Source organism: Zea mays, chromosome 1, assembly GCF_902167145.1.
Source record: "Zea mays cultivar B73 chromosome 1, Zm-B73-REFERENCE-NAM-5.0, whole genome shotgun sequence".
Lineage (NCBI taxonomy): Eukaryota > Viridiplantae > Streptophyta > Magnoliopsida > Poales > Poaceae > Zea > Zea mays.
In genome coordinates, this window is record NC_050096.1 from 242,532,214 (window position 1) to 242,600,651 (window position 68,438).

General features: G+C 42.7%; 1 protein-coding gene and 1 long non-coding RNA gene across 2 annotated transcripts; both read right to left on the minus strand.

Moving 5' to 3' along the window:
- Window positions 1-30,600: 30,600 nt before the first annotated feature.
- pco097024a (Cell division control protein 48 homolog D) lies at window positions 30,601-35,763 on the minus strand. The gene is made up of 9 exons (NM_001360562.1): window positions 35,626-35,763; window positions 35,308-35,470; window positions 34,296-34,524; window positions 33,265-34,031; window positions 32,936-33,157; window positions 32,791-32,862; window positions 32,419-32,700; window positions 31,978-32,337; window positions 30,601-31,044 (listed from the first exon to the last, which is right to left on the minus strand). Exons 1-9 carry the CDS (start codon window positions 35,664-35,666, stop codon window positions 30,748-30,750), a joined length of 2,433 nt encoding a protein of 810 aa, NP_001347491.1. The 5' UTR covers window positions 35,667-35,763; the 3' UTR covers window positions 30,601-30,747.
- Window positions 35,764-51,474: 15,711 nt separating this feature from the next.
- On the minus strand, window positions 51,475-52,069 carry LOC109943759 (uncharacterized). The gene is made up of 3 exons (XR_002266840.1): window positions 51,983-52,069; window positions 51,621-51,897; window positions 51,475-51,532 (listed from the first exon to the last, which is right to left on the minus strand). It is a non-coding gene; the product is annotated as an uncharacterized lncRNA (long non-coding RNA).
- Window positions 52,070-68,438: the final 16,369 nt, after the last annotated feature.

Below are 68,438 nucleotides of genomic sequence, written 5' to 3' on the forward strand. Positions count from 1 at the left end.
AGGAGCCAGATGACAAAAATGCAGCCGAGCGTATCGCCAGACAGTCGGCTCATTACACACTCATTGGGAAGACATTATACAGAAGGGGTGCATCAGGCGTCCTCATGAAGTGCATTCTCTCATCTACTGGGAAGCGACTTCTGGATGAGGTCCATGCCGGGCAATGTGGAATACACGCAGCATCCAATACACTAGTCGGGAAGGTCTTCAGGTCAGGATTCTATTGACCAACAGCGAAGAATGACGCAGCCGAGTTAGTTCAGAGGTGCGAAGCTTGCCAGTACTTGTCGAAGCAACAACATCTACCGGCACAGCAACTGCAGACCATACCAGTGACTTGGCCCTTCGCATGCTGGGGACTCGATATGATTGGACCTTTCAAGAAGGCTCAAGGAGGATACACTCATGTACTGGTAGCAATCGACAAATTCACCAAATGGATAGAATTCAAACCCATTGCTTCCTTAACCTCAGCTAAAGCCGTGGAATTCATACAAGACATAATATTCAGATTCGGGATACCAAACAGCATCATAACTGACCTAGGATCCAACTTCACCAGTTTAGAATTCTTCGATTTCTGCGAGCAAAAAAGCATTCAGATCAAGTATGCTTCTGTAGCACACCCAAGAGCCAACGGGCAGGTTGAGCGAGCCAACGGGATGATACTGGAGGCACTCAGGAAAAAGGTCTTCGATAAGAATGAAAAGTTCGCAGGAAAGTAGATAAGGGAATTGCCCTACGTCGTTTGGAGCCTAAGAACCCAACCTAGCCGAGCTCTGCATGAAAACACTCCTTTCTTCATGGTCTATGGGTCGGAAGCAGTGTTACCCGCTGATCTCAAGTTCGGGGCGCCAAGGCTGATCTTTGAAAGCATAGCAGAAGCCGAAGCCACTAGGATGGAGGACATTGATGTACTCGAGGAAGAACGGCTGAATGCAGTAATCCAATCAGCTCGGTACCAGCAGACTCTAAGGCGCTATCACGACAAGGCAGTGCGACAGCGATCCTTCTCTGTAGGAGATCTCGTCCTCCACCGAATTCTAACGGGGGAGGGACGGCACAAGTTATCGCCCTTATGGGAAGGACCCTTCATAGTAGCAGAAGTCACTCGGCCAGGATCATATCGTCTCACTCAGATGGACGGCACAGAAATTGGGAACTCCTGGAATATAGAACACCTCAGGAAGTTTTATCCCTAGCTGTATTTCAAAAGCTATCGGGACGACGATGTACTCTGTAAAATGGGAAATATGTCATCAATAAAAAAAGGCTTCGAAGATACTCGGGGTGTTCATGATTGACTCGCATTCTTACTTAACTCGGGGTGACCACTATGCCCTGCCAATGGAGCAATCGGCTTAAGTCGGCAACGACTCAAGCCGGTGCAACATGCTCGCGCTTACTTAACTCGGGGTGACCACTATGCCCTGCCAACGGAGCAATCGGCTTAAGTCGGCAACGACTCAAGCCGGTGCAACATGCTCGCGCTTACTTAACTCGGGGTGACCACTATGCCCTGCCAACGGAGCAATCGGCTTAAGTCGGCAACGACTCAAGCCGGTGCAACATGCTCACGCTTACTTAACTCGGGGTGACCACTATGCCCTGCCAACGGAGCAATCAGCTTAAGTCGGCAACGACTCAAGCCGGTGCAACATGCTCGTGCTTACTTAACTCGGGGTGACCACTATGCCCTGCCAACGGAGCAATCAGCTTAAGTCGGCAACGACTCAAGTCGGTGCAATATGCTCGCGCTTACTTAACTCGGGGTGACCACTATGCCCTACCAACGGAGCAATCGGCCTAAGTCGGCAACGAATCAAGCCGGTGCAACATGCTCGCGCTTACTTAACTCGGGGTGACCACTATGCCCTGCCAACGGAGCAATCGGCTTAAGTTGGCAACGACTTAAGCCGGTGCAACATGCTCGTGCTTACTTAACTCGGGGTGACCACTATGCCCTGTTAACAGTAGCAACCGACTTAAGTCGGCAGCGACTTAAGGCGATTTGGCGCGCTTACGATTACTCATATAGGGATGACTTCTATATCCCGTAAAAAAGTTTCAAAACCATCACACAACATTTTACTACTGCAAATTTACGTACTGTTGAATTCTGAAACAATAGGAGAATAACAATATCATTCAAGTGCTAAACCGGTGTCCTCTAACAAATGTCCGGCCATGCTAACCGCGCGCCCAAAGCACGCAGAATATGTCTCTATTTTGTGATATCTTTCTCAGGAGCAACCGACGAGGAAGGGCGGCTTGAGGAATCAGGAGCAGCATTCACGTCAGCCCTTATATCTTCAGGAACAACCACGCCAGGTCTCCTCATCAAGATTCGCCCTGCCCGAATGGCCTTATCCATGGCTCTGTCGCGCTGAGCTCTCAGAGTAATGGAAGTTTCTTCAGCAACCTTGGCAGCCAACTGAGCGGTTTCTAGCTCCTGGGCGATGGACTTCTTGGAAGCACGGAGTTCCTTGATAGTAGCATCCTTCGCCGATATCAATTGCTTGAGCCGGGTCACCTCATCCGTAGATTCCTGTAGCTTACATCGATGGTTGTCTAACTCCTCCATGGTGAAGCGATGACTCCTCTCCAAGATGGTCAGCGAGTTGCTAGAGTCGCGATACAGTCTGTCGAGATTGTCGCGGGAAGCAGCAAGGATATGTTTCTCTTCCTGCAAACAAAAATCAATTCCTTCAAACATCAAGCAAGCAATAGGAACACGATAATGCAAAGCACAGTTCCATAGGTCACCTTTTCAGAATCAAGCTGAGTGCGAAGGGAAGAGCTCAGTGCATTGGCGTCATCTAGGGCAGCAGAGACCTGAGCTAGTTCAGTCTGGCTTTGAGAATACTTTTCTTCAAAATCAGAACACCGTTGGACCAGTTCAGCCTGATCTCGAGAATGTTTTTCTTCAAGAGTGGAAATCTGCCGAGTCATATCTAGCAGGAGACAATCAAACAAAAGGGGTCATAATGTAGGGCAGTTCAATAATGAAGACAAAGAGAAGCAAAAAAGCACTAACCAGCATTGGTCGCCTCTAAGTCAGAGACACGATGTTGAAGTAACACTGGATTCCAACGTGCAAGAGACAAAGCTCCTTCTGGAACAGAAGCACCCTACAACCTCAGCTGGCTAGCCATCCCGTCCACCAAAGCCTGATAAGGAGAACAGATGAGTGTAATGATAGCAGTTCATGCGGTGTAAAAATCAAGCTAAAATATATCACAGTACCTGGAGGTTAGAAAAGAACGAAGGGACTCCCAAATCATGAGAGATCAATTGATGATCGGGCGTAAGGTCGCCACCCGAAGCAGCTTGCAACGAACCAGCAGGAACCAACTCAGTGCCATCAACAGAGCCCAAAACTTGGTCAGCGGGGACGCTGCCCTCTAAAGCGACTCACTGGTCCAAAGCTTGGGCTACCACCATGCAGCCGGAGTGCGGAGGCGATCCCGCATGAACGTCCATGGAAGTACAAGAGGGAGACCCCACTTGGACACCCTCGGGGGCTGGGTCACGGTTTGCGCTGCCCACTTGAGCCGGATCATCTCCGGCAGTACCCTCGGGGGCTGGGCAGTGGCTGGCACTTCCCACCCGAGCCGAGTCATCCCCGGCAATATCCTCGGGGGCTGGGCAAGCGTTAACACCGTCCTTGGGGACCAAGTTCTCTGCAGTGGCCGTTTCTAAGGCTGATGGACCCCCAATTACTTCCATGGGACCAAGATGATCCAAGTCAGTCTCCTGACCCTCAAGACCGCGTTCTAAGGTCGATGAGGCACGGGATGACCTCAACCCAGCATCGAGCACATCAGCACAAACCTCCATCACACCATCATCTGCTGGCTCTGATAACAGATCCTCTGGAACCATATCCTCAAGAGTCTGATCAAAATTCGCCAGGGACAATCCTTGCAGACCAACGAGAGCAGACAGAGCAGGAGAAGGAACTCCACTACTTTCACCACTGGCGACATACTACCGACTGTTCTTCCGAGTCAAAGGGACCTCATCTTCTTCCTCACAGTCGTCTTCATCAGCAACACATACAACACACCCATTGGGGTCAGCAGCAGGTGGAGCACCCCCATTGGGGTCAGCAGCAGGTGGAGCACCCCCATTGGGATCAGCAGCAGGTAGAGCACCCCCATCGAGTTCAGCGTCAGTAAATTCAGGAATAGGCACTTCTTCAGCAGCAGGAACCGAAGGACCAACATCCTGATCCAAACTAGATACTCGCCGGAGACGTCTCTTTTTATTTTTCGGCTCGTCGGCAGAAGGATCAAGTTGATTGGCTCGGGAAGGGCGCCTTGGGCGAGTACTGACAGGTTTCTGAATATCCAAGGTTATATCAGTTTCTGGGGGAGGTGCCACCACCAACGTCCCAGCAGGAGCAGCATCAGAAGAGTCCTCAGCCAGCAAATCAAGCATAGCACTTATCTCTGCATCACTAGGATCCAAGGGCACCTCAAAGTGGACCTGCCGTTCACTATCAGGAACTTCCCCGAGTGAGGCAACCAAGGCGCTAACTTCTTGATAGCACCTAGAGGGGGGGGTGAATAGGTGATCCTGTAAAACTTCAAAACTTAAGCCACAAAAACTTGTTAAGTGTTAGCACAATTATGGCCAAGTGGCTAGAGAGGAGTCAAAACACAATAACCACAAGAAATCAATCACAGAGATGACACGGTGGTTATCCCGTGGTTCGGCCAAGTACAAAACTTGCCTACTCCACGTTGTGGCGTCCCAATGGACGAGAGTTGCACTCAACTCCTCTCAAGTGATCCAATGATCAACTTGAATACCACGGTGTTCTTGCTTTTCTTTTCTCAATCCCGTTTGCGAGGAATCTCCACAACTTGGAGCCTCTCGCCCTTACAAAAGATGTTCACAGAGAATCACGGAGCAAGGGAGGGAATGAGCAACGCACACAAGACTTCAAAAGATCAGAGCAACACGCACACAAGCAATAAGAGCTCGCAACACAACTCAAAGAGTACACAACTCCACAAGAGCTCTATATGCTATCACAATGAATCGAATGCGCTAGATCAATGTCTTGGTGCTTAGAAAGGTTGTAGGAATGCTTGGTGTACTCCTCCATGCGCCTAGGGGTCCCTTTTATAGCCCCAAGGCAGCTAGGAGCCGTTGAGAACACAACTGGAAGGCTATCCTTGCCTTCTGTCGTCGGGCGCACCGGACAGTCCGGTGCACACCGGACACTGTCCGGTGCCCGATTTGTTTCCATACAAAGCTCATCAGACCGTTGCTTTCTGATGCAGATCTGCGCACAGTTGGCGCACCGGACATGTCCGGTGCACACCGGACAGTCCGGTGTACCTTTCCGACCGTTGGCTCGGCCACGTGTCGCGCGCCGATCGCGCGGCCGACCGTTGGCCCGGCCGACCGTTGGCTCACCGGACAGTCCGGTGCACACTGGACAGTCCGGTGAATTTTAGCCGAAGTCGCCGGAGAAAAACCCGAGAGCGGCTGGTTTGCTCCACGCTGGTCTGGCGCACCGGACACTGTCCGGTGCACACCGGACAGTCCGGTGCCCCAGCCCGAAACAGCCTTTGGCTGCACACAGCCACTCTCCACTTCCTTTCTTTTCTTCTTCTTTCTGTTTCTTACACTTAGATAAATATATTAGTACACAAAACCAATGTACTAAGACTTAGAAACATACCTTTGTTGAAGATTTGCACTTTGTTCATCCATGGGCATTGATTCACATTTAAGTACTTGTGTTGGCACTTAATCACCAAAATACTTAGAAATGGCCCAAGGGCACATTTCCCTTTCAATCTCCCCCTTTTTGGTGATTTATGCCAACACAACATAAAGCAACTAGAACAAGTGCAAAATCACTTCAAATAAAAACTAACTTTGAGATTTATCCAATTTTGGCATATATGGATCATCTTTTGCCACCACTTGGTTTGTTTTTGCAAATCAAACTCAAATCTCTATCTCTAAGTCAAACACACATGTTGAAGTATAAAGAGAGTCATTCCAAAAGAGATTGATCAAAGATTTCAAAAACTCCCCCTAAATCCCATAATCAATACTTCTCCCCACAAGAAGCCAACTTTTCACAAAAGAGACAATAAGAGAGTTTTGACAAAACAAAAGCTCTACTCCAACTTTTCACAAAAGAGACAATAAGAGAGTTTTGACAAAACAAAAGCTCTACTCTACTATTTTCAAATCTCTCAAGTGGTAGCTGATCCATTTATCGCTTTGGCCTTTATTTTCTCCCCCTTTGGCATCAAGCACCAAAACGGGATCAATCTTGGCCTTGGAACCCCATTGCCTCACCAAAATTTTCAATTAAGAGCAAATGGCAATAAGAGTTCATGAGATGGACTTGGAATGAGTTACCCTCTCATCGGAGTGCAGTGGAAGTCTTGCATGATCCAAGTCCACCTTTTCCCTTTCAATTCTCCTTTGAGACTAAATCACAACAAACTCAAGCATATGGTTAGTCTCAAAGGATCAAGTTGTAACACATCTCCCCCTAAACATGTGCATCACTTTGCAACGGACTTGTGAGGTCCAGGGAGTGTTTGTACAACTTGAGCACCATAATAAGCAACAAAATGCAGAATGAACATGATCAAAGGCATAAGCACATGTATGCTACAATTCAATCCAAGTTCCGCGAATCTAAGACATTTAGCTCACTACGCAGCCTGCAAAAGGTCTTCTCATCTAGAGGCTTGGTAAAGATATCGGCTAGCTGGTTCTCGGTGCTAACATGAAACACTTCGATATCTCCCTTTTGCTGGTGGTCTCTCAAAAAGTGATGCCGGATGTCTATGTGCTTTGTGCGGCTGTGCTCAACAGGATTCTCCGCCATGCGGATCGCACTCTCATTATCACATAGGAGTGGGACTTTGCTCAGATTGTAGCCAAAGTCCCTGAGGGTTTGCCTCATCCAAAGTAGTTGCGCGCAACACTGTCCTGCGGCAACATACTCGGCCTCAGCGGTGGATAGGGCGACGGATGTTTGTTTCTTAGAGTTCCATGACACCAGGGACCTTCCTAAGAATTGGCACGTCCCCGATGTACTCTTCCTATCGACCTTACATCCAGCATAGTCGGAGTCTGAGTATCCAACTAAGTCAAAGGTAGACCCCTTTGGATACCAGAGCCCGAAGCAAGGCGTAGCAACCAAATATCTAAGAATTCGCTTCACTGCCACTAAGTGACACTCCTTAGGATCGGATTGAAATCTAGCACACATGCATACGCTAAGCATAATATCCGGTCTACTAGCACATAAGTAAAGTAATGACCCTATCATTGACCGGTATGCTTTTTGATCTACGGACTTACCTCCTTTGTTGAGGTCGGTGTGTCCGTCGGTTCCCATCGGAGTCTTTGCGGGCTTGGCATCCTTCATCCCAAACCGCTTTAGCAGATCTTGCGTGTACTTCGTTTGGGAGATGAAGGTGTCGTCCTTGAGTTGCTTCACTTGGAACCCAAGGAAGTAGTTCAACTCGCCCATCATCGACATCTCGAATTTCTGCGTCATCACCCTGCTAAACTCTTCACAAGACTTTTGGTTAGTAGAACCAAATATTATGTCATCGACATAAATTTGGCACACAAACAAATCACCATCACATGTCTTTGTAAAAAGAGTTGGATCGGCTTTCCCAACCTTGAAAGCATTAGCTATTAAAAAGTCTCTAAGGCATTCATACCATGCTCTTGGGGCTTGCTTAAGTCCATAGAGCGCCTTAGAGAGCTTACACACATGGTCGGGGTACCGTTCATCCTCGAAGCCAGGGGGTTGCTCTACGTACACCTCCTCCTTGATTGGCCCGTTGAGGAAAGCGCTCTTCACATCCATTTGGTACAACCTGAAAGAATGGTGAGCGGCATATGCTAGCAAGATACGAATGGACTCTAGCCTAGCCACAGGAGCGAAAGTCTCCTCAAAGTCCAAACCTGCGACTTGGGCATAACCTTTTGCCACAAGTCGAGCCTTGTTCCTCGTCACCACCCCGTGCTCGTCCTGTTTGTTGCGGAACACCCACTTGGTTCCCACAACATTTTGCTTCGGACGAGGCACCAGTGTCCAAACTTCATTGCGCTTGAAGTTGTTGAGCTCCTCCTGCATGGCCAATACCCAATCCGGATCTAGCAAGGCCTCCTCTACCCTGAAAGGTTCAATAGAAGAGACAAAAGAGTAATGCTCACAAAAATTAACTAATCTAGATCGAGTAGTTACTCCCTTGCTAATATCACCCAGAATTTGGTCGACGGGATGATCCCTTTGAATCATCGCTCGAACTTGGGTTGGAGGTGCCGGTTGCGCTTCTTCCTCCATCACTTGATCATCTTGTGCTCCCCCTTGATCAAGCGCCTCCACTTGAGGTACCTGTTCGTCATCTTCGGTTGGGGGATGCACCATAGTTGAGGAAGAAGGTTGATCTCGTTCGTCTTGTTCCTGTGGCCGTACTTCTCCAATCGCCATGGTCCGTATAGCGGCCGTCGGAACGTCTTCTTCATCTACATCATCACAATCAACAACTTGCTCTCTTGGAGAGCCATTAGTCTCATCAAATACAACGTCGCTAGAGACTTCAACCACACCCGATGATTTGTTGAAGACTCTATACGCCTTTGTATTTGAGTCATAACCTAATAAAAACCCTTCTACAGCTTTGGGAGCAAACTTAGAATTTCTACCCTTCTTTACTAGAATGTAGCATTTACTCCCAAATACACGAAAGTACGATACATTGGGTTTGTTACCGGTTAGTAGCTCATACGACGTCTTCTTGAGGAGGCGATGAAGGTAGACCCTGTTGATGGCGTGGCAAGCAGTGTTAACGGCTTCCGTCCAAAAGCACTCGGGGGTCTTGAACTCTCCTAGCATCGTCCTCGCCATATCGATGAGCGTCCTGTTCTTCCTCTCTACCACACCATTTTGCTGTGGTGTGTTGGGAGCGGAGAACTCGTGCTTGATCCCTTCCTCTTCAAGGAACTCCTCCACTTGAAGGTTCTTGAATTCGGATCCGTTGTCGCTCCTTATCTTCTTCACTTTGAGCTCAAACTCATTTTGAGCTCTCCTGAGGAAGCGTTTGAGAGTCCCTTGGGTTTCAGACTTATCCTGCAAAAAGAACACCCAAGTGAAGCGGGAAAAATCATCAACAATAACTAAACCATACTTACTCCCTCCTATGCTCAGATAGGCGACAGGTCCGAAGAGGTCCATGTGCAGCAGCTCCAGGGGTCTTGAAGTGGTCATCACGTTCTTGCCGTGATGCGCTCCTCCCACTTGTTTACCTGCTTGACAAGCTGCACAAGGTCTATCTTTTTCGAAATGCACGTTAGTCAAACCTATCACGTGTTCTCCCTTTAGAAGCTTGTGAAGGTTCTTCATCCCCACATGTGCTAAGCGGCGATGCCACAGCCAGCCCATGCTAGTCTTAGCTATTAAGCATGCATCTAGACCGGCCTCTTCTTTTGCAAAATCAACTAAATAAAGTTTGCCGTCTAATACACCCTTAAAAGCTAGTGAACCATCACTTCTTCTAAAGACAGACACATCTACATTTGTAAATAGACAGTTATATCCCATGTTGCATAATTGACTCACAGATAGCAGATTATATCCAAGAGACTCAACTAAAAACACATTAGATATGGAGTGCTCATTAGAAATTGCAATTTTACCTAAACCTTTTACCTTGCCTTGATTCCCATCACCGAATATAATTGAATCTTGGGAATCTTTATTCTTGACGTAGGAGGTGAACATCTTCTTCTCCCCCGTCATATGGTTTGTGCATCCGCTGTCGATAATCCAGCTTGAACCCCCGGATGCATAAACCTGCAAGGCAAATTTAGGCTTGGGTCTTAGGTACCCAACTCATGTTGGGTCCTACAAGGTTAGCACATATATTCTTAGGGACCCAAATGCAAGTTTTATCTCCCTTGCATCTTGCCCCTAACTTCCTAGCAATTACCTTCTTGCCCTTTCTACAAATAGCAAAGGGAGCATTGCAAGTATAATAAATGGTAGAAGGTTCATTTGCTACTTTCCTAGGAGCATGAATAACATTCTTTTTAGGAACAACATTTTTCCTAGTAACATTTCTATCATATACATAAGAAGAACTAGGAGCAAGCATGGCATGAGAATCATAAACATATGAGTCAAAAGCATCATAACTTCTATTTGCATTTCTAGTATGTCTTCTATCATGATACAAAAAAGCATGGTTCTTTTTAGTGCTACTAGCCATAGGAGCCTTCCCTTTCTCCTTGGCGGAGATAGGAGCCTTATGGCTTGTCAAGTTCTTGACTTCTCTCTTGAAGCCAAGCCCATCCTTAATTGAGGGGTGTCTACCAACCGTGTAGGCATCCCTAGCAAATTTTAGTTTATCAAAATTACTCTTGCTAGTCTTAAGTTGAGCATTAAGACTAGCTAATTCATCATTCAATTTTGAAATAGAAACTAAGTGTTCGCTACAAGCATTAATATCAATATCCTTACACCTAGTGCAAACTTCAACATATTCAACACAAGAGTTGGATTTATTTGCTTCTACTAGTTTAGCATTTAAATCATCGTTTATGCTCTTTAAGTTAGAAATAGAATCATGGCATGATGACACTTCACAAGCAAGCATTTCATTCCTCTTAATTTCTAATGCAAGGGATTTTTGAGCCTCTACAAACTTATCATGTTCTTCATACAACAAATCCTCTTGCTTTTCTAAAAGTATATTCTTTTCATTCAAGGCATCAATTAATTCATTAATTTTGTCTATCTTAGATCTATCTAAGCCCTTGAATAAACATGAATAATCTACTTCATCCTCACTAGATTCATCATCACTAGAAGAATCATAAGTATTAGCATTACGAGTGATTACCTTCTTTTCCCTTGCCATGAGGCAAGTGTGATGCTCGTTGGGGAAGAGAGCCGATTTGTTGAAGGCAGTGGCGGCGAGTCCCTCATTGTCGGAGTCGGAGGAGGAGCAATCCGAATCCCACTCCTTGCCGAGATGCGCCTCGCCCTTGGCCTTCTTGTAATTCTTCTTCTTTTCCCTCTTGTTTCCCTGTTCCTGGTCACTGTCGTTATCGGGGCAGTTAGCGATAAAATGACCAATCTTACCGCACTTGAAGCATGAGCGCTTCCCCTTTGTCTTGTTCTTGCTTGGCTGCCCCTTGTGACCCTTCAGCACCGTCTTGAATCTTTTGATGATAAGAGCCATCTCTTCATCATTGAGCCCGGCCGCCTCAACTTGCGCCACCTTGCTAGGTAGCGACTCCTTGCTCCTTGTTGCCTTTAGAGCAATGGGTTGAGACTCGTGGAGTGGACCGTTCAACGCGTCGTCGACGTATCTTGCCTCCTTGATCATCATCCGCCCGCTCACGAATTTTCCAAGTACTTCTTCGGGCGTCATCATTGTGTACCTGGGATTCTCACGAATATTGTTCACGAGATGAGGATCAAGAACGGTAAATGACCTGAGCATTAGGCGGACGACGTCGTGATCCGTCCAACGCGTGCTTCCGTAGCTCCTTATCTTGTTGATAAGGGTCTTGAGCCGGTTGTAAGTTTGAGTTGGCTCTTCTCCCCTTATCATGGCGAATCGTCCAAGCTCGCCCTCCACCAACTCCATCTTGGTGAGCATGGTGATGTTGTTCCCCTCGTGAGAGATCTTGAGGGTGTCCCATATCTGCTTGGCATTATCCAAGCCGCTCACCTTATTGTACTCTTCCCTGCACAAAGATGCTAAGAGAACAGTAGTAGCTTGTGCATTTTTATGAATTTGTTCATTGATAAACATAGGGCTATCCGAGCTATCAAATTTCATTCCATTCTCTACAATCTCCCATATGCTTGGATGGAGAGAGAATAAATGACTACGCATTTTGTGACTCCAAAATCCGTAGTCCTCCCCATCAAAGTGTGGAGGTTTACCAAGAGGAATGGAAAGCAAATGCGAATTCGAACTATGTGGAATACGAGAATAATCAAATGAAAAGTTCGAATTGACCGTCTTCCTGTAGTGGTCGTCGTCCTTTTGGGAAGAAGAGGATTCGTCGCTGTCGTAGTAGACGATCTCCTTGATGCGCCTTGTCTTCTTCTTCTTCCCATCTTTGCGCCTGTGGCCCGAGCCCGAGTCGTTGGACTTGTCATCCCTTGGCTCGTTGACGAAGGACTCCTTCTCCTTGTCGTTGATCACAATTCCCTTCCCCTTAGGATCCATCTCTTCGGGCGGTTAGTCCCTTTCTTGAAGAGAACGGCTCTGATACCAATTGATAGCACCTAGAGGGGGGGGGGTGAATAGGTGATCCTGTAAAACTTCAAAACTTAAGCCACAAAAACTTGTTAAGTGTTAGCACAATTATGGCCAAGTGGCTAGAGAGGAGTCAAAACACAATAACCACAAGAAATCAATCACAGAGATGACACGGTGGTTATCCCGTGGTTCGGCCAAGTACAAAACTTGCCTACTCCACGTTGTGGCGTCCCAATGGACGAGAGTTGCACTCAACTCCTCTCAAGTGATCCAATGATCAACTTGAATACCACGGTGTTCTTGCTTTTCTTTTCTCAATCCCGTTTGCGAGGAATCTCCACAACTTGGAGCCTCTCGCCCTTACAAAAGATGTTCACAGAGAATCACGGAGCAAGGGAGGGAATGAGCAACGCACACAAGACTTCAAAAGATCAGAGCAACACGCACACAAGCAATAAGAGCTCGCAACACAACTCAAAGAGTACACAACTCCACAAGAGCTCTATATGCTATCACAATGAATCGAATGCGCTAGATCAATGTCTTGGTGCTTAGAAAGGTTGTAGGAATGCTTGGTGTACTCCTCCATGCGCCTAGGGGTCCCTTTTATAGCCCCAAGGCAGCTAGGAGCCGTTGAGAACACAACTGGAAGGCTATCCTTGCCTTCTGTCGTCGGGCGCACCGGACAGTCCGGTGCACACCGGACACTGTCCGGTGCCCGATTTGTTTCCATACAAAGCTCATCAGACCGTTGCTTTCTGATGCAGATCTGCGCACAGTTGGCGCACCGGACATGTCCGGTGCACACCGGACAGTCCGGTGTACCTTTCCGACCGTTGGCTCGGCCACGTGTCGCGCGCCGATCGCGCGGCCGACCGTTGGCTCACCGGACAGTCCGGTGCACACCGGACAGTCCGGTGAATTTTAGCCGAAGTCGCCGGAGAAAAACCCGAGAGCGGCTGGTTTGCTCCACGCTGGTCTGGCGCACCGGACACTGTCCGGTGCACACCGGACAGTCCGGTGCCCCAGCCCGAAACAGCCTTTGGCTGCACACAGCCACTCTCCACTTCCTTTCTTTTCTTCTTCTTTCTGTTTCTTACACTTAGATAAATATATTAGTACACAAAACCAATGTACTAAGACTTAGAAACATACCTTTGTTGAAGATTTGCACTTTGTTCATCCATGGGCATTGATTCACATTTAAGTACTTGTGTTGGCACTTAATCACCAAAATACTTAGAAATGGCCCAAGGGCACATTTCCCTTTCACTTCTTCAGCAGAGGGTCGCACTCTAAGGCCCAAACTGCCATCAGTGACAGGTGGATTCGACACAAAAAGAGTGAAGGCCTTGGGTGGAGGCAAGTTCCAGGCTGAATATGCCACTGGGGCACCAACATTTGATACCTTGCCTCTAAGAATCATCTCAAGTCGGTTCACCAAGTCTACAGAGGGAATTCTTCTGTTGGTAACCCGAGTTGAGTCAGCTAGGCCTCGGTACAGATAAGCCGGGTATGCTCTGTCTTTCAACGGCTGAATATTCTTGAAGACAAAATCAGCAACAACAGCCTCAGCAGTCAGACCCTTCTCCTTCAGCAGTCCAACTTCAGCTAGCAAAGCACCTGCCTCAGCTACCTCCTGATCAGTGGGGATTCGGTCCAACTTGGAGTACGAACATCCGGCTGTCTTCTCGACCTAGGGGGGAGAGAATTTCCATGGTTCTCAACAATAAACCACTCCAAGCGACATCCCTTGATACTGTCTTTGAGAGGGATTTCAAGATATTCAGTCTTCCTCCCGCAACGCATCTCTAAACTAGCACCACCAACCAGCTGATGCTGCCCCCCGGCCATCCCAGGGCGACAGTGATACAAGTACTTCCACAACCCAAAATGTGGCAGCACGCCAAGAAAAGCTTCGCACAAATGAATGTAAATGGAAATTTGCAGAATGGAGTTGGGATTCAGATGGGTCAGGTTAAGGCGATAGAAATCAAGGAGGCCGCGGAAAAAGGGAGAAATGGGAAGACCGAGATCGCGGAGAAGAAAAGGAACGTAAATCCTCTGTCGGGACAGTGACCCCATGACAAATCCGCCAAGAACACAGCTCCCTCGGGGGAAGGACCCCGATGGACACGAGGTGGAGAAGGTCGGGCTCGGAGACAACAGACATGTGGTTACCTGCGAAAGGCAACTAACTGTTGGGGTCGATTGGGGGAATCACCGCGACGGATGAACTCGAGGCTTTCCTTTTGGGCGCCATCTCAATTCTATCGGCGAACAGAGTGGAAGACGAATTGCAGAGAGGATTTGGAGGCATGAAAGCAAGAACTAGGGCACGGAAAGCAGAGGCGGCTAAAAGCGCAGTACTTATGGGATATTCCCGAGTCAGATACCGTTTCTAAAAGCGCCCAGTCAACACCCGACAGTTACTTTCAAAAACACCAGCGCGCCACGTTGTCACCCGGCGGTCATTTCCACATCATCACTCGGCTATTACCCTCAACATGACCTGCGCGGCCCGTTCTAACTCGGTCGTTATCTCTAAAACACCGATGTTACCCTCAGTCGCTCGGCAGTTACCTCTAAAACTCCGACGTCGTCTTCAGTCACTCGGCGGTTACTTCTAAAAAACTCCGACGTCGTCCTCAGTCACTCGGCGTTGCCTCTAAAACTCTGACGTCGTCCTCAGTCACTCGGCGTTACCTCTAAAACTCCGACGTCGTCCTCGGTCGCTTAGTAGTTATCTCTAAAACTCCGACATCGTCTTCAAGTCACTCGGCAGCTACCTCTAAAAGCGTCGATATGATGCCCGAGTTATTTACTTATCATTCCAAGGAAACCAACTTCACAAATAAGGTGGGCGGAGGAATGATTCAAGAACTCTAAGTTATGCTACAACCAGAGAGCATCATGAGCAATGAATATCACGACAGAAATTAACCGATTACGAAGAAAAACAATCAGCACAGAGAAGGCAATGACATTCTTCATTAAAGGGAACTAACAGTACTTACAAATCAACTCATTATGAGTTGATACTTCCCTACTACTACTACTACTACTACACTACACTATACTACTCTACACTACTTAATACTACTATATTATTCTAACTATACTATACTAACATCTAAGGACCAGTGGCATCTAGCCACTGGCCCTGTTGCTGCCCTTGCTGCTGTCGCCGCCGCCGCTGCCGCTGCCGCCGTCGCCATCCTTGCTGCCGCTACTGCCGCCCCTGCCGCCGCCGTCACCGTCACCGCCGCCACCGCCTTCGTCGTCGTCGTCATCCTCGCCATCGCTGCCGCCATCCTCCTCGGACGAGTCCTCCTCATCCGAGGAGTACTCCGACTCATCCGAGCCCTCGAGCCCGGAGCGCTCGACGGCCCGGATGTAAGTCCAGACCTCCGCTGCAAGCCCCTGGGAGTCGTCTGAATCATCAGACGACTCACGCAGAGGAATGGGAGCCGGGGACCCCTCGGACTCAGAGGAGAACTCCTCCTCTGAGTACTCCGAGTCACCGAAGTCCTCGGATGGAGGAGTCGGCTCACGCTTGCGCTTGTTGTTCTTGCCCATGGTGGAAGCGCGAGAAGGAGAAGAAAGCAAGCAGTGGAGAACAGCAAGAGATATGAAAAAAACCGGAGAGGCAAAGGCACTATTTATAGAAGAAGAAGGCAACCGCTCACCTCCAACCACGGTCACTGAACAGTCGTGAGGCATTCAATACACACTTCAACTCGTCTGAAGACACGTCAGGCGGTCGACGCCGTTTCACGCAGCGCAACACCCATTGGGACTCCAGTCAACAGCATGAATGATATGATTACGCTCGTCGTCACATCACATTACTACTCAGAAGCAGCTGGCTAAAACACTCAGCGTACCAAGCCGTTCCTTGCCCACACCCATTGGGGGGGACGCCCAGGAATTATCAATATATTTTTCAAAACTGTCACATCCGCGCAGGGCATGCAATGAATACCTTAAGACAAAAATGAGATACCAGTAAGGATCAGAGGAAAGCCAAATATAGCCGGTGAAGTACAAAATCTGACCGACAGAAGCGACGTGAAGACTAGCCAGGGAACGTCCATCAAATGTCCAATCAGTTGCAGAACAAATAAATTGCACCACCTAGCAAGATATGGGCAGATCACGAACTCGGCTGCAAAAGACAAAATACATGCTGACCTCTGAAGCATAATATTGATGACATAATGCTGACCTCTAAAGCATTCAGAAAAAAGAAAGGATTATTCTCAGCAAAAGGACACGAAATGAAGACCTTCGAGAGGATTATTTTCAAAAATCCACTCAAAGCTCGGGGGCTACACCCATTGGGTGCACCTTCGGTGCACCCCATGAATTACCATTTCAAGCCAAAATAGTGCCGACTTCTAAGGCATGAGACAAGGTTGGCCCTCAACCAAAATACAAGAGTAAATAATTTCTGATGAAGACCTTTGAGTAGATTATTTTCCAAAATCTACTCGAAGCTCGGGGGCTACACCCATTGGGTGCACCTCCGGTGCACCCAACGAAGTCCAGGGTCCCACAAAAAGAAATGCCGACCTCTAAGGCACAAACATGAAGCAAGGCTCCGGTCTACGAGTGATCTAAGCGGAAGGAGACAGTAAAAAATCATTTTTGTTGGACTACTTGGAAAGCATCTCTTATCATAAATAAAGACTGCAAGCTGGACCTGGGATCTTTGGGCTGATTACCTCAAAATCAACCCAAAGATCGGGGGCTTGTGGGGGATAGATATCCTCGGGTCCACTGGAAGGGTAAAAGACCTCACGAGAGGCCCAAGAGCCCAATAAATCGTAAGGTCATTCCTTCATGGGCCTGGAGAGGGACAATCAGTAAAGCAGATTGATGTAAGGCCGGATTGGTGCAAGCCCGGACAGCCCCACAGCATTGAGCAAGCGGTCACAACAGAAGATCCAACTTTCCCGCGCTGGAGCCCCATACAACGGAACCAGGCGAGGATAAGTCGGCAGAATCAGAGGAAGATAGACTCAAACAGTCCACTATCTTTTAGGTGCACATTGTTATCATATCCACGTGTATTGCCCCACGGTCGAATATATAAGGCCTAGGGGGCACCCCTTCAAAAGGATCTGTTGGGACCATGCTTCGTCGCCGAAGGTCCTGCAGGAAGAAACAGCTTCGGCTGAAGCTGTCCGCATGTGATGACCGAAGGTTCCTCTTCATGAAGCTTCGGAATTACAAACCGACTTAAAAGTAGAATGACCTTTTAGTCCATAAATGTTTGAGTCGTTGTTGTAAACTTTTATGAGGGGCATAATTGTAATTCCTCACAGGCTGTGTCCCGTGCCTATAAATAGTGAACAGTATTCCTTTACTGTACAGGCATTCCTGTAATTGCAATTGCATCATTCGAGAATCAATCTTTGCCAAGGCAGAGGTATATATGTATCTAATATTCGAATACATTAAGTTAATATAATATAAGAATGATGTTATTCATTTATAATTTATTTGTCTTTGATGCTTCATATTCCGTATTAATTTTATATAATCCATTGGAATTCAATTACGAAAGTTTAACCTTCGTAATTGTATTATCTCTAACCATCATCCGAAGTTCATTAATCCTTAAAGGAATAATGTTTCATTGGACGAAGGACATTAACACTTAACATTTTATGTTGCCTTGTTCTTAATTCATAGCATTTGAGAACGAGTCCCCAACATTGGCGCCCACCTTCGGTGAACTCACTTCCACTTTTCTGAGCTAATGGCTTCGTTCAATATTCAAACTGGAGTTGCTTCGGTTCCGAAGCTGGTACTCCCGATAACGGGCGGTTCATGTTCAGAACCAGCCAATAAGAAACAGAAGAAGGAAGCACAGAGAAGGGTACAACATGTCGGGGTGCAAGGACCCTTCGTCAAGTCAAGATGGTCTCACATTCCTATCACCTTTTCCCAAGAGGACCTTCAACTCAAGGATTACCCACACAATGATGCTATGGTTATCTCTTGTGTTATCAAAGGATTTCTGGTCCATAATGTTTTGGTTGATACAGGCAGTGCAGCTGATATCATATTTGCTAAGGCCTTCAGACAGATGCAAGAGCCCGAAGATAAAATTCTTGATGCCACACATCCCCTCTGCGGCTTCGGAGGAAAGCAGATTGTAGCACTTGGCAAAATCTCAATGTCAGTGGCCTTCGGATTCATCAACAACACAAGGACTGAGCAAGTTATGTTTGATATTGTTGACATGGAGTACCCTTACAATGCAATCATTGGTCGTGGTACTCTTAATGCCTTCGAAGCAATTCTGCATCCAGCTTATCTTTGCATGAAGATACCTTCGGACCAAGGGCCCATTGCTATTCATGGAAGTCAAGAAGCTGCCAGAAGGGCCGAAGGAAATTGGACAGACTCAAAAGCAATCCATAATATAGATGGAACTGAAGCTTGTGAGCAGTACAAGTTCAGAAGGGAAAAAGCTGCTTCGGCTGATCAGCCGAAACCCGTGGTCTTGTGTGAGGATATAGCAGACCAGAAGGTGCTATTGGGATCTCAATTTTCTGAAGAGCAGGAGAAAACCTTGATAAGGTTTTTGTTCAACAATAAAGATGTTTTTGCTTGGTCAGCTAATGATCTTTGCGGAGTTAACAGGGATGTTATTGAGCACTCGCTCAATGTTGATCCATCCTTCAGACCCAGGAAGCAGAGGCTTCGGAAGATGTCTGATGATAAGGCCGAAGGTGCTCGGAATGAAGTGAAACGACTCCTTAGTGCCGGAGTTATTAGAGAGGTAAAATACCCAGAATGGTTGGCTAACACTGTTATGGTGAAGAAGGCCAATGGTAAATGGAGAATGTGCATCGATTTTACTGATCTCAATAAGGCCTGTCCGAAGGATGAGTTCCCACTGCCAAGGATAGATTCTCTAGTCGATGCAGCAGCTTCATCAGAACTCATGAGTTTGCTGGATTGCTATTCAGGCTATCATCAAATCTGGATGAAGAAGGAGGATGAACCAAAAACCAGCTTCATAACCCCTAGTGGGACATACTGTTACCTTCGGATGCCTAAAGGGCTTAAGAATGCTGGAGGAAGCTTCAGCAGAATGACAGCAAAGGTTCTCCATTCTCAGATAGGCAGGAATGTACTAACTTATGTTGATGATATCATTATAAAGAGCACGAAGCAGGATAACCACATTGCTGATTTACAAGAGACCTTTGCTAATTTTAGACAGGCTGGTCTAAAGCTGAATCCAGAAAAATGTGTCTTCGGAGTAAAGAAGGGGAAATTTCTTGGTTGCTTAGTTTCAACAAAGGGAATTGAGGCCAACCCAAGTAAAATCGAAGCTATACTTCGAATGGAGCCACCAAGTACAAAAAAGGGGGCTCAAAGATTGACAGGAAGGCTGGCATCTCTCAATAGATTCATATCCAGATCAGCAGAAAGAAACTTACCATTCTTCGAAGTGCTGAAGTCAGCCGAAGTCTTTCAATGGGGACCAATCCAGCAGAATGCCTTTGAAGAACTGAAACGGTATTTGATAGATTTGACAACACTAACTCCACCTACGCCAGGGGCTCCTTTGTTATTATATGTGGCAGCTTCGCACTCAGCGGTAAGTGCAGCACTTGTTCAGGAGAAGCTTGAAGGCCAAGTTAAGAGGCAGGCCCCAATATATTTTGTTTCCGAAGTTCTTAGTTTGTCAAAGAAAAATTATACAGAGTTGGAGAAGGTACTGTATGCTGTCTTGATGGCCTCCAGGAAGCTTCGGCACTATTTTCAAGCTTACAACATAATTGTTCCTTCTTCACAACCTCTGAAGGATATCATGAGGAACCGAGAAGCTACTGGAAGGATTGGAAAATGGGCTGCAGAGCTCAATGAATTCTGTATCGAATATGTTCATAGATCTTCGATTCAGTCCCAGGCGTTAGCAGACTTCATTGCTGACTGGACGCCAGGGGCTCAGGAGGAAGAAACAAATAAAGACGCCGAAGCATGGACAGTGTTTTGCGATGGGTCTTGGGGAACCTTCGGAGCGGGAGCGGCTGCTGTGTTGGTTTCACCTTCCAAAGTTAAAACTTGTTATGCGACAAAACTTGATTTTAGTTGCACAAATAACATCGCCGAGTATGAAGCTCTGCTTTTGGGTCTTCGGAAATTAAAGGCAATGGGAATCAGAAGGGCCATCCTTAAAACTGATTCCCAAGTTATTTCTGGTCATATTGACAAAAGTTACAAAGCAAGAGACCCAAAGCTTGAAAAGTATCTAGATACAGTCCGAAGGATTGAGGCTTCCTTCGAAGGTTTCTCTGTCAAAAATATTCCTCGTGGAGAAAATGAATACGCCGATCTATTGGCTAAGTCAGCAGCCCAGGGGCTGCCTGTACCTTCGGAAGTATTTTTTGAAACAATAAAAGCACCTTCGGTCGAGCTTCTTGAAAGAGCAATCCTTAACATATCCCCTGTTTATAGTGAAGATTGGAGAACTGAGATCATCTCTTTCCTTCAGGGTAATTTTCTCTCAGACGACGAAGCTTATAACAGGAGAATAGAAGCAAGAGCTCGACCATATGTTATAATAGAAGGGGAGTTATACAAGCGCGGGGTCTATTCCCCATTACTCAAGTGCTTATCCAGATCCGAAGGTATAGAGTTAATGAAGGACATACATGCAGGTCTGTGTGGATCACACATTGGATCTAGGCCCTTGCTTGGAAAAGTTTTTTGCCAAGGATTTTATTGGCCAAAGGCAGCTTCGGATGCAGCGGATTTAGTTCAAAAGTGCGAAGGTTGTCAGAAATGTGCAAGAGATCAAAAACAATCTTCGTCTTTAACTCAGTTAATACAACCCACTTGGCCGTTGCAAAGGTGGGGTCTGGATTTGCTAGGTCCATTACCACCGACACAGGGGAACTTAAGATACGTGGTGGTGGCAGTGGAATATTTTTCCAAATGGATTGAGGCGAAGCCCTTAGCCACAATAACTTCGTTTACTATTCAAAAGTTTTTCTGGCAGAACATTGTATGTCGCTTCGGAGTACCGAAGGCTATCACTGTGGATAATGGGACACAATTTGATTCTGAAGCCTTCAGAGAATTTTGTAATCAAATCGGCACGAAGATCCATTTTGCATCAGTCCGACACCCAGAATCAAATGGACTTGTTGAAAGAGCCAATGGGATCATAATGACAGGAATAATGAAGTCAATCTTCAATCAGCCGAGGGGAAAGTGGCCAGACGAGTTAATCAAAGTGGTGTGGAGTCATAACACAACCATCTCAAGATCAACAGGCTTTACACCCTTTAAACTATTATTTGGTGACGAAGCAATAACCCCAGAAGAGGCTAAAACAGGATCAATAAGGACAGTAGCTTCGGCAGAGGGCAAAAACGAAGCTGATTGCTCTGTAGAAAAAGATGCTATTGAAGGGATCAGACTCCAAGCTGTGGAAAACATCAATAAATATCAAGCTGAAACAATAAAATGGCGCGATAGAAAGGTCAAGTTGAAGAACATTGAACCAGGACACTTGGTACTTCGAAGAGTAGCTAACCCCGAAACAGTAGGCAAATTACAGCTGAAGTGGGAGGGCCCCTTTTTGGTAGTATCTTCGTCAAGACCTGGTTCCTATAGGTTGAAGGATTTGGACGGCAATGACATTCCTAGATCGTGGAATGCGGATGAGCTTCGGAGATATAATGTTTAGTTTGATGTAATTTTTTATATTCTTTTTTGTGGCACCCTTTTCCTTTCCAAAGGGGGAGAAAGGTTTTTAATGGGGCCACAACATGTAATTTTTCTTTTCCTTATTTCAATTCTATAAGAACGATATCCCCCAAAAATGTAAATGTAAAAGCTGAGAACGCACCCTCGAGTGCAAAGAGAAAGAAAAGAAAACAGGGAGAAGCTCAAAAGTCGTTCCTAAGGGAATGCAGAGCTTACAGCGAAAAATAAACGCTGGTTCCGCCGAAAGTAAAAGGCGAAGAAGCTCCTAAGGGAGGCTTACAGCGAAAAATAAACGCTGATTCCGCCGAAAGTAAAAGGCGAAGAAGCTTCTAAGGGAGGCTTACAGCGAAAAGTCAACGCTGATACACCGAAAAGTAAACGGTGAAGCCGAAAAGTAAACGGCAAAAAGATTTTTATCATTCTTGAGGGGATGAAGGGCCGTGCTTATGGTTTTTTGAGCATGTGTCCTAATATTCATTTGCACATCATCATGCTACACAAAAAAGATAGGTGCTTCAGGAAAAAAAAAGAGAAGCGAAAAAGATTCGAAGGAAAAAATTTTATGCTTCGTTGTGTACGAAAAGAAGGGAAGGTGTTTTTCGCCTTCGGCTCAAAAGAGAAGTTTCGTCCACAGCAAAGCAGACTGGATGCGGTTAAAGGAGACAGAATATATTACAAGGTATGTACAAATTTACATAAGTTACTCCATATCTATATTACAAAAGTTTCTCCAAGAATTTTTGCAGGAAAGCACATTATAAGCAATTTTAGGCTTCAGCTAAGGCTTCGTCTTCAGATTTGTCAAACTTCAGCACTGTCAATCTTCAGCTTCGTCATCCTGTATATATCAAACAGCACAATAAGAAAGGTACAAATTTCAAAGGAGAAGGTAAAAGTAATAAACATAAGTTTTTTACCGGCTTAAGATGGCTTCGAGCTTCGTCGCCTGCCATTTTCCGCCCGCCACTTACCCAGATCTGGGTCATGAATCTATTTCCGATGCTTCTGGCTAAGCTTGGTATATCTAACAAATCTGAAGCTGACAGGCTGAAGTTTGGTCTGTTCACAGTGTTTCCATGTGTGCATCCAGCCTTCAAAAAAGCAGCAGCTGTGCCCCGAGAAGCTACCAGGGCGCAGAAGTCAGCGTGCCCACCAATAACTTCGTCAAGGGCATCAACTTCGCCTTCAATATGTTCTAATGTTCTTGGCAAGTTTTCAGCTGAAGGTGTAAATTTCGAAGAGCTAGCTCCGACAGAGTGAAACACGTCCTTCAGCCGCTGCACACATCGGATGCCGAAGCTTAAGCATTTTTCCTGAAGTTCTGTAAAAGATTTCTGCAGATTTGAGTGTTTATCCACTTCAGTCTTCAGGCTTGCTTCAAAATATTTCTTTTCTTGCTCGAATTTTTCTGATTGACGGAGCAATTCATTCTTTAATTTGTCATTTTCAGTTTGGATTTCAGCCAAAGAGCCCTCCATGGTCTGAATGATAAAATCCTTCTTTTCTAGTGCACCTTCGTGCTCTTTGACCATGATTTCAAGACCTTGAATTGCGACGTTTTTCTTTTTCAGATTGGCTTCATGATTTTCAACTTTTTCAGCCAAATCTTGAATGACGGTTTTGTTTTTCTCTTCCTCCAGATCTTGTTGCATCTTCAGAACCTTGCTTAATAATATGCTCTGTCAAAATGATCTTCGTCAGAACACGACACAAAAGTTAATAATAATAATAATAAAATAACAAAAATATTTGTTACCTTGAAGTTGGCATAAAGCAAGCTTCCGGCGATGTGGTGTCGTTGATAACGACACAAGTCCACTTCCAGCTTCGGCAAGCCAATGCTTTTGGAAACAGTTCTAATAATTTTGGCTTCAGTGCGGTTCCGAAGGCATCTTAATTTCCCTTCGTTGACCCCACCAAAAAGCATAGCCCCTGATTTGTATCCGCAAGATATGACATATTTTCTCAACTCCTCTTTTTCGGCGTCCGTTAATTCTTGTCCGAGCAAATCTTGAAAGTTAAAATCTTCCTCTTCTGAAATTTCATCAATTTGCTCTTTCCCCTTCTCAGTTGCCATATTCACTGTAGCTACGGTAGCTTCCTCTTCAGCCATTTTCAGCAGTATGTTGTCAATAGCCTCAATTGTGGTTTCCAGGTTCAACTCTTCGGTGGCCTCGGCTTCGGCCCCGGTAGCTTCGGCTCCGCTGATTTCAGCTTCAACAGTTTTCATTCCAGAAACTTCGGCTTCGGCAGTTTCAGCAAAAACAATTTTTGGCACCGTTATCGGTGGCGGCGTCTGATGGATCACATCTGTTACTTGAATAATTCTCCGCTTTTTTGGCTTCGCAGGATTTTCTACTGCCGAAGCTGCCTTGTCCTTCTGAAAAAACTTCGTCAGTTCCAGTGCCAGCGGACTTAGCCTGAAAGGCAAAGGTTCAGTCATTACCTTCATAATTTCTTCTACTTCAATAGCAGAAGGAGAAGCAGGAGTGTCTTCTTCTTGGACCGGCGTTTCCGGCTCTGGGGATGCACTTTTTCTCTTTTTTGCTGTAGCCACCTTTGGCTCAGAACTTAACTCTTCAGCGCTAATATTTTCAGAATCTTTCTTTTTCTTTTTTGCTGCCTTGACGGCTTCTTCGTCAGTAGTGCTAGCAATCCTTTTTCGCTTCGGGCCTCCAGCATCTCCGCCCAGTCGGCCATAGTCAGCATATTCAAATCCTATGGCATCAAGCACCCTGTTCAGCCTTCGTTTCGGCCGAGTGCCGAAGGCCGCTGTCATCAGTTGGTCCTCTTTCTTAGAGTAATTCCCAAGAATTTCATTGCTCATTATTTCAATTGTATCAAGCCATTCTTGGCAGGGTACTTTAAAGTATTTCTTGAATTTATAATGGTAGGGCAGTCGGACGAGTTCCCCCTTCTTCTTTTCCCCTTCCAGCTTCGGCATTGTCCACTCTTTCATAGTTGGAAAAACCCTGAAGGCCAGGAATTCCTGCACTAAATCTCTAGTGCCAATATGTTCTGCAATAATTTTGAATTCGCCTAGAGCAGCCCAAGTTGGACCTTCTACTTCCATTCTACATCGGGGTCTTGTTTCTCCGAAGGTTAGTTCAAGAGGACTCTGAACCAGCTTCTCTTTGTCTTCGTCAACTTTGACATAAAACCATTCTGATTTCCATCCTGCCGGCCATTTGCTTCGGTAGCTGATCACGGGAAACTTCGTGGTTTTCCGATAAGCAAAGTTATAGCAACCAAAATTTTCATGCAACCCATCTTTTCTGGCTTTTGTTTGGTAATGCAGCTCATGAACTCGACAGAAGCTGTCGGCAAATGGCTCCACCGGCTGGCTTCGGAGAGCCCAGATATAGACGCTGAGCCTGACAATCGCGTTGGGAGTCAGATGGTGAAAATAGATGCCAAATTTTTGCAGCACGTCAGAGATCATCCTATTCAAGGGAAATCTCAACCCAGCCTTTAGGAAGCTCTTGAAAATGACTATTTCATCCTTTTCTGGCTTCGGGGTAGTTTCTTCCCCCCCGAAGCGAAGTAGCTTCTTCTCATTCTCACTGAAATAACCCGACTTCACCATCTTGGAGAGATCAGCCTTAGAGACAGTCGACTTTCCGAAGTCCAAGTGGCTGGGCTTGCTTGGCACGACAATATGGTAATCATCATCGGGATCAGCTTCCTCAATATTTCCTTCTTCTGCTTCGGCAGCAATTTGTTCTGTCTCGACAACAGTCTGCTCTGTCTCGGCAGCATGGATTCCTTCCGAGGTCACCAGTCCGGATCGTTGCATCAATTCGGAGATGGGAACAGTCTCCGATCCTTCAGCATCGCCTCCCTCACGCTCAACCCTAGCGGTAGAGCACTCTGGCCATTTAATTCTGAATTTTTTGGAACTAAAAACTTTTTCTTCCGAAGTTTTTTTTTCTTTCTAACGAAGTAGGCTTTAAACTGGAGCTTCGTTTGATTGCGAGAGTCAAGCTTTGGCTATGGTTAAAAATTTTGGCAGCAAAACAGTGCAATAGCAATGAATGCTGTGGTAACTTCACACCTACCCGTCTGTTTATATAGTGCTGCAGGTAAGAAGGTGAATCGTCAGGATTTTTATACCAGGCGAACAGCTGCTTGCACCCACTGTACGGTGGACCGCAGAGACCAAATAGTAACTCTGCAGGGTGGGACCGCTACGCGCTCAGAAACTGAATCGTTTCTCGACAACGAGCTCAGGGAAGGTATTTTTCGGACCTTCGGCTTCCCGAAGCCTAAGAGACTTTTTTCACGGATCAAGCTCGTCACGAAAAACGATCTAGCACCGCGAAGGGGCTACTGTTGGGACCATGCTTCGTCGCCGAAGGTCCTGCAGGAAGAAACAGCTTCGGCTGAAGCTGTCCGCATGTGATGACCGAAGGTTCCTCTTCATGAAGCTTCGGAATTACAAACCGACTTAAAAGTAGAATGACCTTTTAGTCCATAAATGTTTGAGTCGTTGTTGTAAACTTTTATGAGGGGCATAATTGTAATTCCTCACAGGCTGTGTCCCGTGCCTATAAATAGTGAACATTATTCCTTTACTGTACATGCATTCCTGTAATTGCAATTGCATCATTCGGGAATCAATCTTTGCCAAGGCAGATGTATATATGTATCTAATATTCGAATACATTAAGTTAATATAATATAAGAATGATGTTATTCATTTATAATTTATTTGTCTTTGATGCTTCATATTCCGTATTAATTTTATATAATCCATTGGAATTCAATTACGAAAGTTTAACCTTCGTAATTGTATTATCTCTAACCTTCGTCCGAAGTTCATTAATCCTTAAAGGAATAATGTTTCATTGGACGAAGGACATTAACACTTAACATTTTATGTTGCCTTGTTCTTAATTCATAGCATTTGAGAACGAGTCCCCAACAGGATCGATCCCATGTTACTCAGCCACCAACCTTAACTCTCCACGAGAGCTACCTTGTAACCCATTACACGAAGCATACTCACCAGGACGTAGTGTGTTACGCATCTCTAAGCGGCCCGAACCTGTAAACACTGTCCATTGTCCCTCGTGCATCTGGCACGAACCATTTTGCTACAGTCGGCGACACCGTCCTGCTCCTAAAAACACCTCGAGGGGCAACCCCGAGTGTGCGGTCGGACCCAAAACACCGACATAGCGCTTGTAGCAAATTACATGTTTTCGTAGTTTTAATTATATAGGTTATAATTGATCTACATATAGTTTTCTAAATAATAATTTTAAAAGAATATAGTCTTTGTGTTCTTGTAGCCAAAAATAAAATATAGATATTTATAATGACATCTATATACAAAATGCAAATTTGCTAGCTACCCCTCCTAGTCTACTTTTATTTATGTGTAGGTCTATGTTACAGTTTTTTTTATAAAATGTATATTAGAAACTCAAATAAAATAGAAACGTTTTGTTAGTTTCACAATTATATGATAAGCATTTTTAATTAGTGTTTCCAACTATTCACATGTTTGCATAATTTAAATCTGATTTGTGATTGTTATAATAAATCTATGCGTAGTTTTTTAATTATAAAGTTAAAAAGAATTGTAGATTACCTTTTCATAATCAAACATTCTAAATAAACAACTATATAATTACCTTTTATGATTTAGATTTATATTCAAGTATTTCATATTTAAATATGTATATGCTAGATATGGATTTCTAATAATATTAATATAGCTTAATTCACCCACATAACTAAAATGATAGATTAAATATTGTTTAACATAGTTTCCTTTTTAATGAATTAGATAATTTGTTCCTAATTTAGGACTGAAAAGAATTAATAGATTAATTATCCTTTCTCATAATTTATTAATCAAACCTATAGTCAATTTGTTCATAACTAGATATAGGACATGATTAATTATTTCATAGAATTTAGTCCACATTATAAATCACTTAGTTTTTCCTAAGGATAAAATAAATAAATTAGTGTTCATGTTCTTTTTATAATTAAAAGGTTAGTTTATATATTGACTTTGAATATAGTTTTCTTAACAAACTTAGACTAAGTGTTTTACTAATAACATGATATTATTTGTTATCCTTTCACATAAAACTTATTTAATCTTATATTTATTATTCATAATTATATGCTTTACAAAAGTAATATGCCATATAGCTAGTCTAAAAATGTTAAAATGCATTAATTAACGTTCATGTTTTTTTTGGAAATTAAAATAGTAGTTTACATATTGTTTTAATATATCTTCCTAGGCCATATGTTTTCTAATAAAACCAAAAGATAATTATTTGTTCAATATCTTTTGCATGAAAATCCACTTAAGAATTATAACTAGCTCTTCATAAATAGGTGTTTAATAATATGATTATGATCTTTTCACATAAAAATTTGTTTAAGCTATTTATTAGCTTTACATAAAATTATTGTTTTATAATGTGTTTCATAACTCATTAACCTTAGGTATATAACATATATCTTTTCTAAAAAGTTTAGTAATGTTATAATATGCTTTATAATCTTATGAATCCTTAATCTTAGACAGATCACATATGAATTTTATATAAAAGATTATCATGGTAAACCTAATATTTCTATATTTATAATTAAGATATTTTTAAGCTTAGGCCTTGTTTTATAAAATAAGAACCAACCCTTTTTTCAAAAGAGCGTCTTCTTGTTATAACCATTGTTTGTGATGTTTTTGAAAATCAAATGCTCTTTTCGTTTTTCTTTCTTTTAGTTTTGTCTATGGTGAATGTTGTATGTTATTGAGTGGTGTTTGTTTCTTCTTGTTTGTTATGTGATGTTTAGAGATTGATCTAGTAGTTGAGAATAAAGATCTATTGTGTGAAAGAATCTCAAGTTTTCTATAAGCAAGGCAAGTGGACTTCTCCCTCTGCATTTTCTGTCTGATCCCATACAATACATTTAATAAAGTTTACTTTTGGATATGTGTATAATTTGATGGGTTTGCCTAAACAGGATTACCTAGAAATACCCATCTTATTCTTTGATTAACCTGGGTTTAATACTATGCTTAGTAATTGTGCTATTGCTCAACTTTATCATTATAATGTCACTCTTTTGAAGATATTATTGTTTCGAAGATGAAATTTATACTATTGTTGTTAATTCGATGATTAAACAAGATCATATTTTATTAAACGGAACATGGAGTGACCACCCAGGAAAACAATGCAACCACGAGTGCTATCATGGCTCTAGCTTTAGTAATTAGCTTAATTTGCTTAGTGCGTAGCAACCTTACCTGAAATATGGGCAAGAGGAGGAGCGGTTGATGGTGGCAGCTCACGTTAACATAAGGACGTAATCTTGGCTAAGTTATTTCGCCCAGAGGGCCTCCACATCGACTTGGAAACCTTAGTGGTTTGTTTCGTACTAAGTGTATTTGTGAAAGCCTCATAGTGGATCCCTGGTCATTCACCTCGGTAATGAGTATGGGTCCGATCAATCCAGGCTAGACGAGATACACGACTTGTTGGTAAAATTGTACCACCTCTACAGAGTGTAAAACTGATATAGCAGTCGTGCTCACGGTTAAGAGCAGCCTGAACCCTCACATGATAATTGAACTTGAAGATGAAAATAAATCGTGTTCTGTTGCGCTCAAGTGATTGGACTTCATGTTGATGATATTTTGGTACAAGTGGTTCTGAGATTTATGTTGATGACATATATATATATATATATGCTGAAGATTATTGCTTATGCTTAAATGAGTTTAATATATACTTATACTTAGTAACTAGGTGTTGATAATAAAATATTGACCAACTAAAATGCTAACGTATTAAAATTTAGCTTTACCTTGTTAACCTTGCATTTTCACCCTACTTGTTGAGCCATCACCATAAGTGAGCTCACACATTGCTTAATTTTGATCAGAAGTCAACATATGAAGATTATGATGGTGATCTCGATGGATGCTAGTCTAGTGAATCTCTCGAGCATTTTCCTGTGGAAGGATGTACATGTTCTGGTGTACTTTTGAATAATAAAGGTTAAGATATTAAGTCTATTTGAAGTGTAAATTGTTATTATAATCTTTATTTACCCTTTTATGTATTGTTTTTTATGTTACACTTGTGATGTGTGAAAATAGATCCTGACACACATATGTTATATATTCGGTTTTGCCCTTAAAACACCCGTGACACAAACGTTGTCAAATTTCCTATAGAATTTACTTTTGTTCGCACTATAATTTTGGTAAGCGTCAATTTCTTAGCTCGATCACATATTTCGTGCAGATAACTATCGTTTTTTAACCATACTTTAGGAGAACCGTAAAAAATGTAGCTAACAAATTGGTAGCCAAACATTGCCGACTTTTTCCAACAAAACGAGCCACAAGAAGACCAGCGCTGCTAACTCATCGCGGATCCAGCAGCTCCTATGCAGTAGCCATTCATCTCATCCAGACCTGCTTCTGCCAACACTAATCTGACACCGGAGATAGATCTCAGTCACGTCACCATATAAAACGTGACTCATATACTCAATGACAAACAATCATTCATAAAATGGCATGGAGAGTATGGCATAAAATAAACAGGCATTATCTCAACGTCCAAATGTACGGAAAACAAATATCATTGCATGACATCCCGTGTCTAAGTATAATCAGAGTTTTAAACAGATGACTGATGAGACTGATATTGCACAACCCAGAACCAACCCAACAGGACACCTAGCTGTATAGATCGTCATCGTCAGCCGCAGCACCAGCCGAAGCAAACGGATCGGCTGCAGCAGCACCAGCTGTCGCCGACTGCTCTGAGAAGCGGAACTCGCTGCCGAACCCACGGGACTGCTGCAACGTCTGGGCGAACGCCTGGTACTTGCGGATATCAGCATCACTGACACTGCGCCGAGCATACTTCATAGACTCCTCGAAGTGAGCTGCTTTGATCTCGGCAATCTCGTCCACTTCATCTTCCTCCATCGCCTCAGGGTTGTCCTTCATCCGCCTTTCCCTCTCAATGTCCTGAAATCGTGTTTGTCGAGATTAGATGTTGCAAGGAGATTTATTCAGATGGAAAACGATAGGGCAACTAAACAGCAGTCAAACCAAGCTTAGCTAGAAAGTTCAATGTATGATAAAAAGTTCATCATACTTCATGACAAGATAAAATAAATTAACAAAAAATCACTCTAATCGTGCAAAAGATTTAAGCTGATTATTAGAGTCTGTTCCAAGTTAATCCCAGGTTAGGGCTTGTTCGGTTTGATGCTAATCCATGTGGATTGGGTGGTACTGAGTTGGTTAAAATCCATAGTAAGTCAAAATCCACCTCAGGGCTTGTTCGGTTAGCTCTCAATCCATGTGGATTGAGTGGGATTGGATGGGTTTGAATCCCAAACAAGTCAAACTTCTTCATTTTTTCCAATCTCATCCAATCCATGTGTATTGGGAATAACCGAACAAGGCCTCAATACATTTCAATCCCCTCCAATCCACATGGAATGGAAATAACCGAACAACGCCTCATGGTAGATAACTTATTTGTGACTGGAAGGAGTACAAGTAGATGTATGATCACTGTTACTTTTACTCCCAATTGAAATATAGAGATCATGAATTGACTGCTACATTTTGTTACATATATTAATTTAGAACATTTGTAAATATAAAAATGTATCTGCCAAGACAAATCTACATGTAATTCCAAACATTTCAAACAGGAAAAAACTATTTTGTGCTAACTTCAGACAACCCCCAAGAGCTTGTTTGGCTGTACTCATATCCCACTTCAATGCACATGCTGGGGTGGACCGTGGTGGAAACTAAACAAACTTATGACACCTTTTTACACAAGCTGTCTCTTTAGTTCATGATTAGGATTGATGATAACTTGGACTTCAGAAGAGTACTAATTTGTCGAGTACGAACTAACGTTTAGACTTTAGAGGAAGTTACCTTCTCAATGTTCTCTCTGATTGCATATTTGCACGCACGCTGGCAAATTTCTGTGATATCTGCTCCACTGAACCCTTGTGTGTACTTAGCAAGAGCATTCAGGTCCACATCCTTTGCCACAGGGGACTTCCTTAGGCAGGCCTTGAAGATCTGGAGCCTAGACTGCTCATCAGGCAGTGGAATGTAGATCAGCTGGTCAAGACGCCCTGGCCTCAGAAGAGCAGGATCAATGATGTCAGGCCTGTTTGTAGCACCAATAATAAACACAGTTTTCTTGGCGTTCATGCCATCCATCTCGGTCAGTAGCTGATTAAGCACTCTATCAGCCGCGCCTCCAGCATCACCCACACTACTTCCTCTCTGCAACATTGCATTAACATCTGTAAGACATAAAACATGACACCAAAAATAATAAAGAGTCAAGGTGAGACGTGTATAGACCTGAGTCGCAATTGAGTCAAGCTCATCAAAGAAGAGGACACAAGGAGCAGATTGGCGAGCCTTATCAAAAATTTCGCGGACGTTGGCTTCACTCTCACCAAACCACATGGTAAGCAATTCAGGACCCTTGACACTGATGAAGTTAGCCTGGCACTCGTTGGCAATTGCCTTCGCCAACAAGGTTTTACCACAACCAGGAGGACCATAAAACAGAACTCCTTTGGATGGAGACATGCCAAACTTCTCGAACTTCTCTGGATGTTCCACAGGATATTGAACAGTCTGCATCAATTTTGAAAGAAATTAGCAAATTGCGGAACATCAACAATAGCAAAAACAGAAGGTCAATTAGGTCAATTAGCATCTAATTACCTCCTGGAGCTCCCTCTTGACATTCTCCAGCCCACCAATATCCTCCCAAGAGACATTTGGGACTTCAACAACCTGGATCCAGAAATCAAACTAAGCAACCCAGAACAAGAGCAGCTAACACAGATAATTATAGGCAGGTACTCACAGTTTCACGGAGAGCAGATGGGTTGCTTGTTCCAAGCGCAGTCTTGAAATGGTCATTTGTAACAGCCATCGAGTTCAATATCTCTGCATCTATTGTCTCATCCTCAAGATCTATGATGTCCATCTTCTCACGAATGCACTGAAGAGCAGCCTCAGTACAAAGAGCAGCAAGATCAGCACCAACGTATCCATGGGTATCCTTTGAAATGAGTTCCAAATTAACCTGGAAATTTCAGAGAATGGACATCACGAGACGCTAGAAGAGAAGACAGAACCATATTCTAATCAGTGTGAAGTGCAATGCATCAAGAATAAATTATAGACACTTACATCTTCAGCTAGCTTCATGTTCTTAGTGTGAATACGGAGAACCTCAAGCCGGCCAACTTCATCAGGAACTCCAATGTCAATTTCCCGGTCAAACCTTCCAAATCTTCTAAGAGCAGGATCGATGCTGTTTGGCCGGTTTGTAGCACCCATAACAATAACATGGGAACGAGATTTGAGTCCATCCATAAGAGTCAGTAGCTGTGAAACAATACGACGTTCTACTTCTCCATTGGTCTTTTCTCTCTTGGGTGCAATGGAATCAATTTCATCAATGAAAATGATAGATGGAGCATTCTTCTCTGCTTCTTCAAATGCCTTTCTGAGATTGCTCTCACTCTCTCCTGCTAACTTCGACATAATCTCTGGGCCATTGATCAGAAAGAAAAAGGCTCCAGTCTCATTAGCAACAGCACGAGCAATAAGAGTCTTTCCAGAACCAGGTGGCCCATACAGCAATATGCCCTTTGGTGGCTTCACACCAATAGATTTGAAAAGCTGAGGATGGCGTAGTGGAAGCTCAACAAGCTCTCTGATTTGGGCCATTTGCTTTCTAACTCCACCAACATCATCATAACCAACTTCATCAAGACGCTCCTCATCCTCTCTCTTAATAGGCTCCCCATCACAAAATATTTCAGTATCTGGGGCAACGATACAATATTCAGAAGGGTCAGTCTCTATCACTTTGAATTCCACGCTTCTCATTCCACCCCTGACAAGGAAAAGGTCTCCTTTCCTCACGGGCCTGTATGCTTCTAGGAAGTATGCTGCACAGTTTCACAAGGGGTGTTATTATAAAATGACAAAACTGCTGCAAGGTCTACATGAAATGGCAGAAACAATATACAAGCATATTAATTAGGTAGTATAAATGCCAGACTCCTCCTTTATCAGAACTCAGTAAACCATTGACAACAGAAGAAAAGAGAGCTACTTCAGTTGAAGTAACATGAGAAATAAGTGCCATGGAGCCATGCTGATGCCCAAAAAAACCTAGATCAACTAAGAAATTCACAAGATCAGGAACTTACGTTTCAAGAAGGCATCAAACAGGTTCCCTGTAATGCCTTCAACTGTATCATCAATTGGAAGAATGTGCACACGCTTCCCATATTTCACATCCTGGCACTGGTGGACAGAAACCACATCACCAAGCCTCACCCTCAGGTTCTGGCGGACAACCTTGTTCATCCGAACCTTTGGCTCCTCACAGGTTTCATCCGCAAGGACAATGCAAACAGTGTCTTTCCTCTTCTTACCCTACAACACAAAGCATAAGGTGAGAAATAGTTCCACGGACAAACAGTAGCCATAAAGAGACTTTAAAAAAGATAGGCCAACACATATCCAATTGCTCAATCCCTTGAACACACTTGAGTCACAAGTGCAGCCATCAAATCCAAATTATCACGATAGGGATCACAATTCACAAAAAAAGAATTTTGTATGCAGCACATCATCTCCATCTAGCAGAACAAGGAAGACAAATTTGAATAATACTAAATAGTGTTGATTCCCTGTTCTAACTATGAACAATGAGTTATTCATGCATTACTAAATAGTGTTGATTCCCTGTTCTAACTATGAACAATGAATAATTCATACAAAAAGAATGGTTGCTTTTAAATCTAGAACAGATGTATCAGGAGATTTGAACATAACAAACCAAGTATATTAAAATATGTTACTGAAGCAAGCAATAAAAGAAATCTAGATTACTATTACATTCAAATGAATCAATGGTGTACGAATGTGAATTGGTAAATTTCTAAAATCTACACACTACAGAAGCAAAGCAGAGGGAGCCCAAATACCCTCACTGCCTCAGCATACTCAAGTTCTCAAACAATACAACAAATTACAACATTAAACACTTCAGCAAGTACTTGTGACAAAAGCTAAGGTTATTTCTAACAGGTCTGCACTCTGAATACACGGAATTCAGGTCGAACACACACAGATCGGTCACGTGATAATACAATCTGCTAGATTAGCTCAACATCCCCAAGCTGCTGCAACAAGCTCAGATTAGCCATATCAGACCTTGAGGAGCACAGTATCGCCGCGGAAGAGCTGCAGCCTCTCCATGGTGTCAGGGTGCAGTGCGACGACGGAGTTATCGTCGTTGGTGGCCTCGTCGACGACAAGGCGGTTCGGTGACTTTTTCCTCTCTAGTATCGCCGTCGAGTAGTCCTTCTTCTCCTTCCTGCACACGCCATCATTGGAAAATCATTACCAAACGAATACACCACCGAAACATTGACACCAAGCAACCCAGATCGGGTCCGGGAACCTCAACCCTAGGGCAGTAGGGCTCCACCAGATCGGATCGGACGGGGAGAAGAGGGAGCGACATCGTACGGATCGGAAGCAGAGGCCGAGGGCTCCCCTTGGCTCGCCATGTTGGGGATGGCGGCGCCGGCGGCAGAGGTAGTTTTCAGGCGGTTGGCCGGGGGTGGCGTTAATTGCAGCAGCACCGGCGAGAATGCGAGATGCGGAGGACTCAAGGAAGGGGGATTAGCTTTCCTTTATAGCTTCTTTCTTGCGGCGAGGGTTTGGAACTCGGAGAGAGCCACGTCACCTGGTACATCACTGACTCGCGGGGCCTGGACCAGTGTACGGCCCACATGGCAGGGAACGTTCTGGAGTCTTCTACGGTATGACTTCGAGCCGGAGTCGTCGTATGTGGGACCGTCCCGGTATATAGGGACCACGTGGAAGTGACGCAGATGGTGCGAGTGGGGACCACGTTTTACCGTTTTTAATGGTGCTCGTCGGATAAGACTATCAACAGGGCTAACAGGAGATGCGGAACTCTGTTTAGGCCTTATTCGTTTGTGCTGAATTAGTGGGTCGAAACAATTCATAACCGGATTGTTTCTCTAATTTATATAAACTTTGATTGGCTGCAACGATTCCGGGTGCAATCCGACACAAACGAACAAAGCCTTAAGGAGTGTTTGAATGTACTAAAACTAATAGTTAGTTGGTTAAAAATTATTAGTAAAATTAGCTATCTAATAAATAGTTATCTAATTATTAATTAATTTACTAAAAATAGCTAATAGCTGAACTATTAGTTAGAGTGTTTAAATGTCTCAACTAATTTTAGTCACTAATTATTAGTTCTAGTGCATTCAAACACCCCCTTAATACTATCTCTGTTCATAAATGTATAATACTATTGAATTTTAAAAAAACTTTGATCAATCGTCTTATTTAAAATATTTATTTAAAAATTAAAATTTTAAGTCAAGTATAAACTATCTTAAGTGATAAAGTAAATCATAAAAAAATAAATGATAATTTATTATTTTCTAAATAAGATGGTGGTCATAATTTTTTTAAAAAAAATCAATGGTGTCTTATATTTATGAACGAAGGGAATACTATTTACAGAACTTACGATCTTAAAATATGAGATATAAACTCATGTTCTTATCTCATATACTAGGTGGATGCCCGTGCGTTGCAACGGGAAGATAAAATATCACGATAACTCATGTACAAATGTGTTATAATATTATAGAAAAAGGTTACAAATGTGTTATAATGTTTAGGAAAGAAAACAAACCCACAACCTGTGCATTCACTGGGACCTGAAAACATTAGGTGGACTAACCTCTCCACAGGACGAAAAGGCAATAGAGTTGCAATTGCAAGCACAAAAAAAAGTGGCATGCACAAGAAAGTGTATATCATGGCAGATGTTCTTCGGACTTGGAAAATAATACACGAGAAAAAGAAGACATGGAAAATATATAGTTCTACACGCCTATTGTTGATGCACCATCGGTATTGCACGAATCAACTTGTCTTACAATTTCTAATAATAGTCAAATATGTCGACAACCGTACATTAATTTAATCTTTTTTAGCGATACTGATAAGTCGTTGTTGTATGTTTGGAGGGATAGCATAGCGGCATGAATTCTCCTCGTAACTTAATAGATCAATTACAAAGTTCCTTCGAAGAATCTTTGCATCCTACACACAAAGACATAAGAGAACAAAACGTCAAATTTATATTATGTAACTGAAATGTATGTTTGAACATGAACCAAACGTACTCCACTCACCCTATTAAATTCCATTCGTCTACCACTCCCCCACATGACCATAGCTTGTAGAACGAAGTAGCTTGTATTAACCCTATAGAATAATGTTTGGCCAACTATATTATATACAATGGTTATCATAGAAAAAAATTAAAATGTTGAGAACATGGTATTGAGAAAGTACTCTTTTAAGTCCAATGGAAGACCAGACCGAATTGTATGTTCCCACTTAAAAATATCATCTGCCCATCCAGAACGTTTCTTATTGTAGGCAATCTTATATTTCTTGGAGGCCATGATAATTGCTTCTGCAAACCTCTTGTATGGCATGTGTTTACACCAATCTTGAGTGGGTGTAAAGTCTATAAAAGTTACGTGCTTTTTACCATGATCGATTATGAAAAGTGCGTAGCATCCGTTGAATTTCCATGGCATAAGAACCTACAAAATACCAGTCATTAGGATTGCAACGAAGTGCCTTTTATAAATACATTCAAAATGAACACATACTTACATATTTACAACCAGTGATATAATAGTTCAATGAAGGCCAACAGTCGAGTGTTTTGGCTAACTCTTCTGCTGTAGGATCCTGATGGTACTTTGGAAGTTTACCAAAACCAACCATTCTCTAGATAGATATATATATACATGTCCACATGAGGATTATATGTATAGATACAATATATTACTACATTATTGATTGGAAACAAACTTACCCAGAAGCGCATGTCCATATAATGTTTTTTATCCTTTATCATTTCATCTTTCGACATATGTGACTCTTTAATGGCCAACAATCGAACAGCCATGTCAAAACATTTTAGAGTCATATCTAGATTTACCCTTAATACGTTTTGCAGGTCTTTGACAGATATTTCTATCTTAAAAGGGTTGAAACTTCGCACCCATGTCATCCTGTAATGCAACATGACAAAAGTATATATCAAAACTTTACGTAGTTGGTACATATAAAATAGATAAAACAATGAGCACTTACTCTAATGTCGTATCATCTTGGATTGTCATGATGTAATCACATAGAACATCTATTAAATCGGCTTTGGTCACTGGCATGTCCTTTGTGGAAAGGCCACTCAGTAAAAATTCATTAGTGCACTCATCGGTCGGGATTTTTATAGGAGTTCTTTTATCCCAATCATGAACAAACCACCTTTCTAAGTCTGCTTGAGTGATGGGGCCATCATCATCTTCCATCAATACTTCGTTTTCTTCAGATACACAAAGTAGTTTCCTCTTCTTAGGATTTGTGGGACTATCTAATATCTGAACATCAGAGGAGCATCCAGCATCGACTTCTTTGTCATACTTGTATAACGAACACCCCTTTCTCTTGTTTATATCTGAAGATAGTAATATAGCAGCCAATTTTTTCCTAAAGTGTGACATGTCGTCCTGCAAATAAGAAACAATTTATTTAGCAATTATATGTATCAATTGGATTGACATAATAATAACAGAAGACAGCAAACAGATATTCATGTTATAGCCACATGTAATTTATTGTTAAAAAAGAGACCCATCAGAAAGTGCAAACTGCCAACAAGAAAATCTGTGCATGTGATAAATACGCAGATTGCAGTTATGTTCACAGTGTATGCAAAGCAAAACGACTGAACCAATCATAAAAAATCGTCGGTCGTACAACAAACAACAAAAGCGAGCACGACTTGGAACAGTAGGGATGCAAACAAGTCTGCAGCCTGAAAGAAAGCTCTACCACAATTCACGGCGTCCATGATGCACGCATAATGTCATAGTAGTAATAATATACCTGGGTAAAATTATCAGATAGTTCATCCCCTGTCCAGTATTCGATATAGTTTAGTAGAAAGAGGCCACACGAGGAGCTACATCAACCAGATGATAAAATGTCAAGATTAACAACAATGAATATTAATAGCAACACATAAGAATATATGGTGTACCTATCCGTTTGCTTTGCATATTCCATTTCTATTTCTCTAAGTGGCCAAGAAGCAACTCGGAGGTCTAGCCACCTGTGATCTTTTAACTCCTTACGCTGAGATACCATATCAATTTGTCTTTGTAGTCCTTTTATCTTTATTATTATTATAAAAACATAGAATTAGAAGTTGAGATTTTAAGTTAATAAGGGATTCGTAATTGTTGAGTTTGTATAAACTCACAGTGTCAATGAGGTCATTGCGACCGGATGATGTACCAAGTGAGTCGAGCACTTGTATCTCCATATTTCTTGCATTGATCACGGCAAGATGCCAGTGCATTTCTCGGATATTTATTGGAATAAACACCTACAAGTCAATTATAAATATTGCATAATAATACATGTAAACACTAACCGTGTAGATTGCAATCTCGTATTTACCATGTCATGGTCTAGATAAAGTAAAACCCTTCTTTCAGCGCTAGATATTTGTGCCATGTCTTTACTTGGATATAACTCATCTGTTTTAGTTTCAACATCACCGTCTCGCTTTAGAAAGTTGAACTGAAAAGCATTTTCTATGTGTACACGACCTCCAGATCGGCATTTTAGATGCTCTTGAGCTTTTATTAAATTTATGTAACAGTCTATCACCTGCAAGTATGTAAGTTATGGTTTAAAATACCAGGGTGAGTATCTTGGAAGTGTGGTGCTCCTAGCTAGTTGAATTATCATGAATTACCTCATCACCTAGATATGCGTCCGGTTGAAATAGGCATTCCATCCACTTCCTTTCCACAAAGGCATCATCAATAAGCACGACTTCTACCCTTGGTTCACAAGGGATTTCTTTAATCCAATCGATGAGTGCAAGATCACCCTGCGTGCAAATATAATCTACGAACAAAACAATCATGAGATCAAACATAAATCACTTGCAATAAAAACAATACAAATTGATCCATACGGTAGTATGGAAGTTATCATACCTTTCGGAACTATTGTAGTAGTCACCGATTTTTTGGCTTGTTATGAGACAAGGACATTAGTAGAGATTCATCTATAGATAATGTATTATCTCTTTGGATGACTTTAAGTGCAACATTTTCCTCTTTAGATTCCATCCACGGGAGACAAAAACCTATAATCATTGTTACTATGTATTATTTGATACACGATTCAAATGTTTCTACTATAACCAGCTAAAAAATTTTACATGCATTAGTGATAACATAACAATGAACAATTAATATTGCAAATAAAATGATATAAACATATTGTAGAGGGGAGGCGGCGGCAGTCTACAGTCAATCATTTGAATGCAGATTTACGTAACATTATTTTCTAGAGACTAACATACTGCACTTTAGTTATTAACTTCAATAAATATAAATAAAATCTGAGACTGGTTGTAGGCAATCCTCGTGGCGGCGTGGACTACGACGGTGGCTGACTCGTAGCGAGACCTTCTCCCTCCTCCCCCGCCTGCCGCCCGGCGACCACTACTCACTCGCTGCTGTGGAAGTCTGGCAGGGGTTTCGCCCGGTTTGCCAACATCAGGGACTATGCAATTCACTCTGTTCTTCGTCCTCAGAAGTTGTATCACTCAGATTTTGAAAGTTGCACCTTTCAGGCTGATGCTTTTCAATTTATTCTTCTTTTAGGACAATTCTGCACGTTGTTGGATCTCTCACGAAAACCACCTTGAAGAATTTTTTTTGCATTCAGAATTTTCAGAGCTAAGGGAGTCAGAAGATGTAAGAGTAGTAGATACTTAAATGTTAGTTATTCTTGATGTCCAATTATTTTCCTCCATATAATTGGGTTTTCAATATGCATGCAGCTATCAAAAGTTTCTGATCGATGCTATGGTCTTATGCTATCACCTGGAGAACAGAGAATTGCTGTGGTAAGCCTTAGGCTTTTGTATCCGACATCTTTTTGTTCAACTGAACTATTGCTGTCGGTGAAGATATGTGCATAAGCTGCAATTGACGGCTGTCTTTTTTTAGGTCCGCAGTTTGGATCTGAACCTTTTGAACCAGATGTAGCAAGTCAGGTAATTTTGCTTATGCATTGTGAGAAGTACTGGGTTCTTGTGCTACAAATCGTCCTTGCTTAAATATAGCATTTAGAAATAATTTTGGTAATCAAAACAACAGGACACAAAAGGCGGTGGTCGAGTTCATTTGGATCGGTGGCCAATTTGTTGGTATTCCACTGGACGGGAGCATCGATATTTGCAATCCGCAGTCTGCGGACTTATCATCATGTAACCTTATGTGGTGGGGATCCAACATCTTGTGGTCGCTGAAGAAATACGAAAATGTCGAAAAGAGTCTTGTGTTGTGGGTCGTTGTAGCTGCGCTGCAAGAGCTGAAGAAAACCGCGCCCGCCTTTCTGGAGACTCTAGTGCACAGTTGGGCCTCATCTTTATTTGCGGACGAACCACAGTGTGTTTCTATCGCTGCCCAGTCATCACGCTCGATGCATGACATGATGCCCATGTCAGCTCGCGGAAGCTGCACTTACTGAACATAATCTGCAGAAAAGTGATGATCGGCAATCATGCGCGGCATGGTCCTGGTGCTGGAAACAACAGTAACGATGAAACAACTGATTTCTGGAGCACTCTTTTGGTAGCGAGTGAAACGGAGCTGCGAGAGAGGCTGGTGGGTTTCACCTTTGCCGCGGTCGTGAAACGGACAACGTGTCTGTTCAACGGCACCTCCACCGCAAATTGCTGGTTCCCTGTCGGCGTCGCCTAGATGGATTCTTGGGTATCCATGAACTACGAAAAGGTGCATGGTCAGCTGTAGTCGATCAGATCGAAGATCAAAGAGCTAGGAAGCAGTTATCTTGTTTGGCTCACTTCTTACGCTTTACTTCCACTACCAAGAGTGAGGTATGTGACAACCATGATGCTCATGTTTTTTAAACAGAAAACCTCTTTAAAAACGGAGTGAGACTTCATCGATACTGCTATTAGGATGATCACCACATATTCATTTAGATATTTAATATAAAAAATACTTAGATATGGGGGCCATCAGAAAACAAGATGACAAGACGGCCACAGATCTTGTTTTCAGAAGATTCTGATGGTCCACAAAGATATGGCATCGGAAGGGGGAAGTGAATAATGACACGTTCATAAACCTCAAAGAAATGAGAGATGCCCAGTAGTAACCATGTTTTGGCATACTACTGACAGCGTAAGTAAGATAAATTCAGCCAAAACAGTTTGACCTCATTCAGAAGACAAAACCAAGTTCCAAGACTTGTACAAAACCTTTTGAGCCAAAACAGTTTGTCCCCCTGATCCTGGTTGAGTTCTCATTAAAGAATGAGAAAGATGAGTACAGAATGGATTTTGATTGTACTGAAAGTTGTGAAAGGGGAGAAGAACAGCCTAAACTTAAAGGTATTTGTTCCGGAAGGAGTCTAGAAACACACAAAAGAGCTTCATTTTTGTATTAATAAAGAGAGAGAAAGAAAAAATAATCTCGTACAAAGTAACCACCTTACCCTGTCTAGAGGATATGTGGATGCGACCAGCTTTACTTCTAAACAAAAGCAGCAAAGAGTTGGTTCTAGATTGACTCCTGTGAGAAGAAAGAGACGTGCCGATGGGACCAGCCTGAAGCTTCTGAAACGTACAGTACAAGCAAGTGGATCTGCTGAACAAATATTGGGGCAACCTATTGTTGTTGATGAAGAAGTACCAATGATCAGTCGGTATGCTATCTTAAGAAAGAGCTGCATGAGAAGTAAAAGATTCTTTTGGACATGTGAATCTGATAGGTATTATGATTTTTGTCTGCCGATGCTTGATCTGAAAATTGATTTCTAAACCTCAATACTTAAGTTGACAATCATGCACGATGGTCCTGACTATTTTATTATTATTTGTAGAAAACTGCTGATGGCATACATTAGAGTGCGTGCAGTACTTGGGGCAAGATATTATCGTGTACCTTGGAAGTCTCTCTCTGATCTTCCAGCTCCACCACATACATGTCTTAGAAGGATCGCACTACTATTGAAAACAAACGGAAAGATAAAAGGAGCTGTCATGTGTTTATGTAACCTTCTTGGGGAATGGTATGTTAGAGATCTTGAAAAGGAAAGGAGTTTGAAAAGGAGAAGATTGTTTCCCCAGATTTCAAACAGAAGTCAAGAAAACAGTTTGGATTCAGATTGTGAGCAATTCAATTGGGATGACTTTGAAGTTCCAGAGATAAAGAGTGCACTTAATGAAGTCTTTGAATTAATTGAAACAGAAAACATAGACCAGGCCAAGAGAATTGGGCCTGTTAATCAAAAAAACATTAACAATGATAATGATGTCACAAAGGACACAATATGTTCACAGTAACTGCCAGTAAGTAATTTCTACATTTAACATCAACAGCCGATACAGACATATATTTGTCAATAATGTTTTTTTTTCATTTTAGAATACACAGACATCTACAATATGTTCTGATTTTCTTGAATTCTAGCTGTTCCCTACAAAATCATAACATTGTTTTGGTGCAGTATATGATATGTGAAGCATCAAAGAAGTCATCTCAGCTTGTTGATTTCCTTGTGCATAATAGTGGGAAGAAAATAATGGTGTAAATACATGATGAGCTGAAATTTATGTTTGGCTACTTATTCTTAGTTGTATGTAGCATTGTGCTAACTTTTGAATATTCCTATCGTGATAAATTGCAGATATTTGGCAACATGTGCTTGTGTAGATTATTGGGTTGTTGTTCTTCCACTAATTAACTCGCTTAAAGGTTCTCCAATAATTGCTTCCCATGGAAGATGAAATAGGTTGGTAGAGCAAAGCACTTTTTTCACGCCACACGTGCTCTGCCTCATCGTCAACGTCACCCTCCACGTGAGCTCATGCGGCGTGCGCGCGCGGGGGGGGGGGGGGGGGGGGGGGGTCTGCGAGCGCAATGTGCTCGAGCTATTGGCTGACAAAAGAAACCTGTCTTGTTCCGTGTAGGCGACGACAGACGAGGTGTACACGCGGGTGTCGCTGCTGCTCGAGGACGAGGACACAGAGAAGCGGGCGCAGGCGCGGGTCCGGGAGGACGAGGACGCGGATCGCCGCGACGGCGAGGACGGCGCCGCCATGAGGCCGCTCGCACGAACACGCACATGTTCTGCAAGATGCTCACGACATCCGATACCAGCACACACATCTTTAGAAATAATTTGTACGATATTAATAATGTTTGTTCGACATCAGTTCTGCAAGATGTATATAGTGTTCACATACAGTGTTGGCCGAGTTCACAGACATTATACCGACAGAAATAAATTCACAGTCCAGCTACGGCGTAAGGACCTCGTTATAGACGATATTCTTTGTGTATGTTACGCCATTTATTGTTGACTTCATTTCCACCCCCTTCTTCATTTTATCATCAGTGACTGGAATTACAAGTACCTTCACATTCAATCGAGTTGTGGCCCTTGAGAGAGCAACATATAGCTGGCCATGAGAGAATACTGGTTCGGGCAAGTACACAGCAACATTAGGAATCGTCTGTCCCTGAGACTTGTTAACAGTCATGGCGAAACTTAGTCTTACCGGGAACTGCTTCCTTTTAAAATGGAAAAGGAACATCTCGTCATCAGAAGGGCACAGGGGTATACGAGGCAAGAAAACTCGCATTCCAGCATGCTGACCAAGGACAATTTCAGCATCGATACTATTTTTTTTGGAAACCACGTACCACCAGCCGTGTACCGTTGCAAAGTCCGTTAGCAGGGTCTATATTCCTAAGCAACATGATTGGGCACCCAATTTTGAGCTTCAGAACGTGCGGGGGTAATCCATTAGGAGTTAGTGTGTTTAGGAATTCCGATGGATAATAGTTATTAGGATCGTCCACCGCGGTGTCAAAGCTATGGTACATCATCTGCTCCCGTTGGAAACAATCGATCATCCTCATATTTATCATATTTACCCAGTCGTTCCGAGTAGTCAATATTGCTCTTGAAGTGATGTAGCTTGTATTAGACATGTTTTCGTTTAGACTGGGGTAAATGTCATCTATCAATCTGTCAAGGTCGCGGTCATCACCGGTATATGGCACACATACCTCATATGGAAGACAAACATCACCATCGCTATTCACTTCCTCAGTTCCACCACCGACACGCAACAAATATTCTGCAAACCATGGGTCGCTCTTTGCTCTCATGTTGCGAACAAGCTTTAGGTGGCACATTGATTCCCATAGGTAAGAACTCCGTAGAGAGGCAACAACTATCTGAGCCCTTGACCCCTTACGTACAACAGGGAGTACTTGTCTGAAATCTCCCCCAAACACAATAGTCTTCCCACCAAAGGGCAGACCAGGGCGTCCCATGATATCACACTTGCTGTTGTCCAATGCTTCAATTGATTGTCTCTTAGCCATTGACGCCTCGTCCCAAATAATGAGCGACGCCTTCTGTAGCAACTTTGATGTCCCACTTTGTTTCGTGAAGGTACATATAGCACCATCATCAATAGTAAGTGGTATCTTGAAGCGTGAATGGGCAGTTCTCCCACCAGGCATTATGGAAGCCGCAACCCCAGATGTAGTTGTTGCAACTTCAATCTTGTCCTGACTACGTAGCACCGCAAGCAATGCCTTATACAGATAAGTCTTTCCAGTCCCACCAAGCCCATCCACAAAGAACACACCGCCATTACTGGTGTCAACAATAGATAAGATCTTTTCATATGCAGACTTCTGCTCCTCATTTAGGGTTTCTTGCAAAGCAACATCTTCTGTCGTCGCCTCGATACTTAACTCCTCGTAAATCTCTCTATCAATACCTTGTGAATCGTCATATCTATCGATGATAGCAGGGAGAGGGAATGTCTTTATGTCTTTACCCATTGACTGCAACATGTTCTAATGTCAATCAAGACCATCTGCTGCAAATGGGTTTTGCTCTGAGTAATACAATGATAATCCTCGGACATTGTGTCAAGGTGTCTCTGCCACAATTCGGCCACATCATTCGGCTCGCAGTAAACCAGTATCGTTGCAAACAACCTTCGTAGCACTGATGGCGTTTGGTAAAGAGCAGCTTCATTGAGACACTCATCTATTGTGTTGTCTGCTTCAAGTAATCCCCTTCTTTGTGCTGCCTCACGAAACGATGGTAGTGTGTCACCGTCTACTGTCCTTAGATCCACATAGGAGGTAGCACCAGTCACATGGTTTAGGAGGAGCCGAAGATAGAAGCGCTCCCCTTCAGATGGTAGAGCAGAGATGATTCTACCGACTTGTCCACCCGTATTTCGTTTCCTCCTTTGCCACACTTTGCCCTGCTTCCAAGTGTACCACTCAGGGAAGTCACGATACAGGATGCCCCGAGCCTCCTCGTACAACTTATTCGCCTCAAAATATGCTGTAATCATTGACCTATCAGCACCTGGACGGTTGACGACTCGCTCGACCATTTGTCGCTCGTGAAACGTCACCATGTGCATGTTTGGAAGATGGAGTTGCAGCTGCATCACAGATGGAGAGTTTTGACTAAGCTCAAATCCATATATCCTCCATAAGGCTTCCGGAGGAGTCACCCACCTTGCATCTCTATACTGTTGTATCTCATCTACATCACCATTTTCCTTACTCGCATCTCTCATAACAACAGACGCACGATCATGGCCTTTGTATATGTACTTGAACAGGTACTTAACAGCCTTGATGCTCCCACACGCCTCAACATTGATGTGACAGTTGAAGAGCCGAAGGAGGTAAGGGTTGTAAGGGACAACCCATCTATTGTCCAATTCACATCCTCGAACCTTTTCCTTACGTCCATCGTCACGACGTCTGTAATTAGGATATGAATCCTTCCCTTGCATGGTTGCCTCACGGAAATGCCGGGGGTATTGATTCTTGCACGATGCACGACCCTTAGTGCATGGGCAGTTAGGGTTTAGCGACCCGCACGGGCCATGCATCATATGCTTATAACCATCTTTCGCAGTTCAGGGTACTTGTTGGATGGGATCTCAGCTGAGATCAAAAGGTCATACTGTTTAGGGCACGTGAGCTTGTACTTCCTTTGCATGATGAGTAGAAAATGGGCATGTGGCAAACCTCGTTTCTGAAATTCCACGACGTAGACGTAGGCTCGGACTTTATCGAGAATATCCTGTTTAGTCAACCTATGCTTTAGCTCCTGTAGTTTCGCATGAAAGACACGCACTACAAGATCCGGACGATCTTGCAGTGTCCGTCCAGGTAGAAGCTCTCTCCTTATCTCATCCCAGTTAGGGTTACATGTCATGGTAAGAAAGATGTCTGGTTTACCAAACTTCCGCACCAAAGCCATAGCATCCATATATCGACGTCTCATGTCACGAGGACCGCCAATAAACGACGGTGACAACACAGTTCGCTTTCCAACCTTCTCTCCTCTAACATCTCCATCTAACATGCTATCCACCAAGCCCTGGTATAGGTCTGCCCTTAACCGATCCTGGTTCTTACGTATGAAATCTAAATGGGAGCTCTCAATCTTAATGTATGTGTCGACCACGAACTGCTGGAAAAGCCGTTTACCATGAAGTATTGGATTGAATACCCCTGGACGTATCTGAAATTTGTAGCAGTAGTAATCACGCACGGACACACATAGATGGGTAGGAGGTTCTGCATACGCAAGAATCGATTATTTAGTGATGTCGAAAACATATTTAATAATGTGAACAACTTAGAAATTACAAAGAAACAACTAACCCGCATCTTCATCATTTGCATTACTTGCCCTATGCGTCGCCCGGTATGCATCCACTTCGTCCATGGATACACCAACCTTTGGGATATTTGCATGCCATCCAAGTTCACCTCTAGGGAAGAACAGTGGATATGATAGCGCATCGTAGCATCCATGGTATGAGCGGATGCCGTGGCTTGACCTATCCTTCCCATGTAGCATAACACTCTTGCTGAACTGGCCTCGCCGTTCGCTCCCCTCGATCCAGATAGCGGCCACCTCCGAAGTGAGAGGTGTGTTATATGTCTTCTGGTTCAACGTCTGGTCAAGGTTCAATGCGATGTGATAGTCAGCAAGGTTCTCAACATGACCCATGCTCCTAAGGTGCTCAGAGTACGGATTTCCACGAAGTATGCCAACTATCTGTTTAATAACCTCTTGGTCTTTCTGAATCTGATCTTCACGACACTTACGGAATCGATGCTCGAGACTGGGATCATCATCGTAAAAGTAAAGCTCTAGGTGTTTATGCTCTGCCCCACATTCACTACCGAATGACTTGATATTATGGTACATCATGCCTTGTGCACAGAATGTGTATATACCAGAATCTCTCATATTAGTTGTCATACTGTCGAGGCAATAGTATAGGGAAGTGAAAGAAAAATGGCCATTAAAAAACCTGATGTTATCACGAAAGTGCCTAGCATCAGAGTCTGCACTATCCCACAACCTCCTGAGCTGGGGAGGGGGTCTCTAGTTGGGCTAGCTCAACCTTCCCACCTCGACAGCAAAACCCAGGCGGCTCATACTCAAACTTCATCGCAGTGCAATAACCACAGTCGGGAACGTGCTTCAGCATATGTGTTTCTTCAGGGATGTTACTGTAGACCTTGTCGTACGGGTCAGGCACATCAGTGACAACAGATTGATCTTGAGTACCATCTATCTCGAAGTCCTCGTTAGTGTCCTCATCTAATATTGTTTTGGAAAAGAACGATTAAGACATTTGAAATTAGATACGCATTGGTATTGTAATATAAATTGACATAAGTACATTTACCAGCGAATATATATCCCTCGTTCTCATCATTATCCTCTCCGAATATGACACCCTCATCATCGTCATCAACTGGATCGTGAAAATACAATCCAAGTAAAAGACAGGGCATTCAGGGTTGAGAAAATATATAACCTCAATAAAGATTTTTAACAATTACCATTGGAAATGAACCTTGGGACCGACTGGCTTTGCTCCAACCCACTTCTTTGTTCGACCATGTTTGCACTCCCATTTGTTGCCACGATCGCACTTTGGCGTGTATTCCTATATTGTACTGATGGAAACACACGTTTAGTCGGACTACATTTTTTCGTCGTCGTGCAAGATCCATTTAAAACTGGTTAGTATAATTACCAGTGTTGTTGATCTCTATAGTTGAACCGGGTTGTGTCGAATCATCCATTTGTCTGACGTCACTGATAGTATCCTCAGTCAAAGTAGCCACGTTACGTGCAATGTTTGCTTCAAATTTCTTGTTTTGACGGGCTAAGATAGCTTGTCTTTCACCACGCAGAACATGATGTTTACGTCTTAGTGGCTGAGTAGACATATTGGGTGAACCGACATCCTCAGTTTGTGTTGAAGCTGGCATGAAAGGTGTACTGGTGTATTCAGGGATAACCCAGTCGCATGTGTTATCAGAGGATGAATCAGGTTCCGATACATATGCTGTAGGGTGTACAACCTCAGAGGTATATGTTGGGACCTCCATGGCAATGGACCCCTGATTCAAAGTGCTAGCTTGCAGTGCTCTACGTTTTCTTATGTACTCTAACTTTCCCTCTTTCCGCCTTGGTGTCTGATTATACAACCTAAGCTGTTCATTTTGGTCACCTATAAAATATGAACACAATTACTTTCCAATTGTAGGTTTATGCGCAGATTTATTAATTAAAATGGACGTTTTATCATCACCTCCTGACACATTGGGCATCACATTGTGTCCCTTGTTTCGTTGACGTGCTTCACGACGCTTCCTATTCTTCTCGTTTTTTTGTTCAATGGACATCGCTGCATATCTTTCCCTATCCCTTTTCCTCTTACGCTCCTTAGCATCGACCATTGGTCCGAGCAATTCATTTTGATCACCTATAATGTAAGTTTGTGTATTAGTGTTCCCTACTTATTACGTTTCGACGATGTATGGTCAGTTTGTGTATTGACCTTTACCTCTAATGATATTGTTAGAGATGTCTGTGAATGGTTTGCGACCGGCATTATGTCCCATCTGATCTATAACAAGAACAGTACCCGAGAAAACATGAGCATAAAAAAATACTGCAAGAACCAAGGGTGAAATGATATGACTGCAATAAACCAAGCGAATAGAAGATCAAAAAAGATGCCCTTGGTAATAGAGGTTATAGAAACATGCATCATAACCGAGAGTAAAGAGATAAGACCTAGAGAGAGGTGATAGGAGAACGATTTTGGTGTCCGTATAAGATATTTTATTATATTCCAAGTTTGAACTGCATAGATGGATATGGGTGACGCGCTAAGTAATTGTTTTCATAACTCTGGTGATGTGGAATATCTTCCTAGAGCACGCGTAGCTCCTATAGATGGGCTTCGGTATACCGAATGTACATTAAATTTGTTCCGAATTGGATCTGTATATTGACGTAATTTCACGAGCAAAGTTACGATTTTGATGTGAAACATGACACAACATTAAACCAATATAGTGTTCTAAATGGAAAACGTACGGGCTAAACAATTTGATGATCCACTTATTCATTGATATGTCCCAGTAGAACAAAATGTTTTACAAATTTTGACACATGTAAGTTGCATCAATAACAGTACATGTATTCCATCATAAAATTCAGATTTGCAAAAGTTACAGACTCTATCTACGCCTTTGGTCGTCAAGATATCTAACGGCAAACTGACGATCGTTCCACGCCACCAAAGCCTTTTGAATTGCTGCAATGAGTGCAACATTTAATCACATGTATACTCAGTTCACAATATAATGAAAACAAGTACATAATTTTGATGTAGGTAATCTTATAAAATACTTACGTTCAAAATAATGGGTGTTGTGATGGAATGGTTTGAAGTGTATTGTTGTATGGTCAGTTGATTCGAGACACTCTAGAATAGCATATTTAAATATTCAATATGAATCATTATAAAAGAAAAATTAGTGAATAATGTGTTTTCAAGGCGTAAACATATGTTGTACCTTGTTTTCTGAACCGCCGAAACATGGTCCCAATTATGATGCTATAATTCTCATTAGCCAACGCCCAGCGGAGTGCATTTTTGTTTAGTAAATCGCCCCAAACTTTAATGGTATGTAAAGACCACCTTGTGACATTGATTTTGTGAAGAATAGATTAGTACTAATAGATTTAACATCATATCGGTAATATATTAATGGAATGTACCTAGCATCCATTATAACAATCTTCCTAAATGTACCCCACATTGTGCGATGGATTGTATCCAAGTGGACTACAATAGCCATAATGTCTACAAAAAGCACAATTAAATATGGATTAATACTCAATTTTGTGCAAAAGGAATTTTTAATAGGGTTAGTAGATCGATATATTCTTACCAACTAAAGTCCTGTTTGGCAGCTCGGCAATATCATCAAGGTTCAAGAATATATGTTTTGGAAATGGCGGCATTTGAACTGGGACAGTGTATGGCTCTACGACAGTTTGTTGGGTGAAATACAACTCCATGGTACCATTTAGATGTCGAAAATTAAATGCACCCGGATTAAGACCAAACCATACGTTGTGCATCTTGTAGACATGCTTTTCATGGAGCAAACTGTTGAAGTATTTGACTATCTCATACCGAGTTGCAATGGCCTCGATCTTGGCTCCCTAATTTGATTTCAGCACAAAATAGATTGTGGTACGAACATTATATATAGTTATGTAAATGAAACCTAAAGAGGGGATGTCTTACATTGATGTCAGACAAAATGTAATGTTGCCTGTCACGATAACGTGGTTCAATCGGGAATTTAACTTCAACTCGAGCGACAATACTATACTTTCGTTGTACCCCATAAAAATCTTCATCGCTATAGTCGTCGAACAATCTGAAGCTATATTAAACATGCGACTAAATAACATTCATAAATTTGATAGCGAAATCTTGTGTTAACTATTGTTTATAATATAACTTACACAGGCATCCTGTTTTTCTTGTCCAATGCAACTCTTTCACGGTTCAATACGGCTGGCTCCATCAAAACCTATTATCATTTGAAAATATTTTAAACTAAATTGTGATTCTTGTTGCGGTAGCAGATCGAGGCTCCACCAGTTCGCAATACTATGTTTCAGGTGTTTTCTATTTCTTTTTCTTTTTTGTCATTCCAACGGGGAGGCCTCATTATCCTAGCACTACATTTTAGTCTCAGTTTGTGAACAAACATTTTGACAAACCACAGTATATATGCAGCTGGAAGTATGACAGAAAGAAAAAAAGAACATGAGCTACTTGCAGGATCAGTGCCAAGAAACGCAGCGAAAAAGCCCGCAATCTCCGGCACGCACAGAACGAAGCTTCCTATTCTCATATCCACTTAGTTTTGTTCATGCAGGTAGTTAATTTCAAAACCATTGTGCAGATCAACTTTAGTTCATACAATGTTGGTGATAAAGACTATTGTGGTTATGACTATAGCCTTGTAAGGCAGCTTTCTGAAGTGTATGAGTAAGCTTGAAGAAATCCGACAAGGTATGGAACTACCCTTTAGTTGTTTCTGAGTCGTGTTATTTCTGTTCTCATTTTGACTAACACACATAACTGATTGCTCGTTTGGAAAGAAATTACTGTTTACATGTATGCCATGCGTTGTAATTACCAGAAAAGAGGCAGCTGCAGCTGTTATTACAGGGACTGCTGTTGCTACTACTGCCACTCCAACCGTGAATGCTGGAGCGACAACTGCTGATGCTACTCCGAAGAGTGGACGATCTGGTGAAAGAGGCAGAGGGGGTCGGAAGAAGTATGTTTTGCATCTGGATAAGTTTCAGTCCAGCAGTGTTTTTCTTAGTGTAACACACCAACCCGACTCCTGTTTCAGGGCCAAGGTACCCACGGAGCAGCCAGTGCCACTGCCACTGCCACCATTGACTTAGAATAGCCTGTGGATCCTAACAAACCGACATACTACCTCTGCAACCACCTATTTGCTTTGGCTTGTGTCATCAACAATGTTCAGGTTATATTTTGTATCCATTGCACTATTCCTATAGTAATTAGGGCGTAACCAAACACTAAGTTTTGAGTCTTTTTCATGAGTTCAGGTTCAAGTGTTTACACATATATCCTCTTCATTAGATGCTTACAATTTTTAGCATTTGTGTTGCAAAACCAAATTATATTTACTTGTTAATCACCATTTATCTATTTTGTCTTGCAGGATGAAACCAAATTTAAGCAGGCTTTAAAAATAAGGAATCCAAAGAATAGATTGAAGAGGATATATGATACTTGAAAGAGCAAAAAAGTCTATGCAGGTGGCGATGAGCTTGATGTTCAGGAACAGGATACTGATGAGCTTATTAATAAAAGAGGGGGTTGTGGTGCTCAGCAGCTAAATATTACAGTCGATGGCATGAAGATGGTTGCTGAGTTTACAGCTCCAAAGAAGAAAACTGATGATCAGGATCAACTCCCTGAGCCAGTGGAACGCAAGCAAATCCTCTCAGATGAGAGGGTATTTCCATAATCTCTAATCAGTTCAGCAAGGTATGTTATTTCTTGTATTTGGTTTATTACATGGCTTGTTTGACCAGGTCCTTAATGTTCTTAAGCGTATAAGTGATGAGGATTGTCTTCTGATGGGCCTGAATCCCAAATATGCCCGTCCTGATTGGATGATACTTCAAGTTCTTCCTGATCCTCCACCCCATGTTAGACCATCTGTCATGATGGACACCTCTTCCAGAAGTGAGGTAAGCCTAATACCAATATACTTCCTATGTCCGAAAATAAATATCTTTCTAGAGATTTGCAGACAGATAAGAACGGTTGCAAAATACACATCTATCCCCATCTCCTTCCCTTTCCCGTAGGACATCTCCTGACTTTGCTAGCTATCATTTGCATGCACTTGTGATTAGCGTTTGTATTAGGAGTCAATGTCCCATATTGTTGTAGAATGCTATTTTTTGGGACAAAATTAAAACCTCAGAAAGGTACTTATAATGGCACGGAGGGAGTAGTTATTATGTGTTAGTAGAGATGCATGGATGGCGAAGCACACCCTCCTTACTCACTGATGATATTCTATTAATAAATATGTTTAAGGGCTACTACTTCAGTCCATGTGGTAAAGAAGGTATTTATTTCAAAGCTTTTCACTGTGATTCATCTTGGCCTTCGCGATGTTTCTATAGGATGACCTGACTCATCAGTTAGCTATGTTAATACGACATAATGAGAATTTGAGGAGGCAAGAGAGAAATGGTGCTCCAGCTCACATTATAATAGAGTTTGCTCCGCTGTTGCAATTTCATATTGCAACATACTTCGATAATGATCTTCCTGGCCAACCCAGGGTGAGTGGTTTAGAATGTCAATTTGCATGTATAAAATCAACTGACAGCAGGTAGGTTAAAATTCAAACTTGGTACTTCCAAAATCCTGGTGACCATTCTATTTGTTTATTTATTTGGAGGTTGAAGCAATAGATAGAGAACTGTGTAAACGAAAGTGACTGTAATAGGTAGTTAATTAGACTACAAAGAACCCTGTCGTTGTACTAATGAAAATTTACTTCAAGCTCTATTCACTTTATCTTTATATCCAAACCATCAATCGAAGATCTATTCAGTCAACGAAGGGAACGCCAAAAACTGGGATGGGCCTACAGCCAAGTACGACGTTGGGGCTCGTTTTTGTCCAAAAACTACTGTGATTTCGTAACAAGCCAAGCTGAATTTTATACCGTTTCAGATTAGTGGAGGAATGCAAGTATCCTGAGGATGGTTCACCGCCTAGATCCTTTAGATATATCAGAAGGTGATTCATTGCTTTCTTCTGCGGTTATGAACTGAATGTGTCTGAAGTTTTCTTAAGAATAGTAGTGCTCAAGCTATTGGTATCTACTCGTTTTTTTCTTCTATTTTGTTTAACTAAAACGCTTGAATCTATGTTGTTGTGGTCCTTGTGAATGGTTTGCAGTATGGTTGCAGATGTCCATTGCACCTTAATATGGGGGGCATATTTTTGTGCCGAGCAGACCAAAAGAGTCCAAACGGGAAACTATGGTATAACAAAGGCAACAATCTTTTTTTACTTACTATTACTACTCCCGGGACTGTAGTTTAGCTTCCTGTCCTCACACTGGTTGGTTCTATGTGGAATTCCAGCGTTCTGTATGAAAAATATATTTTACTTACTATTACTACTCCCGATGTCATTCCTGATGGAACAAGCTGGAGGCCAGGCTTTCACAGGCAAACAACGGGTGTGTTTCAGTTTCCCTTTCTCAAACCCCAATTCCCAACTGAAAAAATCTTGATGCTATGTTTTTAACATGCCATGTTTTTTTAACCAGTGGTTGGCATTGCATATAACTGAAAATCCTCCTGCTAAATTTATAATGCAGGCCCTTGAACTTGCTCCCGCTAAACTTCACGATAGATCCCCAGTGTTCCTCGGGAGCTACGATGATAGAGGCACCAACTCTAAGGCATAGTTTGGGCCAAGATAGAGAAGATATCTCGGAAGTGGTTAGTGATAATGGTAATGATGGCATCCAAAATAGAAGGAAGAGAAGCATGTGAGAAAGAGAATTGTGAACGGATGCAACTCACCGTACACAAATCATACTATTAGCTAAGCCTTACCACTATCATTAGATAAATAGCATCAACCTCTATATACAGGAAGTATGCATATAAACTTTAGACTACCCCAATAAATACCCAAAATACACACAAGTATTTACACAGGGAGTAGATAATAACATAAATAACAAAAATCTTGTTAAGAAAATTTAGGAACACACGGAGTAGATAAGTAGGAACACAAGGAGTAGATAATAACGTAAATAACAAAAATCACCTCCCATGGTGCAGGATAGATACAGTAGTTTTACATATTATAGTAGTAAGAAAAATCTTTTTAAGACAAATGGAATCCAAAATAAAATTAACAATAGCATAATATTGTGTGAACTGCGAGCACTTTAATGCTTAACACATGTATAAATTAGTAAATAGTGAACAGATCAATGTAATACGTATTCCTATTAATAAAAGCACTAAAAACTCAATCAGTAAAATTAAATAAAGCCAAACAGTAGACAGCTTGATACCTTCACCACAAGAGGACACACGAGTGGTAATGTGGAGAACCTTAGTAGGGATCCTGACAGACACACCTTAACCCTCAAATGCTTGTCCTTGTCTCCCTTTACGAAATCCACACAATCTGAAATGTACCAGAAATCGCACAAATTTGTCACTTCAATAATTCATTGAAAATAACTCTGCAACGACAGTCCAATTTCTGATGGTATTAATTTCTGCTGCAAACATCATGATACAGTTAACTGAATTAATAAAGAAATCTGGTTGCTGATTACTTTTAGAGCAAAGAAGCAGAAGAGTGGGCCAGATGAAGGTTCTAAAAAACGAAGCCAAAGAAGAAGAAAGATCCCAATGCCCCTAAGAAGCTATAGGTCCATTCATGTACTTCTCAAAGGTTGAGTGAGTTGTACAGTACTTTCATCCAACAATGTCACTTTTAAATACCATACAACCGATATTGATGCCAGTACCTGGTGCTGGGTAAGTGAAAAGACATGCATTTCATCATATTCTGATTGCAATCATTGACTGCTAAGTGCTAACTATTGTGGTTGCCATTGTTTTCAGTCCCCTGGGGCCATTTGTTCCTGCACCTCCAAAGATAGCGATGCATATGCTGAGAGAGCAAGGGCAACCTCCTCCGTTTGAACCAAATGGCGCACCACATGGCAGCACAGGAATGCTCGAGTCAATGATGGGTGGTTCAGCATCCATTGGAGATTTGGGCTGTTTCCTCTTTATATGAAGGGGAAAAAGGGAGGTTGTGGACAAGTAAATTAAGTTTTTTGGTCCCCTGTGTATCGTGTTAGATTCCGTTGCAACATATGAATAGCCAGAATTTCTATTTGCTCTCGCGTTCGTCGAACCATACTCCGTGAATGAGCTGCGGTTGCTACAGTTGTTTGCCAATTTTCTTTAACACAACGCTGTAGTACTCCCTCTGTCCCAAAAAATAAGACAAATTTCTTCTATAATGTTCTTGATGGTATTTGACTCGCTCACTGCAGCAGTACCCAAATACCATTTATTATTCTCTAATGTTCTTGATTGTCTTCCATGTCACATTTATTGGTGTTGCATATTTGGGTTTTGTTTCTACTATGGCAGAGAAAAAAACAGAGATGATTAATATAATACAAAATTGTGCAGTAAGTTACATGGTGACATTGTTTCACAGTGTCTTCCATTTCAAATAATGTTATTTGTTACCTGTGTGTTACCTTTTTTCCATGTATTGTCTTATTTCAGGTTAACCACATAGCTTGCTGTGTGGTTTACAGCCAATGTGGTAACAGGACTGTTTCAAGCGACAAATATACTGATCGTAGAACTGCTAGCTGGATTGTATTATCAGTTTGGACAAGGAATGATGACAACACACTGATTTCAAGGCTATTGCTCCTCCTGGGTATGCTCAAGTTAGAATTGCTAGTGATTACCCTCTTCTCTCTAAATGGGCCATTTATGGAGAAGTTAGTATACTGCACATTTTCCTTGTAAGTTTATTATTAATCATGTCGGATAACATTATTAAGATGTTGGGATTTGTTCACTTGTATTTTAACAACTTATGATTGTATCGTGACAAACAACCATGGGTTGCTAATAATTTGCACATTTATTTACAGTCTTCAGATGATGCAGCAGGTATTATCCGAAACTTGGTAAATTCACCAAACAGTCTTATTAGCAGGTAAATTCAAGTAGTAAAAGGTGTGTCTGTAGCAACTTGTTAATAATTTGTGCATGGATGGGGCAGTAGACTTAAGTACTCAGAATCAAACAAAACAATACATGGTCTACAATTCAAATATGGCTCCTAGCAAACTGAGTATGAACAAACATATAATACCATACTTCATTGGAGAGTCGATCATAATGGCATACCTTGGTCGAGGCCTGCGCGGTTGAGCAGTAGCAGATATCGTTCCTATCCGGTGTTGGGGCAAGCTCCTTCACATTCGGCCCGCCTCTCCAGCGGCACACTGACGTGGGAATGAAGGTGGCGAGGTGGGGAATCTTAGGGGGCAGGGCGGGGGAATGAAGTGGTGCGGGATTGAGCAGGGGATTGAAAAGGGGTTTGAGCAGGGGAACTAATTGATGTCGGCTCCGTGGTGTTGGTTGGCGGATAGCTCGGGGTCGTGCTCGACGGGCGTGCGCGTAGGGAGCGGCACGTGCGCGTGTAGGGAGCGGCATTTGCGGGGAATCGCGGCGGGCGGCCTGGCAGGCATGACGTGCGCGACGTGCGCGTGACTCGCGCGCGTTGGGCGGGGAATCGTGGCTGGGTGGGGGCGGGCGGGCGCGCGCGCGAGATCCTCGGCGGCGTTTGGTTGCCAGGCGGCGCGGAATCGCGGGGCGCCCGTGAATCGCGGCGTTGGGCGGGCGGGCGACGGGATGCTCGGCTGGGAATCGTGGCTGAGTGGGGGCAGGCGGGCGGGCGTCGGGATCCTCGGCGGCGGTTGTTTGCCGGGCGGCGGGATCCTCGGCTGGGTAGTTAGGCGTGTGCGCGCGGAAGCCGCGGGAGTCAGGGGAGAGCGGGGGCAGTCTACAGATGAGTCTTAATAGTTGTATTACAGCCAATGTGGTAACAGGACTGTTTCAAGCGACAAATATATTGATCGTAGAACTGCTAGCTGGATTGTATTATCAGTTTGGACAAGGAATGATGACAACACACTGATTTCAAGGCTATTGCTCCTCCTGGGTATGCTCCAGTTAGAATTGCTAGTGATTACCCTCTTCTCTCTAAATGGGCCATTTATGGAGAAGTTAGTATATTGCACATTTTCCTTGTAAGTTTATTATTAATCATGTCGGATAACATTATTAAGATGTTGGGATTTGTTCACTTGTATTTTAACAACTTATGATTGTATCGTGACAAACAACCATGGGTTGCTAATAATTTTCACATTTATTTACAGTCTTCAGATGATGCAGCAGGTATTATCCGAAACTTGGTAAATTCACCAAACAGTCTTATTAGCAGGTAAATTCAAGTAGTAAAAGGTGTGTCTGCAACAACTTGTTAATAATTTGTGCATGGATGGGGCAGTAGACTTAAGTACTCAGAATCAAACAAAACAATACATGGTCTACAATTCAAATATGGCTCCTAGCAAACTGAGTATGAACAAACATATAATACCATACTTCATTGGAGAGTCGATCATAATGGCATACCTTGGTCGAGGCCTGCGCGGTTGAGCAGTAGCAGATATCGTTCCTATCCGGTGTTGGGGCAAGCTCCTTCACATTCGGCCCGCCTCTCCAGCGGCACACTGCATTCCTCTCCAGCGGCACACTGACGTGGGAATGAAGGTGGCGAGGCGGGGAATCTTAGGGGGCAGGGCGGGGAATGAAGTGGTGCGGGATTGAGCAGGGGATTGAAAAGGGGTTTGAGCAGGGGAACTAGTTGATGACGGCTCCGTGGTGTTGGTTGGCGGATAGCTCGGGGCCGTGCTCGACGGGCGTGCGCGTAGGGAGCGGCATTTGCGGGGAATCGCGACGGGCGGCCTGGCGGGCGCGACGTGCGCGTGACTCACGCGCGTTGGGCGGGGAATCGTGGCTGGGTGGGGGCAGGCGGGCACGCGCGCGAGATCCTCGGCGGCGTTTGGTTGCCGGGCGGCGGGGAATCGCGGCTGGCACCCGTGAATCGTGGCGTTGGGCGGGCGGGTGACGGGATGCTCGGCTGGGAGTCGTGGCTGAGTGAGGGCGGGCGGGCAGGCGTCGGGATCCTCGGTGGCGGTTGTTTGCCGGGCGGCGGGATCCTCGGCGGGGTAGTTAGGCGTGTGCGCGCGGAAGCCACGGGAGTCAGGGGAGAGCGGGGGCAGTCTACAGATGAGTCTTAATAGTTGTAGAGATAAGAAAATTACAACATGAACCATTACACAACGAAGGTATTAACAACATTAAAGGAAACAAATTTAACTTATCATTTTTCGTATAATATGATTACAAATATACCTTCGCGCTTTATAAAGTTGGATTTGAAGACTTTGCAGAACACCTTCGAAAGCGGAGCAACAACAACCTCCCAAGACATAGTATTGTTTCCCTATTTATAATGGCTTGGTATAGCTTCATGTGAAATTAAAAACAATGGAGCCAAAGCTTCTACATTTGACATTACTCGTATACGAGGCCTTCGGCTTTCACTCATGGTTAGACGAAGGTTAAGGGCGTATTTAGATGGTGCCCTCCCAGGCAGGTGCCTGCCAAACATTTTATCCTAGCCGTAGGCACCCGAAATTGGTCGCCTAGAGAGGGGTGAATAGGCGAAACCTAAAATTTATAAACTTAAGCAAGCACTAAGGTTGGGGGTTAGCGTTAGAATTAAATTCAAGTCCGAAGAGAGGGGAAAACAAATCAAACAAGAATCAAGGCGAGTGAACACGGTGATTTGTTTTACCGAGGTTCGGTTCCAAAGAACCTAGTCCCCGTTGAGGAGGTCACAAAAACCGGATCTATTTCAATCCTTTCCCTCTCTCAAACGGTCACTTAGACCGAGTGAGCCTTCTCCTTAATCAATCGGGTCACTAAGACCCCGCAAGGACCACCGCACACTTAGGTGTCTCTTGCTTTGATTACAGGTCACTTGGTAACAATAATGAGAAAGGAAGAAAGGCAATCCAAGAAACAAGAGCGCAAAAGAATACGAATACACTCTCTCACAAGTCACTAAATGTTTGAGTTGAATTCTAGACTTGGAGAGGGTTTGATCTTTGGAAATGTGTCTTGGAGTGAATGCACTAGCTCTTGTATTGAATGTGATCTTTGAAAAACTTGGATGGATATGAATGAGGTGGTTGGGGGTATTTATAGCTCCCAACCACTTCCATAGCCGTTGGTGAAGGCTGCTGGACAGTCCGGTGCGCCACCGGACAGACATTGTTCCTTGTCCAGTGCGCCGCCACGTCACCCAACCGTTAAGGTTCAGAGCTGAGTCGACCGTTGGAGCTTTGTCCTCTTGCGGCACCGGATAGTCCGGTGCCCTCTGACTTCCTACTCTGACTTCTGTCATGACACTGTTTACTTTGCAGATCGACTGTTGGCATAGATAGTCGTTGCTCCACTGGCTCACTGGATAGTCCAATGAATTATAGCGGAGGGCACCCTCGAATTCCCGAGGGTGGCTGGTTCGGAGTGTACGGTCCTGGTGCACCGGACACTGTCCGGTGGCACACCGAACAAGTTCGGTGCGCCAATTTTCCGCACACTCAAGTTCTTTGTTCCGTTTCAAATTGAGTCCCTAACTTGATTCTTTTCTTGGTTTGTATTGAACCTTATGCACTTGTAATAGATGAATTCTAGACAAACTAGTTAGTCCATGTGTTTGTATTGACTATCAACCACCAAAATTAATTATAGGAAATGGTTAACCCGATTTCCCTTTCAATCTCCCCCTTTTTGGTGATTGATGCCAACACAAACCAAAGCAAATATAAAGTGCAGAAATGTAACTAGTTTGTATTTAGAATGTGCATAGGTTACTTGGAGTTAAACCAATTGAAAGTCTCACTGAGTATGAATGGATTGCTTTTTCTTTTATTTAGCATTTTGGACCATATTTGCACCACATGTTTGTTTTTGCAAATTCTTTTGTAAAATATTTTCAAAGTCTTTTTGCAAATAGTCAAAGGTATAGAAATGATATTGCAAGAAGCATTTTTAAGATTTCAAATTTCTCCTCTGATTCAAATGCTTTTTCCTTTGACTAAATAAAAACTCCCCCTAAATTAAATTCTCCTCTTAGCTTTCAAGAGGGTTTTGAGATAGATATCAATTTGAAATTTTACTTTCACAAATCAAGTGAAACGAGGATACCAATTGATACCAGATACAAATTTGAGAATACATCAATTGAAATAGATACTAGTTGAAAAATACCAATTAAAACCTCATTTCAATTTTTTTGAAATGATGGTGCGGTCCTTTTGCTTTGGGCTTAATACTCTCTCCCCTTTGACATTAAGCGCCAAAAACGGAGACTTTGAGAGCCCTTTTTAAACTTTCTCCCCCTTGGGGGCCTAATACTTTCTCCCAAATGGTAATTTAAATATGAGTGAAGGGTCATACCATTGAGAGTTTGTGGGAGTAACGACAAATGATAAATGATACCGTCAGAGTTGAAGTGGAAGCCTTGTCTTTGCCGAATACTCCATTTCCCTTTCAATCTAAGACTTAGTATAGAAATACACTTGAAACACCTTAGTCGTAGCCTTGGTACAAGAATAATAAGAAATATGCATTTGCACCAAATGAAAGAGACATGATCAAAAGTATATAAATGAGCTATGTGTGCAATGTTTCAATCAAAATTCTGAGAATCAAGTATATTTAGCTCATTCCTAAGTTTGCTAAAGGTTTTCTCATCTAGTGGCTTGGTAAAGATATCGGCTAATTGGTTTTGAGTGTTAACATAAGCAATTTCAATATCCCCCTTTGTTGGTGATCTCTCAGAAAGTGATACCGGATGTCTATGTGCTTAGTGCGGCTGTGTTCAACGGGATTATCCGCCATGAGGATTGCACTCTCATTATCATGTAGGAGAGGGACTTTGCTCAATTTGTAGCCATAGTCCCTAAGGGGTTGCCTCATCCAAAGTAATTGCGCGCAACAATGGCCTGCGGCAATGTACTCGGCTTCGGCGGTGGAAAGAGCTACGAAGTTTTGTTTCTTTGAAGCCCATGACACCAAGGATCTTCCCAGAAACTAACAAGTCCCTGATGTGCTCTTCCTATCAATTTTACATCCGGTCCAATCAGCATCGGAATACCCAATTAGATCAAAGGTAGATCCCTTAGGGTACCAAAGCCCAAACTTAGGAGTGTAAACTAAGTATCTCATGATTCTCTTCATGGCCCTAAGGTGAACTTCCATAGGATTTGCTTGAAATCTTGCGCACATGCATACATAAAGCATAATATCCGGTCGAGATGCACATAAATAGAGTAAAGATCCTATCATCGACTGGTATACCTTTTGATCTACGGATTTACCTCCCGTGTTGAGGTTGAGATGCCCATTGGTTCCCATGGGTGTCCTGATGGGTTTGCCACCCTCCATTCCAAACTTCTTAAGTATGTCTTGAATGTATTTTGTTTGGAAGATGAAGGTGCCCTCTTGGAGTTGCTTGATTTGAAATCCTAGAAAATACTTCAACTCCCCCATCATTGACATCTTGAATTTCTGTATCATGATCCTACTAAACTCTTCACAAGTTGACTTGTTAGTACACCCAGATATAATATCATCAACATAAATTTGGCATACAAACAAGTATTTTACAACAGTTTTAGTAAAGAGAGTAGGATCGGCTTTGCCGACTTTGAAGCCATTAGTGATAAGAAAATCTCTTAGGCATTCATACCATGCTCTTGGGGCTTGCTTGAGCCCATAAAGCGCCTTTGAGAGTTTGTAAACATGGTTAGGGTACTCACTATCTTTAAAGCCGGGAGGTTGCTCAACATAGACCTCTTCCTTGATAGGTCCATTAAGGAAGGCACTTTTTACGTCCATTTGATAAAGCTTGAATTCATAGTAAGTAGCATAGGCAAGTAATATATGAATTGACTCAAGCCTAGCTACGGGTGCATAAGTTTCATCAAAGTCCAAACCTTCGACTTGTGAATAACCTTTGGCCACAAGTCAGGCTTTGTTCCTTGTCACCACACCATGCTCATCTTGCTTGTTATGGAATACCCATTTGGTACCTACAACATTTTGATTAAGACGTGGAACCAAATGCCATACCTCATTCCTCGTGAAGTTGTTGAGCTCCTCTTGTATTGCCACCACCCAATCCGAATCTCTTAGTGCATCCTCTACTCTGTATGGCTCAATAGAGGAAACAAAAGAGTAATGTTCACAGAAATGAGCAACTCGAGATCTAGTGGTTACCCCCTTATGAATGTCACCAAGAATGGAGTTGATGGGGTGACCTCGTTGAATTGCTTAGTGGACTCTTGGGTGTGGGGGTCTTTGATCCTGAATTTCTTGATCATCTTCCTTGTTGTTGTTATCTTCATCTCCCCTTGATCCATGTCCTCCTCTTGAGGTGGCTCATCATCTTGATCTTCATGTTCATTCTCTTGAGCCTGATCCTCGTCTTGAGTTGGTGGAGATGCTTGGTTGGAAGATGACAGTTGATCTTGTGCTTGTGTAGGCTCTTTGGATTCCTTAGAACACACATCCCAAATGGACATGTTTCTTAGCGCGACGCATGGAGCCTCTTCATCATCTAGTTCATCAAGATCAACTTGCTCCACTTGGGAGCCATTAGTCTCATCAAACAGTTCTGAGCTGGGTCGACCGTTGGAGCTTTATCCTTTTGCGGCACCGGACAGTCCGGTGCCACACCAGACAGTTCGGTGCCCCTCTGACTTCCTGCTCTGACTTCTACTGTGACACTGTTTACTTTGCAGAGTCGATCGTTGGCGTAGATAGTCGTTGCTCCGCTGGCACACCGGACAGTCCGGTGAATTATAGAGGAGGGCGCCCTCGAATTCCCGGGAGTGGCTGGTTCGGAGTGTACGGCCCTGGTGCACCGAACACTGTCCGGTGGCACACCGGACAGTTTGGTGCACCAATTTTCAGCACACTCAAGTTCTTTGCTCCGTTTCAAATTGAGTCCCTAACTTGATTCTTTTCTTGGTTTGTGTTGAACCTTATGCACCTGTAATAGATGAATTTTAGACAAACTAGTTAGTCCATGTGTTTGTGTTGACTATCAACCACCAAAATTAATTATAGGAAATGGTTAACCCGATTTCCCTTTCACCTAGAAGTGATGCCTAGGCCAGGCAGCTTCGTTTATGATAGAACTAAACATACCCTAAGTTCATAAACCTTCGAGCGGTACCTAAAACATGTTTTGTCATATGATATTGTATTTAAGGACCTTTAGCAATAGAGGTCCCAACAGTTCTCTAAACAACTCCCCTAAATCTTAAATTTAAGAAGTAAACAGAAAATTGCTTCTCTAATAGTTTTCTAAATAGACTTGCTAAATTTAGTTACATGTTATTCAACCTCATTTACTCTCTAAATTTGTTAACTCGATAGGCACTCCCTAAAAGCAGTCAGGGTTGATTATATTAAAGCATCTCCAATAGTTCTCTAAAATAAAACTTTCTAAACTCATGTTTAACGAATTGCTATATAGTTATAGAGTAAAAAAATAGATTGATCTCCAATAGTTTCTAATATTTAGGAGTTCAATTTTGAATCTAGTTTTGGTAGGCTTGTTCCCATCAAACCTAGCTGACGGCGGGGTTGAGAGCAGAAGGCAGCAGAGGAGGATGGTCGGCGTGACATATGGGAAAGCGGTGGTCGCGCCGCAATCTATGGGGTGACGATGGTCCGACGACAGAGGAGAAGCTTATGTCACGCGTGTCGGACTGCACTGACTCGCTGTGCGAGAGTGGAAAAAGAGTGTGTCAGGTCTAGCTGGCTCGCTGCATGGCAAAGGGAAAAACACACGTGTGTGAAAAAATCGGTGTCAGCTGCTTTTACGGAGTGGATATCAAGTAGCCAAATTTAGAGAATAAATGAGGTTGGATAGCGGGTAACTAAATTTAGCAAGTCTTTTAGAGAACTATTAAAGAAGTAATTTTCTGTTCACTTCTTAAATTTATGATTTAGGCAACTGTTTAGATAACTATTGAAGTTGTTGTAAGGGTTGGAGTCTTGGCGAAGCGTAAGGAGAGGGGGAAGTTTGGGTTTGGTGTCATTTAACTCGTGTGCAAAGGCGAGGACAGCGGTACACAATAGCATTAAAAAAATTCGATGGCCAGACCCTAGCAGCTGAAAATAGTGGCTATTTTTAGATGTTACTATAGACAGGTGAAAAATGCTATTTTCGGCGGCATAAGCCTCTGGCCGCCGAAATTTAGTTTTTTTGTGGCATATGGCCGCTGAAAATGAACCAGGCTACCATAGTGGTAGGAAATGAAAACTGGAATCGAAATTTCATTGTGCAGTAAACTCGTTGTTATCTCTAGTTCTTTTGTTTTCTTAGCTTCAATGTTGTGTAGAGTTGTTTATGTTAAAGCATATATGTTTGTATGTAAGAGTCCACATTTGACAAAGACTCTAACTTAAATATCCTTTTACATAGAAAAATGCAATTTGCATCGACTACTTCATTGTATAGAGAGCTAGCATACGAACACCTCTTTGTTCGCTACATGCTAATCCACATCAAACTGTGCATGATCGAACAACATCTAATTTAAAATGAAAGTAAATGTGGTCATCTCGGTACATGTCAAGATAGGATCAACATATGTATTTCATAAGCTGCACATCACCATAAATTCAAAAGAACTGATTTTAAGGTACAAGTTTGCATAAAGTTCAGATTACAACAATTTGTCCAATAACATAGATAAAGTTTAGTGTTCAAGTGTTTAGAGCCTTCTCTAACGGCTCACGGTGATGGCAACTCATGTCACATAACTTTTAATAAGAACACAATAGTAACATAGATATAAAGGTAGATGAGGTTGTCCAACATCTCCACAAAAATATCTCCCACAAAGGTCACGACCACATAGTTAGGCTCACTCCTCGGTTGTCGGAGAAACGATAAGGTGGAAATAGCTATAGTCGGCATCTGGCTCGTCTACAACTTAATTAACATAGCACAATGAGTACAAAAGTGTACTTGTGTGACTTACGCGATATAAATAAGTCAAAGATCATGCATATGATAATAGCAAGGAAATAAGTTTAAGGTTAAGTGAAAGTTTGCACAAAAGCCAATCTCATCCTATGCTTAGTTTTAATAATGAAAGGTGAAACATTTCCTATGAACTCTAGCATCTTTTATTTGTTTTGCCCAAAACTACCATGAGTTTTAGTTGGAAACAAGACATTAATATGTAAACACAAGGCGTGAACAAGTGATACAAATATCAACATAAATAAAAAACTCTACGATACATACAAAGGTGTCGAGCGTTGCTCAAAACCATGAGCACGATAATTCGGAATGATTGATGAATCCTTGTAAGCATGTGCTTCTTTCCCCCACACGACAAAGGACCATATAACTCATCCACTTAGCCTCTAGTGAACAAAGAGATGCTCATGTCAATATTTCCTAAAGAGCCCCAAACATATGAATGCACGCCTAGATTGTACAGAGGCCTACCTATCCACTAGGAATAACTTTAGCATTCTATACCTAGACCCATGGGACCATATATCTAGTATCGTGTCCACAAGAATGGATCAATCAAGGTAATTAGCTCATCCTTTCTATATAAGTATATGTGGTAGCACAAAAAGTTGCTCTAACCAATGTTAACAGTGAATGGTCCTTAATCAACTCGAGCAGCTTATGCCATTGAGACTCTATTCTCATGACCCTACAACCCGCTTAAGTCTTGCTTTTATTTTACCAATAACCTTCACTAAGATTCAAGTTCATACGATAAATTAATGAAAGGACATGTTGTCGCAAAAAACTGGTGGGGTGCTGTCCAGGCGGTCGGCACATGTGGAGCTGGGAGATACATTGTTGCTAAGATCGTCTCTCTTGAATGTGGCTATGACCACCTTTGACTGCTAGAGGTAATCAGGTTCCAAGCATGCCACCTGGCTTGACGTGTCACCTATGGAGGGTTGTGTAGTGATCGGTGAATCACTCTATAGGTGCATAACATCAAATAAAATGTCAAATCCTGGCCTGATCATGTGGATCGGCCTGTTGAAAGGGAAATGTGCCCTTGGGCCATTTCTGGCGGTTTTGGTGATTAAGTGCTCAACACACTACAATGTACTAACTATCTTTATATGAGTTGGAGCATAGGTTCATTCAAAGCAAATTGAGGAGAGCCAAGTCCAAAAAAGCACAAACATGTAGCTAAATGTGCAACTTGATGTAAAATGCACTTTTTGGACTTCAGTTCACACATATTGCAAATCCTTTTGAAATGAAGTGAAAAAGGTATGGTTCCTACACTTAGTCATTTGTTTCGTTTACTAACTATGTTTGTCTATGTGCTAGGGAACATCTCAAGAAGAGCCAAAAGAAGTTGGAGAAGTTTGGCTTAAAAGAACCAAACTTGGGCTAGTCTAGG

Excerpts from the sequence above, each read along its gene's own strand:
- pco097024a (NM_001360562.1), bottom strand. The coding sequence starts at position 35,666 with ATGGCGAGCCAAGGGGAGCCCTCGGCCTCTGCTTCCGATCC. Across the intron at positions 34,525-35,307 it reads GCGATACTGTGCTCCTCAAG|GGTAAGAAGAGGAAAGACAC; the intron begins GTCTGATATGGC and ends TTTGTGTTGTAG. Across the intron at positions 32,701-32,790 it reads TCAAGAGGGAGCTCCAGGAG|ACTGTTCAATATCCTGTGGA; the intron begins GTAATTAGATGC and ends AAATTGATGCAG.